General features: G+C 35.0%; 1 protein-coding gene across 1 annotated transcript; it reads right to left on the reverse strand.

Annotated features, from left to right (window-relative positions):
- Positions 1-26,023: 26,023 nt before the first annotated feature.
- Positions 26,024-54,938, reverse strand: LOC130974172 (MLO-like protein 6). The gene is made up of 15 exons (XM_057898935.1): positions 54,686-54,938; positions 54,469-54,526; positions 54,114-54,364; positions 53,306-53,422; positions 53,120-53,180; positions 45,560-45,648; positions 41,824-41,898; positions 41,626-41,720; positions 29,671-29,720; positions 29,311-29,351; positions 29,049-29,222; positions 28,349-28,384; positions 27,620-27,687; positions 27,452-27,512; positions 26,024-26,631 (listed from the first exon to the last, which is right to left on the reverse strand). Exons 1-15 carry the CDS (start codon positions 54,806-54,808, stop codon positions 26,209-26,211), a joined length of 1,722 nt encoding a protein of 573 aa, XP_057754918.1. The 5' UTR covers positions 54,809-54,938; the 3' UTR covers positions 26,024-26,208.
- Positions 54,939-72,089: the final 17,151 nt, after the last annotated feature.

Raw genomic sequence — 72,089 nt, forward strand, 5'->3', positions numbered from 1 at the left:
ATGAACCGTTTGAATGAACAACTCAATCTCGACCCTTCATGAGCACCAACGAACTCCTTCCTCATTTATTATGGTTTTGTTGGAAAGCTTGAAGAATCTGCCTATAAATAGCCGTTAGCACTAAATGGTTTACACACTCATTCAAGCTACCTTCACATATAAGCCATAATCCCCTCTACTCCCAAAACTAAACTCAACAATTCCCTTATCTTACACAACAGAACCGAGAATCATCCCAAACACAACACATCTTTCTTCTATTCTCACTTTTCCCTTCGTCTCACCTCAAATCCAATGGCCTCCTCAAGTTCAAAAAGAAGGCCGGGAAAGGAACCTATGGTAGCCGAGCCTCCATCATATGATGCAAAAAAATTTAAATCCCAATTCCATGAAGGGAGATATCATAGGTTCATGGAGACAAAGAATGTCATCTATGAGAAGGGCCTTGAGTTGAGGGACGGAGAATACCCCATCATGAGGCAAATCACTAAAGAAAGAAGGTGGGAACTTTTATGTGCTCCTCTTGTTGACATCAGTGCAGTCATGATCAGGGAGTTCTATGCAAATGCTGTAAGAGAAAACAAAGATAGTGCCCCTTACACAAGTTATGTCAGAGGAGTTGAAGTGAGTTTCAGCCCAGTAGCCATCACAAGGGCCCTAAAGTTGAGAACCATAACTTATGCAGAGCCCAGTTATGAGACCAGATTGCAGATGGAAAACAATTCTGATGAGATCTTGCAAGGGTTATGTGTGGAAAATACAGATTGGGAAAGAGATTCAAAGGGAATTCCAAGTCACTTGAGGAGAATAAATCTTACTCCTGTGGCCAAGGGATGGTATGAAATAGTGAGGAGATCTATCCTCCCTACTGGAAACGCCTCTTGGGTCACAATCAAACGAGCACTCTTGACATACTGCATCCTACATGGAGGTGAAATCAACCTCGCACAACTCATAGCAGAGAGTATTCAAGAGATGGCTAACAGCACAAGCAAATCAAGTGGTCTTGGACATCCAAGCACCATCCTCAGGCTATGCGACAAAGCTGGAGTAATCTTTGAAGATGAGGACACAGAAAAAGTGAAAAAGAGGAAAGGGATCACCAAGAAAAGTATGGAAGGAATAAATGAAGAAGATGATCCAGAGGGGGTGGTAGCTCTCAGACAAAGGAGATCACAAAGAGAGGAAGGACGAAATCAAGCTCATGATGCCATAGACATGAGCCAGCTACACAGAGCAATAGAAGAGCTATCTCAACAACTCATGCAGACTCAACAAGAGCAAAATCAGGGGCACCAAGAGCAATATCTAGAGCCCCATCCAGAGTTTAGGGAGCAATATTTGAAAGATAAAGAGGAGCGAGAAGCCTGGCAGCGTCAAATGGAGGAGAAGCAAGAGAGATGGCAACAGCAAATGATGACTCAGCAGCAAGAATTTCAAGCACAGATTCTTGAAGGACAAAAAGAGCAATACAAAGAATTCAAAGAATCATATGATAAGTTGTACTTTAGTCAAGCTAAAGCAGGGGAATATAGTCACAACCTGTATCAATGGAAGAATATTCATCACACCATGGGAGAAGTTAGATATGCGCAAAGAATGGAGAATGATGAAAACATGCAAGCAAGGTTGGAGTACTTGACCCATAATTTGCCAACACTCAATCCTCAGATCAAGCTATTTGAGGAATGCCCTGAATTTGGAGCCAAGCAACAAGCAAGGTCTCATCACTATACGGAGGTAACTTTTAAAATATTGGAAGAAGTTGGGCTCTCAGGACTCTTAGATTCTGTCTGGGGTAGAAGATGTCCTGGTGAAGAGATCCGAGACTATTCCAAGCTAGGGAAGAGAAAGAAGAAAAAGGGAGAATCAAGCAGCAGCCACGACCATTAGAAGGTGGCAAAGTTTTTTTATACCCCTTCTTTCACTCTTCTAATAAGGAGAAGCATGTCTGAAACATGATATGCCTCCACTGTTTATTTCCTTTTTATTTCATTTTCTTGTACTTTTCTTTGTTCAATAAGTAGCTAGAGAAATGATCTGCATTATGCTTGTCATTCATCACTTAGCTTGAATTTTGTTTTGTTTCCCATATGCTTGAATAAAAGAGATTTTGTTTGAATTGAAAAGTAAAAATCCAATGTTGCATAAGTAGAATGGAAGCTAATGGTGGTATATGTGTTTGATTAAATGCATAACTCATGAAATAAGTGCTGCATAGTATCATGTTCATTGAAGTGTGAGCTAGCTTGCTGTTATGAAGGTTCCTATCAATAAAGAAAAAGCCCTTGAGAACAAAAATTAAAATAGAAAGAAAAGGAAGAAGAAAAAGCCAATGTGGCAAGATAAAAAAATAAAGAATAAAGGCTGGACACCTATAGCTTGGACCCTAGGACACATGCCTGTGGTGTTCTTGTACTAGGATATGTTTGGATAAGTAAATTCTAAGGGGTATTTTAAAACCCGGTCACTTAGATCAACTGATTTGGGATGGCCAATTGAAAGTCCACAATAAAGAGCAACCTAGATACAGAACATTTAGTTATCCAAAGAGATGCTGGGCATCAATGATCCTAGGAAGAAGTAGTGAGCCATGTGTCTGTGGTGGAAGATGTTGATTTAAAAATAAAGCCAAAGGCTACTACTACAACATTAGACACCAAGCCTTCAAGAATAATAAGCTTGATAAGCAACATGAGAAAAGAAAAGTTAGCAAGGGAGCAAAGAAAGAATAAACCTTATAACAGCAAGTTTAGCAAGCCTTTGAGGAAGAATGTATATTATGTAACAGCAACAATAATTGAGTTATCATTATCTGCATAAAAACCCCATGAATCAAATTCTGCTATATGCCTAATAAGGATGTGCTCCTTTTCTTGTTCATTTTATTTTCTCTTAGTTTTGATGCTTGCTTGGGGACAAGCAAGATTTAAGTTTGGTGTTGTGATGACAGGTCATCATATACCCATTTTTCAAGCTAATTTCACTTGTTTTATTAGTCTTTATGCACTTTCTTGCATCCTACGTAAGTGATTTGGAGTGAAAATGCATAACTTCTTTAAATCAAACAACCACCATGAAATTAATGTTAACTCATGAGGTTTAAGCTGAATTTAATTGATTTTTAATTGATTTATAAGCCTTGTGAATTTAGTGATACTTTGAGTGGTTGTTTTGGTTTATTGTAGGTGAAGAAAAGAAGAAAAGAGGAAGCGTGGCTTAAGAAAGCGTGGCCCAAGAGAGAAAAAGTGTGGCACATAAAAGGAGGAAGCAAGCATTGCCCTCCACAAGGGCACACTGCCCTCTAGGAGGGCAACATAAGGAAACAAGCCTTGAGAGGCAACACTGCCCTGCCCACAACAAGGGCAGAGCACAAATTGGTGCCATGAATCAAGAAGACCAAAAACACTGCCCTGCCCTCCTCAAGGGCAATATCGGGCTCACCCAAGGAAGAAATTCAAAGAAAAAGCTCACCAATGCTTGCCACAAGGATCAAACACGGCACCATGAGGAAACAAAAAACTAAGCCTTACTTTGGTGCCAAGAAAACCAAGGAAAAGTGTAGCGTGTGCATTGCCAGAGTTTTGAACACGGGGCTTCAACTTTGGAAACATTGCCCTGCCCTCCGCAAGGGCAAGGCAGCATCTTGTGGAGCACGGCCAGCGCACCAGATTGGCGCACCAAGAGAAGTCTCGGCAGCAACGGCACGCACGCACGGGCATCATTCTGGCGCACCAAAAATTTATGCCCTGCCCTCCATAAGGGCAGGGCAGCGTCCTGCAGCACCAACTCGCACGCAATGCTCGCACCAAGGCCGTACGCATCAATTCCTGCCCTGGAAGCAACTTTTCTTGGGCTGAAATTGGATTAAAAATCCAATAAAATTCATTTCTTCACCAAATCAAAAGCCCATCCAAATTCCAGAATCCAAGAATAGAAAGTGTATAAATAGGAGTTAGTTTGATGTAATTAGGACCTTTCTTTTGAGCTTGGAATCTTGACTTTTATTTTGGAATTCTTGAATCTTCTCTTGGAGACTTCACTGAGATTTCTGAGAATTGGGAAGGAGAATTGATCTCTCTTCTTCCTGGTTCTTGCTTGAGCATTTTTACTTTTCTTATTTGAGTCTTGGGTGTGAAGAATTGAGGAACTTCTGTCTCAATCTCCATTCAAGATCTCTTGAATTCCTCTTCTGCATAATTGAGTTCAATTACATTCACTTTACTGTTTCTTCTTCAATTTCTTGTTAATTGCTTTGAGAATTTGGATCTAGGAAGGCAATTGAGATCTAGACTTTGCTATCTAGTCTCTGGAGTCCTGAGATCACATTTTCCTTTTGGTTCTTCTGTGAACCCCTGCTGCAGCTCAATTCTACTTTCTGTTTAAATTCTAGTTACCTCTAATTCAACTTCTGCCTTATTACTTGCTGAAATTTAATTTCCATTGCTTAAATTCTGAAATCCCAATCCTCAAATCCCTTTTCATTATTGCAATTTATATTTCTTGCTCTTTAAGTTACTGCAATTTACATTTCTTGCATTTTAAGTTTCAGTCATTTAATTTCTTGTTCTTTAAGATTCAGCTCTTTTACTTTCAGTTTTCTTTAATTTCTGCAATTCATCCCTCTCCCTTTACATTTCCTGTTGTTTAATTACTGTTGGATACAAAACACTCAACCAATACTTGATTCGCTTGACTAAATTAACCACTAAACTAAAATTGCTCAATTCTTCAATCCCTGTGGGATCGACCTCACTCATGTGAGTTATTATTACTTGATGCGACCCGGTACACTTGCCGGTGAGTTTTGTGTCGGATCCTTTTCCGCACATCAGTTAGTTATGTAGTTTTGAAAAAGAGGAGAGAAAAGATAAATAATTAATTAAGAAAAAATTTGAAAATAAAATAAGATAAGAGATAAGATAAGAAAAGATTTTGAAATTGAAATTTGAAATTAGAAAAAGATAAGATAAGAAATTTAAAATATTTGAAAAGGATTTCATTTTAAAATTTAAAAGAAGAAAAGATAAGATAGAAAAGTTAAGATAAGTTAGGTAAGATAAGATAAGATAAGAAAGTTAAGAAAAGATAAGTTTAATTAAAAAGATTTGAAATAAAAAATTGAACTTTGAAAATTAAATTTTGAATTTTGAAATTTGAAATAAGAAAAGATAAAATTTTGAAAAAGATATGATTTTTGAAAAAGATATGATTTTAAAATAATTTGATTTTTAAAATTTAAAACTAAGATAAGATAAAATAAAAATTTTTAAATTAAAATCTGAATTTTTATTAAGAATTTTCGAAAATTAAATTAATTTTAAGATAGAAAAGATTTTTTTATTTTTGAATTTAATGAGGAGAGAGAAAAATAAGTAAAAGACACAAAACTTAAAATTTTTAGATCTAGCACCCCTATATTTCAAATATTTTGGAGGGAAACACAAAGGGACACCAAACTTAAAATTTTAAGATCAAAATATAAAAAAGACTCAAAAACACTTTGAAGACTAACAAGAACACAAAGAACAAAATTCAAAGACTCAAAGAACTCAAGAACATAAAAAGGACACCAAACTTCAAATTTAAAAAAAAAACACAATTTTTCGAAAATTAAAAGAAAAGCAACATGAAAACACCAAACTTAAAGACTTGACACAAGATTTAAACAAAGAAAAATATTTTTGAAAACTTTTTGAAAGGAAGATACCAAAAAATCAAAAATTGCTGTAAGGAATAAAAACAAAGACTCAAAGGAACGAAAATTTACCAAGAACATAAGTACAAGGCTCTAACTAATAACAAGAATTAAACAAAGAAAACAAAATATTTTTGAAAAACTTTTTTTTAATTTTTGATCAAAATTGAGAAAAAAGAAAATAAAAAGACTCAACAAGAACACAAACAAGGACTCAAATCAAAAAATAAAGTTACTCTTGAAAAAATCAAAAACAATACCTGATCTAGGGAGCACGACAATCCGTCAGTTTGTCGAAACTCAACAATCCTCAGCAACGGTGCCAAAAACATGCTAGCACGATTCCCCACACCTTCGTACTGTTGTACTAGCAAGTGCACTGGGTCGTCCAAGTAATACCTGAGCGAATCAGGGTCGATCCCATGAGGATTGTGGTTTGAAACAAGCTATGGTTATCTTTCAAGTTAGTCAGGCGGAATCAGAAGGTTGTTGATTTTCATTCATAAAGAGAAACTATTTAATGTGGAATAAAGAAAAAGAGGTAGAAAATACTGATAGCAATTGGGTTAAGGATTGGAGTTGCTTTGTCTTTCTGAATTAACTCCAATATTACTACTCTCTTTGCTTGTGAGTGATTTCTTCAAGGGCAGGTTGTACGTGATTGACACTGGTTTGAGCAGCTGCCAATACTCCTCTGGATCTAAACCCCAGGTTTAGTGTGGATCTATCTCTACTTGAGGGTGAAGTGCGTACAGTCCATTCTCCTAAATGATCCTACTCAAAACACCACAGACAAGGTCGGATCTTCTGAATCAGAGAATCTTACATCTTTGGGTTCTAGCCTCTACCACAGAGACCCTAATCTCCCCGGAAATCGGCTGAATTGATGTCTCGAGAAGTCCCCAATGAATCGTGGATTAGCCGTCTGGGAGAGGTATATTCAAGCTGTTGGTTCATCACTGTCCGGTGAAAGACGCGTTCTGAACCCAAGTACACGCGGGTGTTTGTCAGGCACATTCCTCTTAATGTGATGAACAGAGCTCATTTGTCAGATCATTCTATTCACCATGATGAAGTACGAATATACATCTAAGAATTAATCAAACTAGGATCGAAGAGAAATAGTAGTACTTTTATTAATTCATAGGACTCAGCAGGGCTCCTCCCCTCAACCTAGGAGGTTTGAAAACTTATACTGAAGTAAAAATACAATGATGAATTCGAAAATTGCATGAAGTCCTCTAATGATTATGAAAAATACACTTTAAATACTAAACAGATGACTAGTAAGGGTAAAATAGTCTTTTTAATGCTAAAATTCACGTATGGGGTCCACTTGGTGAGTCTTTGGGCTGATTTTTTATGAGATCGACGTGCTATGAGGTCTCTTGGGCATGGAATGCCAGCTAGGGAGTCCTCATTGGACGTATGGACACTGGTCTCGGGTTTTGGGCGCTGGACGCCTGGAAGGGAGCAGGTAGCTGGCGTTGGATGCCAGTTTTGGGCCTTCTAGTCCAAAGCAAAGTATAAACTATTATATATTTTGGAAAGCTCCAGAAGTCATCTTTCCATAGCCATTGAGAGCTCTCCATTTGGACTTTTGTAGCTCCAGAAAAGCTCTTCTGAATGTAGGTAGGTCAGATCCGGATAGCATCTGCAATACTTTTTCTGTCTTTGAATCAGACTTCTGCTCCACTCCTTAATTTCAGCCAGAAAATACCTGAAATTGTACAAAAATACAAAAACTCATAGTAGAATCCAAAAATATGATTTTAACACTAAAACCTATAAAAAATCAATAAAAACTAAATAAAAACTACTAAAAACTATGAAAGTGATGTCAAAAAGCGTATAAAATATCTGCTCATCACAAACTAAGAATTTTCTTAATGAACCAGGTTTTTTAGAAGGTCTTATGTCTAAGGAGTCTATATATATATATATATATATATACTAAACTTTACTTGCTCTCTGTTTGCATGTTCTGCATTATGATTTATTGTATGCCTGTGTTTGTTTTCCTTTAAAAAACTGAAATGAATGATGATTAACTCATGAAAGACCGGTAGTGCAACAGGCTTATATGTATATAAATAGTACAGAGTCTAGAGTCTCATAGGTCTATTGATGGTGTTTTTATGGAAAAATGAATTCCCAACACACAAATCCAACCGGCAAGTATACCGGGTCGCATCAAGTAGTAATAACTCACTTAGAGTGAGGTCGATCCCACAGGGATTGATGGATCAAGCAATTTTAGTGGGTGATTAGTTTAGTCAAGCTAACATTGAGTGAATTGTGTGAAGTTGATCAACAGAAAGTAAATTGCAAGGAATTTAAAAGATGCAGAAAATAAAATTGCAGGAAACTTAAAGAACAAGAAAGTAAAAGAGCTGAAACTTAAATTGCACGAAATGTAAACTGCATTAAATGTAAAGGGGATTGGGAACAAGGAGATTAAAGCAAGCAGTAAGCAGAACCTGGAACAATTGCATAAGAATTAAATTGCATGAAAAGTAAAAGGACTTGGGTGCTGGGAACTAAGATTCAACAAGAGAATGTAGGGAGCAATCAAGCAGAAGTGTAACTTGCAACAAATCTTAAACAGAAAGCAGAATTGCTTGAAGAAGCAAACAGAAATTAAATTCAATTTAATTTCCAAACGAGATTGAAGATCTCAGGAAATCAAAGAGACTAGAAAATAAGTCTAGATCTCTATTCCTTCCTTGATCCAACCAAGAATAATTGCAAAGGAAATAAGATGAAAGCAGTAAAGAGAGTTTTGGTTCAAATCCTTAATTCACTTGAATTATGCAGAAAAATAACAAGAGAAGTTGCAGATGGAGAATGAAAACAGAATTCCTTCCAATCTCCACCCAAGATTCAAAACAGAAAATGAAAACTAAAAGAGAGAGATTTCAAAATACTAATGCTCCCAAGTGAGCTAGCCTCCCCCTCCGAGCTCTAATTGATGCCTTTATATAGGCTTTACAAAATAAAATGAAATTGAAATGAAAAACAAATTAAATGAAAATCCTAATTCTAGCTTGTTCTTGTGCCTTTGAGTCATGTTGAGTGGGCTTTTGCTTGCTTTGGATTTGAGGGAGAATGGGTCTTGGATGGCCTTGATTCAATTTGGTGAGGAATTGAATTTATATGAAATTGAACTTTTGGCCCATGATTATTTGCTCCCAGGAGGCTGCCCTGCCCTTGTGGAGGGCAGGGCAGGAAAGTGTGCGTGCTGGTGCTTGTGCGTGCGAGCTTGGTGTGTGAAGATGCTGCCCTACCCTTGTGGAGGGCAGGGCAATGTTGCCTTGCATGTGTGTCTTGCGCACTCACTTCCTTGGACCGTATCATGATGCGCTCCTCACTCCCCTTAGGTGCTTGGTTCGAAACTTGGTGAAAGCACTTGAGGAGCAATTTTTTTTCTTGATTTTCCATGAAGAGCACGACATTGCCCTGCTCTCCAAGAGGGCAGGGCAGAAAATTGAGCGCCACTTTGCTTTGGGGTGAGGTTCCAGCTTCGAACCTTGGTGGAAGCATTTTGGTTTATTTTCGCTTGTTTTTGGCCCTTAAAGATGTCTTTCGTTCCTACCTCAATTGTACGCCAAATATGGATTTCTATATATCGTTGGAAAGCTCTGAATGTCAGCTTTCCAACGCAACTGGAAGCACATCAATTGGACGTCTGTAGCTCAAGTTATAGCCCTTTGAAGGAGGCATGGTCATGCTGTGAGCGCCCAGATTTTACCTTAGCGAAAATTCTTGCTTCCAACCTCACTTTGCATCACGATTCTGCCCTGCCCTTGGCAAGAGCAGGGCAGTGTGTGCTGTTTGCCTATTCTTCATTAATTTGGTCATAGGCCACGCTTTTAAAAGCGTGGCCTAAGCCTCCAAAGTGTGCTCCAACTTCAAAGTGTGTCCCAAAGCTCTTTTTTTCTCCTTTTTTTTTGCTTCTTTGCTTCTTTTTCTTCTTTTTTTCCTACAAGATTTATAAAATTAAAAGATTAAGAAAATATATCATTTAAGCACAAAAGCATTCAATATTTAAGCACAAATCATCAATTTCTTGTATGAAAAAGCATAGAAAATGGGTATATGATGACTTGTCATCACAACACCAAACTTAAACCTTGCTTGTCCCCAAGCAAGAAAAGAATCATGCAATAGAAATTGACAATCCAAGGTAAGAAGAATAGCAAGTTAATGTTCATGGCAAGCTAGTTTTCTATGCATGCTACAATTACAAAAGAGATGTAAATGATTGATGCTTCTATCTAGCTTCTTTTATGAAATCTTTTTCTTATAATTCTTCCTTGAAACAAGCTTTTGATTTTTTTTTTTTTTAGCTTCTCCTTTTGGGTGCTTTGCCCCATGAGTTAATAACAAAGCTACGACTTCTAAATGCTTTGTTTTCAAGTATTACCACTTGATACATAAGCACCACAAGCATTTAATTAGAGGACTTCATTAAGCTCATTTTTCTTTTCTTTTCTTGACTCTCTAATCATTGATGCTCAGAGCCTTGAGCTTTGAGGGAGTGCTTTTGCACTTGAGCCTAGCCTTGACTTCTAAGTGTTTTGTTTTCAAGCATTTGGCTTGATACATAAACACCACAAGCACTTAACAAATAAATTGCCATTGGTACTCAGAGCCTTCAGCTTTCTCATTCTTTCCCTTTTTCTTTTCTTGCTTTAATTGTATTTGCTTCTTCAAGGTTTTCATGATTTCAAAAGATTTCACAAAATGTACTAGATGAAAAACTTCAATTAAATAAAATCCAATGCAATTGAGCAACAATCAATCATACTAGCTTTCCAATACTTGTATGCACATGCTAAATTCTTCTTTAATTCCTTGTTTGTTTATGATCATGATGCTTTACTGCTTTTGAACTCACAAAACTCAAGTTAGTAGTCATAATGGTACAGCACCATGTTGTAAATCAAATTCAAGCTATGCTTAGTCATAGCACACATGCATACAGAAAATATAAAGACAATCATGCAATTTAAAGTGCTGGAAATAAATGAGAGGAAAAGGAACTTTACAACCTTGCAATTCATCTTCTCTATTGTTGTCATTTTCCTCCCATTCTTCTCCTTCCCATACCAACTCAGAATGCTTGCTCATCCTCAAGCAACAATTAGAACAATGGCTATGGGGATAAGATGGATCATGAATGTCTTACACAATGAAATGTTAGTAGCATATGTGTTTTGAGCAAGCAAAATTTAAGATAAAAATCAAGGCACAAGAGACAGAGACATAGTGATTGCAGATATAAGTTGGTGTGCATGATACATTGCATAAAAATATAAATGGCACACAAAACTTAGTGTGACACTTTCTCTTGAAATTGATGCAAGTATCTTGTAAGTATTTGAACCAAATTTTGTTGCATAGCAACACCAAACTTAGAATGCAACCATATGTCAATTTATTTGAATTAAAACTAAATAAAAGAAACTGTTATATGTTAAATACAATCACCAAGCCAAGAATATGTCATGAGTAAGGATGTTTGGGTGATGTATTAACAAACACAGTTAATAAAAGAAAGCATTAAAAACAAGGAAATGACTAAAACAATCAAGAAAACTAAAATTGTCTAACTAAAAACAATAACACTGCAGTGGCATTATGATTATGTAAACAAGTGGTGTTGCTGGATGATTTGCAAAAAAAAAATTAAGTGGCACACCAAACTTAGATTCTTAGTATGTCACTTCCATTTTTGATTTGATGCAATCATCCAAAAAGATTGAAAACAAGTTGTTGCAAGACAACACCAAACTTAGAATATAACCATATGCCCATTTATTGAATTTAAACAAAGTAAAGAACGAAAACAAAGCAGAGAAGAAATTATACCTACGGTTGGGTTACCTCCCAACAAGTGCTCTTTTAGTGTCATTAGCTTGACATTTTGTTCTTCACTTTCTTCCTCTTCTTCCAATTGGTTAAGAGGAATGACTTCAAGGGGGGAGAAGTTTTAGCTTTTGTCCCCTTTCTTGGTTTCCTCTCAGCAAGCTTTCTTTTGAAATTGGCTTGGTTGAGCTTGCTTGCTTGATCAGGGGGAGGATTGTTTGTAGTTGACCTTTTCTTGAATATTGTCCTTGATATCTTGGTCACAATCCTCTTCTTGGTGCTTTTGTTAATTACCTTCACTTCCTTGAATCCAAGTTTTGGTTGCTGTGTGATTGTCGGAGTGATTTCTTTATCAAGAGCCTCTTGCATTGGTGGTTCCATGAGCTTTTCCTTCATGTACTTCTCTACTTCAGTTGAGTGTGACTTCTCTTGAATGTCTTCCTCCCTTTCTTCTTCATGATTTTCAATTAATGCCTCTGGGAGGGAATCTTTGTGTTTCATTGTCACCTCAAGTGGCTCTTGTGAATGTAGAATCCTTGGCTCATGTCCAAATACTTCCACCACCTCTTCCTTTTTCACTGAAATTTCTCTTGACACAGAGGCTTCCTCATCTTGCTTTTCCACTTCCTCACCCACAAATTGGTCTTCATCCTCTCTGTTTGATGGTTCTAAGTTCCTCCTTGTTTGCTCTAAGGGCTCATTCATCTTCTTGAGGATGATTTCTTTCCAGGATTGGGGTTGTGTGTATCTTTCCACGAGTTTTCTATGTATTTCAATGGCTTGAAGGTAATCCCAATCTGTTAGTTCAAGAGATGAAGGTTGAGAGTAATCATAATTAAGTGATGAAGAACTTTCAAATGAGAAACTGGAACGTGAGGGTGGATGCTCTTCCATTCTTTGGTGATACTTCCATCCACCATGAGGATAATGATATGAATCATTTTGTGGTGGTGGTTGGTATCCCATATGATTTTCTTGCTCATCTTGTGTCTCTAAAGCAAATCTCCATGAATTGGAGTGCTCAGAATGTGTATTCTCTTGGTGATATTTCCAGCCACCATTAGAGATTGGTGATGGTGGGTAATATCTCATAAAATTTGTTTGATCATAAGATGAGTTGAACTCCATTTGAATTTTGTAAAACACAACACCAAGGAAAATTGAAATTCATATCTCAAAGATGAATTTCTTAGTGAGGCAATAACTCAAACACCTTGGTTTCAACTTAGAACAGAGAACAAAAATAAATAAAATGCATGATCTAGACTTCTCACCCACTTAATCATTGTTGATCTAATCAATCCCCGGCAACGGCGCCAAAAACTTGATGGTGTTTTTATGGAAAATGAATTTCCAACACACAAATCCAACCGGCAAGTATACCGGGTCGCATCAAGTAGTAATAACTCACTTAGAGTGAGGTCGATCCCACAGGGATTGATGGATCAAGCAATTTTAGTGGGTGATTAGTTTAGTCAAGCTAACATTGAGTGAATTGTGTGAAGTTGATCAACAGAAAGTAAATTGCAAGGAATTTAAAAGATGCAGAAAATAAAATTGCAGGAAACTTAAAGAACAAGAAAGTAAAAGAGCTGAAACTTAAATTGCACGAAATGTAAACTGCATTAAATGTAAAGGGGATTGGGAACAAGGAGATTAAAGCAAGCAGTAAGCAGAACCTGGAACAATTGCATAAGAATTAAATTGCATGAAAAGTAAAAGGACTTGGGTGCTGGGAACTAAAATTTAACAAGAGAATGTAGGGAGCAATCAAGCAGAAGTGTAACTTGCAACAAATCTTAAACAGAAAGCAGAATTGCTTGAAGAAGCAAACAGAAATTAAATTCAATTTAATTGCCAAATGAGATTGAAGATCTCAGGAAATCAAAGAGACTAGAAAATAAGTCTAGATCTCTATTCCTTCCTTGATCCAACCAAGAATAATTGCAAAGGAAATAAGATGAAAGCAGTAAAGAGAGTTTTGGTTCAAATCCTTAATTCACTTGAATTATGCAGAAAAATAACAAGAGAAGTTGCAGATGGAGAATGAAAACAGAATTCCTTCCAATCTCCACCCAAGATTCAAAACAGAAAATGAAAACTAAGAGAGAGAGATTTCAAAATACTAATGCTCCCCAGTGAGCTAGCCTCCCCCTCCGAGCTCTAATTGATGCCTTTATATAGGCTTTACAAAATAAAATGAAATTGAAATGAAAAACAAATTAAATGAAAATCCTAATTCTAGCTTGTTCTTGTGCCTTTGAGTCATGTTGAGTGGGCTTTTGCTTGCTTTGGATTTGAGGGAGAATGGGTCTTGGATGGCCTTGATTCAATTTGGTGAGGAATTGAATTTATATGAAATTGAACTTTTGGCCCATGATTATTTGCTCCCAGGAGGCTGCCCTGCCCTTGTGGAGGGCAGGGCAGGAAAGTGTGCGTGCTGGTGCTTGTGCGTGCGAGCTTGGTGTGTGAAGATGATGCCCTGCCCTTGTGGAGGGCAGGGCAATGTTGCCTTGCATGTGTGTCTTGCGCACTCACTTCCTTGGACCGTATCATTATGCGCTCCTCACTCCCCTTAGGTGCTTGGTTCGAAACTTGGTGAAAGCACTTGAGGAGCAATCTTTTTTCTTGATTTTCCATGAAGAGCACGACATTGCCCTGCTCTCCAAGAGGACAGGGAAAAAAATTGAGCGCCACTTTGCTTTGGGGTGAGGTTCCAGCTTCGAACCTTGGTGGAAGCATTTTGGTTTATTTTCGCTTGTTTTTGGCCCTTAAAGATGTCTTTCGTTCCTGCCTCAATTGTACGCCAAATATGGATTGCTATATATCGTTGGAAAGCTCTGAATGTCAGCTTTCCAACGCAACTGGAAGCACATCAATTGGACGTCTGTAGCTCAAGTTATAGCCCTTTGAAGGAGGCATGGTCATGCTGTGAGCGCCCAGATTTTACCTTAGCGAAAATTCTTGCTTCCAACCTCACTTTGCATCACGATTCTGCCCTGCCCTTGGCAAGAGCAGGGCAGTGTGTGCTGTTTGCCTATTCTTCATTAATTTGGTCATGGGCCATGCTTTTAAAAGCGTGGCCTAAGCCTCCAAAGTGTGCTCCAACTTCAAAGTGTGTCCCAAAGCTCTTTTTTTCTCCTTTTTTTTTGCTTCTTTGCTTCTTTTTCTTCTTTTTTTCCTACAAGATTTATAAAATTAAAAGATTAAGAAAATATATCATTTAAGCACAAAAGCATTCAATATTTAAGCACAAATCATCAATTTCTTGTATGAAAAAGCATAGAAAATGGGTATATGATGACTTGTCATCATCTATGAGAGGTGACACCTAATTAATGGTTGTTATCCAAACCTGCCAGAAGCTAGGTCGTTAAAAGTTTAGTAGGAGTAAATATATTTTTAATATTCTTATATATCAGTGACATGTAAATTATAAATAAGGTTATATACTCAACTCTAAATAAGATAAGTATAGTCTCCTTAGGTGCCTCAAGATTGTTACAAAATCATTATTTCTTATAATCTATTATAGGCAACACATATATTAACTATAATTGCAAATTAAGTTATTTCACATTAAATTACTTATATAATAGTAATCTCGTTTACTGTCATAAATGTTGAATTAAATAAGTCATTATTACTCTTGATTTGGAATTAAATGATAATAAAACCAAAGATACTATTTTATTTGAGATTTAGGGTATAATGGGTGCGACATTTAAATATAAATAGTGAGTTCGAAATTTTAGTCCTTAACACATCAAAGCCGCCTTCATAGCTCTTTTTCCATTAAAGAAGTTGTGATTCAGCCCTATCAGAGATACATAAGGCTTTGGTTAAGAAAGATCAAAGAACCAAACTCTCTTAATTATACTCACAAAATCAGGTACACTTCCATGCTCTCAAATATCTCTTTCTTAATGATTTAACATGGATGATATTGGGATTAAGAAAACCAAAAATTTCTAAAAAGCTTTGGTAAGGAGGGTAATTTAAAAATTTTAGATAATTTTTTAGGGTTTGAGTAGTTTTGTCAATTGAAACCCATCTTTTATAGATACAAAGTTATTTTTGTTTCTTTGTAAGTGAATTTGTCCTCGTTCTAAATATTTATAGGTTAAAATAATTATTTATCCTATGTAATATGTGAAAAATAGAAAAAAACTAATAGATTTAAAAAATATTACTAATTTTAAATTTATGAAATGAAAAATGAGAGAAATTATTTGGAGCATTAATTTTGATTTACTTTTTTTTTTAATTTCAGTAGATAAAATGAGGCACAAATAAAAATTTAGGAGCCAATTTGAATAACTTACAATGATAACACATGTAATTAAACTGACATGTGGATAGACTATGTTATGACACATGACGCTACGTCTTATTACACATACAATCAGGGACGGATGTACGTGTATCATTGTGGGGGCAAGCGCCGTACTACAATTTGAAATTTTTTTTAGTAGTATATGATAATAATATTTATTTGCCCCTATTAAATTATTGAATTTGATCCCACAATAATATTTTATTTAATTTTTGGTACTAGCCAATTTAAAAATGTCATATTAGATGTCATTAGAAAGATCAATCACAATTTAAATGAAATTTGTATGGTTTTTTCTTACAAATCGACTCGAAATAGTATTAATTATCTTTTTTATATTAGTTTTAATTTTTTTCCTGTAACAATTACATAACATGAATGTGTAGTATTATTCTATATAAAAAGAGAGATATTTCGATTGTATTGTAAAAAAAGTTACTTAATTTTTTTAAAATATGAAACCTAAATAATAAAATTTTAAATTATATGTTATTATTTAAAGTACTATTTTAGTGTTTTAATTTATAAATTAGATATTTTAAAAACCACTCATGTTATATGTACATAGAAAATAACCACATGTATATATATTGAAATAAAAAATACACATTAAAAATAAATTAAATAATACTGATAAACCCCAATTTTGTAGTTTATCTTGTACTTAATTTGGGGGATTCTATCACCTTTTCTCACATTTATTCAATGAGATAGAATTGTTTTGTGAATTTCTCCTAATTTATGCTTAAGAGTAAAAACATGCTTTTTAGGCATTAAAATTGATAAATTTAATTCACTTTAATTTCATTCGATGCATTGATATGTTTGTTAAGTGATTTTAGGATTAAAAGGAAAAGATTGGGATGAAGGAATGCAGAAAAAACATGCAAAAATGAAGAATTCATGAAGAAGTGAGGATTTGCTGAATTGAAGGCCACGCGCACACGTCACCCCACATGTACGCGTGACCCAGAAAGTTGTCAGCGACGCGTACGCATGACTCATGCGTACACGTGACAAGCTGCACGTGACCAACTTAAGGGCAATATGCTGGGGGCAATTTCTGAGCCCAAGAAGGCCCAAATGCAACTCATTTATGATGCTTTTGAACCCAAGGATGGCAAGGGATTGGAGGAGGAGACTCATAGTTTAGTTTTTCATCATGTTGTTGGTAGAATTCTAGAAGGAGAAGCTCTCCCTTCTCTCTAGAATTTAGGATAGTTTAGGTTAAATTCTCTTAAATCCAACTTTTAATTCTTGTTTTGATTTAATTTTTTCTTTCATTTTCTTGTTGCTACATCTTTACTCTTCTAGTTTTACTTGTCAATTCCTTTATTTAGCTCTCTTTTATGTTGATGAACCATTAGCTCTCTTGTTATTGTTGATTTATTGCTTATGTTAGTTATGGGTTTCATTAATTCTTGCATTTTATGATGTTTACTTTTATTGCACTCTAGGTGTTTGTTAAAATGCTTTTACTAGTTTTTGAGTAGTTTTCCTTACTCTTGGCCTAGGCTATGAGAATTGAGTGACCTTGAGTCATTGGGTCTCAATGAATTGGTGATTTGAGAACCCTGTGTGGTCAATTTGATAACGATTGACACTAGCCTACTACTAAGTCAATTGGTAGCTAGGTTAGGACTTATGGATTGATGTTGATCCAGCCTATTTAACGTACTTCAAGCTTAGGAGTAGATATTGTACGTACTTAAAGCTTTTAGAAGTAGACTTAATGGGTTGGTCCCTCATAATTGTCAATATATGGTTTATAGACAACGATGGTGATCTCAATTACCTATGTCTAGCCAAGAGTTCTTTTCCTTCCCTTTATTAGTTAATTATCATTTACTTTCTTGCTTTTATATTTCCTTGCCAATTACAAATCAAACCCCCTTTGCCCCTCATAGCCAATAATTGATCACTTCATTGCAATTCCTTCTGAGACGACTCGAGGTTTAAATACTTCGGTTAATTTTCATTGGGGTTTGTACTTGTGACAACCAAAGATTTTTTTAAATTTGATTTGAGTATTGTTTGTTGGTTGGGAACTATACTATCAACGGGAAATATTTTGTGTGAAATTTCCTAACCGACGAAAATGTTCTTATCAAATTTATGGCGCCATTGCCGGGGAATTGTAATGGTGTTATATTATTGGCTATTGTGACTATTGTGAATATGTTTGCCTTTTGCTTATTTGTTAGTTTTTGTGAGGTTTAGGACATTGTCACATATTTTTGTTAGCATTTATTTTTTATTTGCTACTATGAATTCTCACCGCCTTGGCTATGAGTTTGGTTCAAATTATGTTGTAGGAAATGGGAGCTACAATGACAACATGCATCAAGGATGGAACAATTAAAGATGGGAGGAGGCTCAAAGGATTGATCACCTTCTTGGCAACAACCCTCTCCGGTTTCTTATATGTATAATTTCAATCCTAATGCATATCAATCTAATGGATGTGGTGACCCTCATTGTGGTTGTCAACAGCCACAATCATATGCCTATGAACCACCCCCTCAATATGGTTTTGAACCACCTTACTCACAAGCCCTCTACCACCAAACACCTCCATATGACCCTAATCTTTATCCACCATACCAACCACCTTATGAGCCATATGAACCATACATAAAACCACAACAATTCCAAAATAACTACTCCCAAGAACCACCTCTATATACATCATCTCCATACCCTTACCAAGAAGAACCACCTTCCAATTATGATCCCTTTTCCCCAAAAAATGGACCCTCTCTTACACCACCTTCAATGGATGAGTCTCTCCTAAGGCGAGAGCAATAAGAACTTCTAGCTAGGTGCCCAAAGCAAGATGAAGAGTTCAAGGAGATAGAAGCCAATATTGCTATTGTGATGGAAGCCGTTAGCAACATAGTCTCCTCCCGCCTAAGCCTATGCGATCAAGGCACTCCCATTGTTGAATATGGAGAAGCAATTAAGGAGCATAGTGAGGGAGTGAGTTTGGAGCTTCAAGGTGGAGAAGAGGAATTGAAGCAAGCATTGCCACAAAGGGAGAAAGTTGAGACAATTAAGCCGGAAGAAGTGGTTGAAGATCTAGGAGATGTTAGAAGTCCATGGGAATGTAGAATCGTAGAGCCCTCTTCCAAGAAGCTTGACATTGATGTTGAGGAGGGTGCGTAACCCACAAGGCATATCATGGTTGAATACTTTGAAGAGGTTGATCAAGAGATGGATTCAATCATTGAGGAGTTACTATCTACAATTGAATCCTCTCCCAATGGGCTTGACATTGAGATTAAAAAAGAAGATGCCTCACCTCCCATATCCTTGGTAAGCAATGAAGAAAAAATTGAATTGGAAGGAAGCTACCAAGAGGAAGAGGTTGAGCAAGAAGTAAGCTCCATTATTAAAGATGATTCCACACCAACCAATGTGTGTTTTGGAGTTGATGAACCTCCATCATTGTGTTATGAGGAATTGAGCAATGAGGTGTGTATAGAAGAAGTTGGTGAGTAAGAAATTGAAATGAGGTAGCTTGCAAAGAGGTGGAAGTTGCAAAGAAAGAGCATAAGGGAATGGATCTCGCATTGGCTAAGTGTGGGGAGGTCCCCCTTCCTAAGTCACCATTATCCAACACAACATTCAAGTGGGTAAAATTCTTATCCCTAAGCTTTATTTTCTCACTTGAATATGGTTTGATTAAAAATGATGGTCAACTTAGAGCTTTTTGTGGAGTTAAGAGTAGGAGAGAATTGTGTAGTGGTTGAAAAATCAATGTTAGGCTCATTAAGGTTGAACCCTCAAGGCATAAATACCATGGTTGGAGGAATGTTAAATTGTATGGGTCTAGGAGGAGAATTCGGTGCCCTAAGGAGAATTCTATGTACCCACCACCCGGATGGAACAATGATGACCAATTAGAGGATGGGTGTGAAAATAAGATATGGGATCCCGGATCACAACATGAAGACCAATTTTGGAAGCTCATATATTGGGAAAAACCTCACCCAAGCTTGGTGAAGATAGTTAGAAATTCTAACAACCATTTGAGGAGCAAGCATTCTTGGAGGTTCAAGGATGAATACAAGCATAAACCACCTTGACAAAGAGCCTCCCAAATGTCCAACTTAAGGACTTAAACTAAAAGTGCTAGGTGGGAGACACCCACCATGGTAAACTCTTTCCATTCTATTGTAAATATAATCAATGAATGAATTAAGTTGCCATTATAGGTAGTTTTTCTTATTTTCTATACTCTTATACATTTTGCTTTTATTGATAGGTTGTTTGTTAAACTCATATTTTGATTAGAATAGTTGTTGTTAAGTTGTATCTTACTTGAAGTGTAAGTTTTATTTGTTTTGTATTTGAAAATTTTCCAAAAACTAAAAAGATTTGTTGTTAAATTTAAATTTTGATTGTTTTAGAATTCTTGTAGATTAGGAGTGTGCCATGTTTCTGTTTTCATAGTAAAAAAAAAAAAACAAAACAAAACAAAATGGCGAGCCACGCATAAGCATCGCCGATGCGTACGTGTCGTATGCCATACTGGGACTCCCGGTACAAAAACCCGAGAGTTGCGCTAGAGTGGTGCAGGAATTGTGCAAACAGCACAATCTAGACCCTCGCGTACGCGTGGGTGACGCTTATGCGTCACCTGGACTTTCTGGGTTCCACGCGTCGCTTTCCGCGCCCTGTTTTCCCCTGTTTTCTTTCTCCTTTCTTCTCTTCTTTTCTCTCTTCTTTCTTCTTTCTCTTTTCTTCTTCTTCTTCCCTCCTTTCTTCTTCGTTCTTCTTCCTTTCTTACTTTCTCTCTTCCTCTCTTTTTCAAATTTTCACTTCTCATTTTTCTTATTTTTCATTTTCTTTCATATGTTTCATTTGCATACTATCATCCATTGCATTTTAATTTTGTTCTCATAACTTGTTTATAGTTTCTTTTCTAAATTTCTTATTTTAATAATGGTGTTGAATTCTCTTGCTCAATTGTTGAGAATTTCTTGGTTAATCTTTGTGCTTCTTGACTTGTTTGATATTGTTGGGTGATGAAACTTTTAAATCAATGCTTAATCTTTGATGACTCTTGCATCCTTTGTGCATTGATATGTACTTGCATGTCTTTCATGACCCACTCTTTTCTATTTGAACTTGATGCTTTTGAGTGCTCTTCATGCTTTGAATCTACTTTTGCATCAAGTGTTAATTAATATGTCATTCACTTATATTGCTTTCTCACCTACATGCGTAGCTAACATGTAGTGAAAACCTTACCCTTATTTAGCATTAGCCCCTACCTATGTTCTTTTGCTTTGATATCTTTGTTGTAAGCTTAATTTTCTTTCTTTTTCTTTCCTTTTAGGTTGGCCACCAAGAAGGAAAGGAATGGAAAGGCTTCTAAATGGGGTAACAAAAAAGTTCATCCGCACAACCTTTTGAAGGAGCTCATCACTTGTAGCAACCCATCCATATTGCTCTTCTTTGCATGCACCGAGAACGGTGCAATCTTCAAAGTGTAGGGAGGTCATTCAACCGATCTCCGTGGGTAACAATTTTCTTTTTTCAATACCAATGTTAGCTAGTTGTTGCATTGCATGATAGGTTGCATGATAGTTAGAATTTGTACATATTTTTACCACTTCTTTTTTATGTTAGGACTATTTGGTTAGGGTGATGATTTCTTTCCCAAGAAAACTATTTTTAGGGCACCCTACCAATTTAAAAAAAAAAAATTTGTTGAACTTGCTTGGAAGAATTTACTTTGGAACATGGTTTTTGAACTAAGAACACAAGCTTATGAGTTTTGAGTCCAATTGTGTGGTTACATCTTATAACCACTTATTTTCATTCTTGTGTGCCTTGTTCTCTTTCTATGATTGTAATCTTTGATGTGTTTGATTCTTTATGTCCATTACTCCATGTATACATGCATTTATATGATTGAGGCCATCAATTCATTTAGCTCACTTACCCAAATAGCCTACCTTTTATCAACCATTGTTAGTCAATTTTGAGCCTATTTAATCCCTTTTGTTCTTAATTTTAGCACATCACTACCCCTAAGTGAAAAAGAATAAACGTTTCTTAATTTGGATCTTTAATTTGCTTAGGCTAGTGAGGGTGTGTATCAATTGGGTATGGGAAACTTGGGACATTGGTTGAGGTAAAAGTATATTTTGTATTTTTGTTGAAAATTTTGGAGAATTGGGTATATACTCATACATTAAATATGTAAAACCATATGCATTGATACGTTTGTATATACTTTAGAAAAAAATAAAAAAAATAGAAAAAAAAAATATATATATATATATAGAAAAAATTGCAATAAAAAGGGGACAAAAATGTCCCAAAGTAAAGTAACAATAACAATTCATATGGAATGTGAATTAAAGAGAATGTATGAGTATGTGGAAAAAAAGGTGGGAATCATGGGTAGCTAGGTATTGTATTAGAATTGTATAGGTTGTTATATGTTTTTGGTGAGAGCTTACGTTAATCTAAGATTCAAATTTCAAGCTCACTTGACCATATGCATCCTTACCTTGACCCTAGGCCCATTACAACCTATGAATAAGTCCTCATGATAAATGTATGCATGCATTGAATAATTGTTGATTGTTAGATGAAAAACAAATCTTGGAAAGCATGATTAGAAGAGAATTGAGTGATCAACCCTATACACTTGAAAGGCTAGAGTGGATACACTTCCGGTGAGGGTTTGATGCTCAATTCCTTGTTTCCAGCTTTCATGAGCTTTCTTCTTGCAAGTTTGTTTACACTTCATTTCTATATTTGAATTGGTGGGATTCATGAGTTATCATGCTACTTAGCCCTACTTATTCATATATTCTTGGAGATTGATTTCTAACAAGCTTTGGTAAGGAGGGTAATTTAAAAATGTTAGATAATTTTTTAGGGTTTGAGTAGTTTTGTCAATTGAAACCCATCTTTTATGGATACAAAGTTATTTTTGTTTTTTTGTAAGTGAATTTGTCCACCTTCTAAATATTTATAGGTTAAAATAATTATTTATCCTATGTAATATGTGAAAAATAGAAAAAAAACTAATAAATTTAAAAAATATTACTAATTTTAAATTTATGAAATGAAAAATGAGAGAAATTATTTGTAGCACTAATTTTGATTTACTTTTCTTTTTAATTTCAGTAGCTAAAATAAGTCACGAATAAAAATTTAGGAGCCAATTTGAATCACTTACAATGATAACACATGGAATTAAATTGACATGTGGATAAACTATGTTATGACATGTGACACTACGTCTTATAAACATACAATCAGGGATGGATGTATGTGTCTCATTGTGGGGGCAAGCGTCCCACTACAATTTGAAATTTTTTTTAGTAGTATATGATAATAATATTTATTTGCCTCTATTAAATTATTGAATTTGACCCCACAATAATATTTTATTTAATTTTTGGTACTAGCCAATTTAAAAATGTCATATTGGATGTCATTAGAATGATTAATTCACAATTTAAATGAAATTTGTATCTTTTTTTTCTTAGAAATCGACTCGAAATAGTATTATTTATCTTTTTTTTATATTAGTTTTAATTTTTTTTCCCGTAACAATTACATAACATGAATGTGTAGTATTATTCTATATAAAAAGAGAGATATTTCGATTGTATTGTTAAAAAAAGTTACTTAATTTTTTTAAAATATGAAACCTAAATAATAAAATTTTAAATTATATGTTATTATTTAAAGTACTATTTTAGTGTTTTAATTTATAAATTAGATATTTTAAAAACTAATCATGTTATATGTACATGGAAAATAACCACATGTATATATATTGAAATAAAAAATACACATTGAAAATAAATTAAACAATACTGATAAATTCCAATTTTGTGGTTTATCTTGTGCTTAATTTGGGGGATTCTATCACCTTTTCTCACATTTATTCAATGAAATAGCATGGTTTTGTGAATTTCTCCTAATTTATGCTTAAGAGTAAAAACATGCGTTTAGGCCTTAAAATTGATAAATTTAATTCACTTTAATTCGATTCGATGACTTGATATGTTTGTTAAGTGATTTCAGGATTAAAAGGCAAAGATTGGGTTGAAGGAATGGAGAAAAAACATGCAAAAATGGAGAATTCATAAAGAAATGAGGATTTGCTGAACTGAAAACCATGCGCACGTGTCACCCCACGCGTACGCGTGAGATGCAGATTTGCCAGCGACGCGTACGCGTCACCTCACGCGTACGCGTGACCCGAAAAGTTGTCTGCGACGTGTACGCGTGACCCATGAATACGCGTGACAAGCTGCACATGACCAACTTAAGGGCAATATGCTTGGGGCGATTTCTGAGTCCAAGAAGGCCCAAATCTAACTCATTTCTGATGCTTTTGAACCCAAGGATGGCAAGGAATTGAAGGGGGAGACTCATAGTTTAGTTTTTCATCATGTTGTAGGTAGAATTCTAGAGGGAGAAGCTCTCCCTTCTCTCTAGAATTTAGGGTAGTTTAGGTTAAATTCTCTTAAATCCAACTTTTAATTCTTGTTTTGATTTAATTTTTCCTTTCAATTTATTGTTGCTACATCTTTACTCTTCTAGTTTTATTTGTCAATTCCTTTATTTAGCTCTCTTTTATGTTGATGAACCATTTTTGGATCTTAATTCCTTTTAATGCAATTTTATGTTTCCATGCCCTTTTCATGTTTATCTTCATTGTTATTGTTGATTTCTTGCTTATGTTAGTTATGGGTTTCATTAGTTCTTACACTTTATGATGTTTATTTTTATTGCACTCTAGGTGTTTGTTAAAATGCTTTTACTAATTTTTTAGTAGTTTTCCTTACTCTTGTCCTAGGCTATGAGAATTTAGTGACCTTGAGTCATTGGGTCTCAATGAATTGATAATTTGAGAATCCTATGTGGTCAATTTGATAACCATTGACACTAGTATACTATTAATTCAATTGGTAGCTAGATTAGAACTTATGGATTGAGGTTGATCAAGCCTATTTAACATACTTCAAACTTAGAAGTAGATATTGTACGTACTTAAAGCTTTTAGAAGTAGACTTAATGGGTTGGTCCCTCATAATTGTCAATATAGGGTTTATAGACAAGTGATCTCAATTATCTATGTCTAGCTAAGAGTTCTTTTTCTTTTCTTTATTAGTTAATTGTTATTTACTTTCTTGCTTTTATATTTCCTTGCCAATTACAAATCAAACCCCCTTTGCCCCTCATAGCCAATAATTGATCACTTCATTGCAATTCCTTGTGAGACGACCCGGGATTTAAATACTTCGGTTAATTTTCATTGGGGTTTGTACTTGTGACAACCAAATTTTTTTTTAAAAAAATTGATTTGAATATTGTTAGTTGGTTGGGAAATATACTATCAACGTGAAATATTTTGTGTGAAATTTTCTAACCGACGAAAATGTTCTTATCAAATACATATATTTATATACAAATATATAATGATTAATAATAAATAATTTAATGACTGATTTTTATGTACACATAATATTTTTATTATAAAAATTATTATATATATATATACCACACTATTAAAATTTTTTAGATCTGTCACTGATACAATATGTCACTAACAAATGCTTCATCGCTTTATTTCAGTATCCAAATCTTGTTCAAACATGTGGAATTAGTTATTTACGTCAATATACCACGTCAACAAAATGTTATAAAAATCTCTCAAGGAGTTAATATGAGTTATAAAGAGAAAATTCAGAGTTCAAATTGAAAAAATTGTCAATTCAAGAGGCAATTTAAAGTTTGAGTCAAATATTTTGGGCCAATTTGAGTATTAAGTCAATCTCAACCACATAAAAGTATACAATTAAAGAGAAAATACTTCAATTAATTTTTAAAAAATTTTAAATCAGACACTTTAATCTTTAACAAATTTTATTATTCTAAACATTTTTTAGATGGATTACTTTTTTATAAGAGAATTAATTTATTTATAATAATATATTTAAAGAATCTATATTTATATTTAAAATTTTATAAGCGATGAGGAATCAACTTATTGACAGATTCGAGACTTTAAAAAATAATAAAAATTTATTAAGAATGAAAGTGTTAATCGAAAATTCGTTGAAGATCACCTTGGATTGTACTCTTTAACTAAGTTTGTAAAATCAGTAGAATCTTTTCATTACTAATGTTCAAGTTAATAATGGGGCTTCGAAACTGCATCTTAACATAGTTTACATTTGGTTCGTGACTACAAGCAAGCATTTCATATGCAAAAGTTATTCTGCAGTGCATTCGAACTTAGCTTATTGAGAACTTATATCTAATCTCTACTATTTTGCCTATTTGCAAAAGAAAATTCCGACAAACTAATGTTGATTTCATGTTGAGCACCGATGACAGGTGATTCTAGTGTGGAAGGTTGCTCTACAACTTGCCTCTCATCAGTGTCATGGTTGCTAGTAGTTGAAGGAGAACCTTGAAGATGCCATTGTTCATTTTCATAGTTGGATATCCTTGGGGAGGTTTGGACACTATCACTGTGACCCACAGTGTGCCTATACAAAAGATGAACCGGAGAGAGACCGTGAGTTGGTGTTGTTGGCCTACTTGAGAATGGTGTCACACTGTTGTTACCCTCTCCATGCTTACTATCTTTGACATGCTTCTTTGCACTATGGTGCCAGTTCTTCAATGCTGTTGCTACTCTATCATTGAAAACCGTGGTTTTCATAGTTGAACCCATCTGTTATTCCCCCAAATCATCAAATTAGTGTTTGGCAAAAGCATAGTGAATATTCAAACAGACGTTTTCACTTGTCCCTTTTTTTAAATTATTAACAATTAACGATTAGTGAATTACTTTAATTTATTTCAAAATTACCCTCTTATGCATACATTTTGTTCTAACTCTACTGCAGCTGCGGTGGTGGAGGCTATGGCCACCACAACATTATAGTTAGAACAAGGTGTATGGATGGAAAAATGATAAATTTGAAAATAGAAAAAAGAGTAATATCATAATCAGTTTCAAAAAAATTTTACTCAAATAATTTCACACTTAATAAATTTTAATTACCAAAGTAGTTTTTAATATTTTTTTTGGTTAGACATATCAATTCTCTCAAATTTTTATAAAAAGTTAGACAAATCAATTAATGTCGTTATTTAATAGAAGACATAATATATAGTCTCTAAATTTTTAAAATTTTCATATTACTCTTTTCATATAAATGAACAAACTGATGTAGATATTAATTTAATTAGTGATTAGAATTTGTTAAAAACTAAAGTTTTAAACTAAAAATTCTTAAAATTTGATTTGAGGTATTACTCTAGAAAAAAACTAGAATGGATGGATAAAACTAAAATTGGAAAAAAATTAAGATATTGGAGCAAAATTAGAATGGATGGATAAAACTAAAATCTTTAAAAAATGTTGAAGTAAAATGAAGATGTTTTAAACATTGAGGGATTTCATTTTCTTTTTGCTAAATTATAAACGAGATAAATGGCCTAACAAACAACAAAGAAAGAAATGCTTAAATATGTCTTCCTTCTCTAACCTGAGTGACTAGAGCATAAAGGGGCAAAGTCACATAGCTGCAAAGAACTTGAATGACGACTCTGAAAAGATTGCCACGCCTATTATTAGTCTACAATTTTAACAATGCAAGCTTGTCCTATTTCCAAAATAAAAGAAACAAAATCATCCTTGGGAAATAAGAACTTACCCGATTGAAATTCTCAGAACAACATCTACAGTTGTTTTGTGAAAGCAAGAATGTATCGAGAATTCATACTGGAACAAAAAAAGGTAATAATTAGAATGTTCTTTTTAGTACTGCCTTTTCTACTGATCAGGTGTTCAACGATTGTAATACCCGTATTAACATTAGAATTCAACACGAGATGTATGTAGTAGTTATCTTCTAATTAGCCACGCATGCATGAAGCACTATGTAATGGGCTACAAAACTTTGGGATAATGGTTACCACAAAAGCTAGTTTATATGGTGAAAGAGTCTAAAGTCTTATTAAGCTATTTTTCAGGTGTTGGCCCTCCGATAGAGTGACTCTGTCACAAGTATTGATTCTGTAAGATTCATGATACACTAGGTTTGGGTTTGAAGTTTTTGGAAGAATGGAAGGGAGCTCCAGAAAATATACAAGGGGCTTCCATCATTTTGATAGGCAATTTTATGATGGAAGGAGTTCATGTGATTTGACATGTTTGATATACTAATCAAAATTAGTTTTGGTTAAAAATTCAGATTTCAGAAATGTTTTTTTTTTTAATCTTCTTCCAAACAGATTATTTCAAGGCAGAGAATCTACATCAAACATCTTTGTCACCCTTATTAGGTTATCTAAGCATTGTTAGAATATGTTGTCCAAATACTATCGCTAGTGAAGCCATCAAATCACAAACTTCAGAAAAATTGATACGGATGTTAACTTACGGTGCTCCAAGCCAAAAATGCAAGCTGAAATGCATTCTGCATCACGGAAGCAAAATAGAGTTTCAGAACACAGGAATGTTAGAATTTGATCAAATAGTAAACTATCTAAACAATATCCAAAAAATTTTAGTGTTGACGCAATGAATCCCAGAAGAACTAAAAAATCCGATAACCCATCATCAAAGACGGGAAATTTGACAAAATGATCATTGTTGGAGATTATACTTTTTAAAGGTTGTCTTTAATTAAGGCATGATTGAATTATTTTGTCAAGATTAAATTACTCTTTTAGCAGTTATAATTTTATCAAATTTGTAATTGAGTTCTTATACTTTAAAAGCTTTTAATTGAATTGCTACATCAGTTTTAAATTTGTAATTACATAATTAGTGTTCTAAAACAATTTAACTTAACGGAATATACTAATACTAATGGTGTGAGATGGAAGAAAATAATATTTATTATTTAAAAAAATTAATTACAAATTTAAAATTAATATAAAAATTTAATTTAAAATTTTTAAAATATAAAGATTCAATTATAAATTTGATAAATTATAGAAATTAATATAAAAATTTAATATTTATTAAATATATAATTTTTTAAAATCATTGTTAATATTAGAATCTTTTGAGTACTAATTTAATAATTTACTCATTTATTAAAGGTTGAAAGATTCTAAAGGAGATGGTGAAAGTACTTGAAAGAGAACAAGATGAACCAAAGAGAGAAGGAGGCCTGGTCGATTGAACCAAAATAGTTCATCTCCAGGCTCAACCAAAGGTGAACCTTGCACCACTTCTCCTCTTTCTTGAATCCTTAGTCCCATCTTTGTTATGATTGTTTGAAGCTTAGCACCCACTAATAAGATTGTCTGTATAGATTCACAATAATGAGAAACTCAATTATTTGAAACCATACTTCAAGGAAGAAAATGTAGACAGGGTCATTAGGATTCTTACAGTTAATGGGATAAACGGAAGCCAATAGTAAGAGTACCAGCCTGCCCATGGTATAATAAAAGGTTAATATATATATATATATAGAAAGAAAAAAGGAAATAGATAAATAAAAAAAAAATATTCATATCAATTATAAACATAGAAACTGTATATTTTCTATTGAGACAAAATAAATAACGGTATATATACAAGATTGAATTTAAATTTTAACTTTTAATTAAATAAATATCTAAATTAATTATTCGACTAACTCAAATTAATGATTGATTATCAAACATTTACCAACTCAAATATTGCACCGTCAATTAAGCATGACTAACATGTCGTATTTAAAATTATTTCAAAATTCAAAAGGCTTACCATGAGTATGAGTCAGCAAGAATAGCACGGCAAAAATCCATATGATTGGACTGCAATTTAAACAATAAAAGAAAAGAAAAAGAAAGAGTTTGATTCATTAGGTTAATAAGTACAGAAATTATTTTAGATATAAAAAAATAATATTTTATTTAAATATTAGTGTTTGAGATGTTTTACAGAATTGTAAAACATGTAGGTTTTATGTTGATGTGTCGGTCATGCAGCAATATGCAAATAACGTTTTGTTTGCTGTTTACATACAAGAAGCAACCTTGTTCCGAAAATAAGTAATATTTATGACTTTAGACCCACTCTTGGTGTATAAAAGTGGAAGAGAAATGAGACTGGGCTGCATATTATTTTCGTTCCCCTTCCCTATCACTATACACCATACATTCTCAGCTCATCAAGCCAAGGTCAAAGTGCATTGATCAGTGGCTCCAAATATGCGAAGACTACGTGTCTTCATCCAAGCAGCACACAAACTGCGTATTAACCATGCTACGCCATGTGTCAGTCATTTATTGGGATTTAGAATTTTGAATTAGTTTTAAGGTTGAGAGTGAGATTAGAATATTTAAAATGATACGTAATTATACGTCTCTTGAAGATCATATTATCAATTATTTGGAACATCTTAATTATCTAAATTTGTTATTTTTTATTAATTTATTAGTATTTACTTGATTAACATTAGTTTAGTAGTTTGTTATTATTTATTTGGATGATATTATTCTAAATATACTGTTAAATATTAATATAAATTAATAATATAATTAATAATAATTTTTTTTTGAAATTAATCTTATGCTGTTTTTTTTTTCTATTCTTGTGTCGTTAGTATGTATATTTATATTTTTTATTATTTATTAGAATATGATCTTTTGTATTTGTAATAATTATTAAAATTAATGAATATTATTTTTTTATTTTTTATTAAAATATGATATTTTTGTTAATTTTTAAATTAATAAATAAGACATTTTTTAAAAATATTCTGGTATAATATTGTAGTTATTGTTTATGTTATGTAAATTTTGATGATTAAATTGAAAAATAATAAAAATATTTATACACAAAAATTCGAATTTTATGTGATTTTTTATTTTATTTTTTGTTTCAACATCAGTATTAGGATCATAAACATATATTTTGCTAGCTAATAATATATAATTATATGTTATAGTGAAACAAATAAAGAATATAAATGTGAATAATAAGAAATTTGAATTTTTGTAATTATTTTTTTTTTTTGTTAAAAGAAGTTATTAATTTATTCTTTTTGCTATTTATTAAATTAATTCTTTCTATAGTTGAACTTTACCAGGCTAATAGGAATCTTCTGCCCGTAAGTTTGACCAGCCAAAGACGTGGCATTCGGAGGTTGACCAAGCCTTACAAACCACCGGATTCTACCTGCTCTCGAGAGTTAGAGTGTTCAAAGGGCATTCCGCGATGCTAGCTGCTGTTGTGGAAAGGTGGCGGCCGGAGACATATACGTTTTTAATGTCAGTGGGTGAGGTTACAGTGACACTGGAAGACGTGTTACAAATATTCGACCTACCGATCGACGAAGGTTGTGACTGGTTGGACCGATAGCAGTCAAGACTTCTTGGTCACCCAAAGCCTCGCGGTATTCGGTAGCGAACCCCAAGTGAGCAGTTCCTCCAAGAGCTACATAAATCTTTCATGGGTTCGCCATATTAGAGACACACAACCTTTGGACACATGAAAGTCTGTTATGTAATATGTTAGGTGTCACATCTTCTGTCTGTTGGGTACCACCCTCTTCCCGGATAAGTCGATGGCATATGCCCATGCAAAGTATCTACCACTGCTCCAGAATTTTGATTAGATTGGCAATTACAGTTGGAGGTCAGCTTGTCTCGCACACCTTTACAGGTCATTGTGTCCTACATCACGGTACGATTGTAAGGAGATGGATGACCCACTTGATTTGTTGTTTGCTTGGGCGTGGGAGCGTATGCTGTGGCTAGCGCTGATTCTCCGACACCAGCTTGCACCGGCTGAGACGCCGATGGCACGCAGGTAACCGTCATTATTTTGTTCGAATTTGACTTGTATTTTATTTATGTCTCGGATCATAAACAACGTAATCGACTCCTCTGAAAATAGTGTAACTCCGAATTGCCGCAATGACTGATTCTCTTGAACCGTATTTCATTCCGATTATAAACTCACCATCCTCAGGATAAGCAACACCTATAAGAAAACAAATTTGTCACTCATTGATCTGCTAAAACAAAATCAAGTAAACATACTACCCACTGTTCACGTACTTATGTTTGTATATTCGAAAATTTTTGGTGTATGCATGGCGTCAAGATTCAAGCTACCCATAAAAAGTGGAACATCCATCGATGGACTAACTATGGCTGAAACCACTAAAGTTTCTGCCACTGCCTCACCTCCCTTATCACTATCCTTGTCCTCATCACCGGCTTCGTACATAGCCTCGAACTCTTCATCGCTATCATTGTTCATTCCCAAGTGCACCTCAGCTCTCTCATCTTACATATCTGTGTCATGTTGAACCTCATCTGCGGTAATATGCTCAAATTCAATTCAATCCTCAGGTTTTGCACCTAAGTTTGTTGGTGAATATAAAACATCCGTAGAATACTAGTTTCGTCGACGATTGGCATAACTTCAAATTGTATCAGACCGCCAAATATGACAATCGGACTCCTATAGAGAATGTTAGTCACCTTCTTTAAAATATCAGCCTCTATTCTTTGACAGAGTTCATACTGTAGTTCCGCGAATGTTATAGTACACAGAACCACAAACGAAAACATATTCTCACACGCAAAGCTCACACCCTCATACGTATTTCGTATGACCTCACCGTTGTGGTAAACCGCTATATTTGCAGTGCCCTCCATCGTACCGACCCTAGAGGAAAACACTTCTCTCACAATGAAGCAAAATGGTTACGAGCTTTGGTTTTTATAGACAGAAGACTCACCTCGCAGGCTACGTATTGTAACGCCATTCAACCAGCGTCTGCCACATGTGCAACACGCAGGATGCGTGTTACTTGCCATGCTGCCACGTGTGAAACACGTTACTTGCGTGTTAAAGGGATGAGCGCCACATGCCAATACGTTACCTGTATGTTGCATGCGATTGTGATACGTGTCCAACATGTTAGTTACGTGCTAAGTCAACATGTTACTTGCGTGTTGTACCTACATCTTTGCAACATTCATCCATCTATATATACACTAAAAACCTTTATTTTCAGATAAAACTCACCTCTAAATTTCATATTAAAATTCTTTAGCCTAATGAGTAACTTCATGAAAAGAAAAATATTATATATATTGAGGTATGTACTATTGTTATATTATATATATATTAAAAGTGTTGCACTTTTCTTTTAATAATAAAAATTATTATTGTTCGGTAGGTCGGGTATTGGACGGTTTGGGTTGGTATCCTGGTCGATAAAGAGGGGGTCTTGCCTAATCGTGAGCTCCCGGGCTGGCGAAGACAATGTTCTGAGTACTTCGTGCAAGGAGTGGGGGGTGTCACCTACAAAGACACTCCGACGCTCTAGTCAGTAGAGTGTGCAGGCGAAAAAGGGTGAGTCATAGGTGACGTACCTTGGGGGAAGGGTATGTCCCTCCCTATTTATACCGTGTCAGAGGTGGCCCTGTAAGGACAGGCCCACCTCCTTTGAGACCTCCCTTGCACAGCTGTAGAGCAGCTGTCAGGGACGCGTGTCCGGGTCGACGATCGAGGCGCCTCGCTCCCAACCGTTCAGGTCGGGTGGTACCCAGGTCGGGCCGGCCCATATTTAGTATGGGCCAGGCCGTAACAGTACCCCCGACGCACCAGCAACGACTGTAGGGATCGTTGGTGGTGTGTCATCTCTCCTTTCGTGCGTTGTCGCCAGGTCGGCCGTCCGTAAGGTAGACGTGCCTCTTGCGCGCGTCTGCTCGTTGCTGGAATAGCCGCTTGTCGCCTCGTTCTTCATGCGGATCATTAAATGTTCATTATGGGCGGAAAAATCCTGTATGTAAAGACTATTTTGCCCCCAGGCCTTTCGCGCTTCCTGGGTGGCAGTTTTAAACAGTTTTTGCCTTGGTTTTTTCCCTTTACACTCTTACTCCTACTTTCTCCCTACTATCTCCTTCTTTTTCACCCAGAAATCCCCAGAGCTTCGCTCTAGCATCCTCGTGCATTTTTCCTTCTCCCTTCTCAGTTTTTGCAACTGATTCAGGTAATCTCTGATCCTTTCTCTCTTTCGCTTTGATTCTTTTTTGCATATCTACTGCGTGTTTTTGCTGCATGTTGTTTGATTTTCGTAGGATAGACATCTTTGTAATGTCAAGCAGGGTGTGTTTAGGGGGTATACCATTCTGGGATAGGCCTCACTTGTTATTGACTTCAGGCATGTTTAGTTCGGGTTGTAGGGTTGACTGGTAGACGTAGTTTCTGGGTTTCTTTCGGGTTTCCGACCTCATAGACTAACCGAGTGGTGCCCCCATTGTAGGTATGCCTCGTGTGGTCGCTCGGGCTTCCACCTCCGATGCGGGTTATGACCCGTATGCTTGGGTGGTCTCCGACCTCAAGGATTCCCCAAACCAAATGGGTGAAGAGGAGCTCACCGAGTTCCGTCAGGCCAATTACTTGTGTGGGGTACTGATGAGGAGGCTAACTACGATATGTACGTCCCTGCTCCTCATGAACGGTTGTATGAGCTCAACTTCCATGCTCCCCGGGTCCCCGATTGGATTTGGTTCTATAAAGCCATGTTCACTCAAGTGGGAGTTCGCATTCCCCTCTCCGCCTTCCAAATGGGACTCTTAAGCCAGATTTCTGTGGCACCGTCGCAGCTGCATCCGAATAGTTGGGCGCCGATTCACTGCTTCGAGATGGTATGCGAGTACCTAGAGCTGCCGTTGTCTGTTGACGTCTTCCTTTTCTTCTTCAACCTTACGAACCCTTCCAAGGAGAAGAAAGCGAGGAAGGGGTTTATGTCCTTCCGATCTGCCCAGGGGCGGAGGATTTTTGGTGTGTTCGAGGACTCTTACCATGGGTTTAAGGACAAATACTTCAAGGTTCGCCCGGTCAAGGGTCGTTACCCCTTCTGGTTGTCGTTGGAGAGAGAACGCCTCATTCTAACCTATTGGAGTTTCGGGGCGGGCTCTAATACTTTCATAAAGGTTACCTACAAGGGGATGTCGGCTGTGGATCAGAAGATAGCCGACGTGCTATGGGCCGTTTTCGGGAGGAACCATGTAAATCCCCACCTCCTCATGGGTAGTCGGGAGGTCGCCCGGAATTATATTCGTGAGTCGTCCATGTCGTGTTTGCATTTTGAATGGTTACTTGCTTTGTCTTAGTATGCTGGTTACTAATTTGTTCATTTTTTGTTTGTAGTGGGGATGTCTGCTGAAGTGACCGGCCTCGAGAATCTGTACATGACTTTCCTGGTGGAGGATGATGGTAAAGAGGCCGGAGATCAATCAGCGGCGCCTCCTGAGGACGAGGGGACACAGACAGCACCCATGCCTCCCGAGGTGGCCATGGCAGAAAAGATTGCCACTCCAACACATGTGTCCCTCATTCTCCAGGAAGTTGCTGTCCCCGGGCACTCGTCTTCCGTTCGTCGGGAGGAGGATGAGGAGTTGAGTGTCATCCCCACTCCCAAGAGACAAAGGTCATAGTCTAGCCCTGAGGGGTCCTTACCGTTATGGAAAGGAACTTTGATGCTGGGTCGTTCATAGATACCCAATTGCTTCCCGGCACGGAGGAACATTTCCATGGTACCGACCTCTCGGGGCAGGCACGATGGATGTACCGCACCCTCCTTCGTGGCGCGGCCATAGCTCGGAAGGCTGAGTTCGAGCTTTCAGGTATGGCCTCGCTTCGTTGGAAGCTCGAGACTGCCGCCACAGCCAACAATAAGCTCAAGGCTCAAGTTGAAACACTTCAGGAGCAGCTGACTAAAGCGAGGAATAAGCTTGATTCTGTCGAGAAGAAGACTGCGTCGGCCGAAGAGAAGCTGAAGACTACCGATGCTTCTGTGTCCCGTCTGACGGAGCAAGAAATGACTTTGAAGAGCCAGTTAAGTGCTGCACAAGGTCGAGTGGCCGTGTTGGAGAAAGAGCGGGACATAGCCGTGGCAACCGCTAAGACTGCTCAAGATGAGGCCGATGCGTTCAAAAGGAAGCACAAGAAGGTTAGAGAGCAGGGCAAGAAAGCGATTTTCATGACCGAAGAGGCTCTCAAGGCTCAAGTGAATGTTATTGCTCCTGACTTCGACATATCGGCAATTGGTGTCTTCAAGACCATCAAGGACGGGAAGGTTGTCGATATGCCGAAGAAGTGATTTCTTGTAACTTTTTGTAGAACTTTTTCATACCAAAACTTTCGCACTCGTTAGTGGGTCGGTTGGTTTGTATATACTTTTGTTTGTTTATTATGTTGGTTGTTTTTTGTTTGCCGATTTACTCACTTTACCGTTATGTTGGTACTTTTTTGAGGTCGAGTTTTCTCTTTGCTATGGCCGTTTGTTATGTTCTTGGCCTAGGGGGCTCCCGGGGTGATCAATCCCGGGGCCGTGTATCGTCGTGCTTTCTGGTTCGTATGGCGCGGGACTCGTTTGCGCGATAGTCATCCCAGGAAAGTAAACAAAAGAGAGCAAAAATATGGGCAAGTATAACTTAACCGGTAATCAAGCAAGTCTATAACCATGGCAAAGGTATTGTTACAAAGTAAATGACTTAGGAATAAAACCTTCTCAAGTTGTCCGCATTCCATGTTCTCGGGATCTCCTTGCTATTGAGCTTTTCCAACTTGTAGGCGCCCTTGCCGATCACCTCTTTAACTCTGTAGGGGCCTTCCCATTTTGCCGCCAGTTTTCCTTCTCCCAAGGCCGGTAAACTGATGTCGTTGCGTCTTAGGACGAGGTCGTTCTGTTCAAATTCTCTTTTGAGTATTTTGGCGCTGTATCGCATGGCCATCCTTTGCTTGAGTGCTGTTTCTGACAAGTAGGCCATCTCCCTTGTTTTGTCCATAAGATCCTTTTCCACCGCTTCCTCTACTCCCTTCAGGAGCAATCTCGGGCTCGGCTCACCGACTTCCACGGGTATTACCGCATTTAATCCGTATGTTAGTCAAAAAGGTGTTTCTCCGGTGGATGACTGCTCGGTTGTCCGGTAGGACCAGATGACCGAGGCAAGTTCATCGGCCCAAGCACCTTTTTTATTATCAAGCCACTTCTTCAGCCCCAGCAGGATGATCTTGTTTGCATATTCGACCTGGCCGTTTGTTTGAGGGTGCTCTACCGAGGAGAATTTCTGTTTTACGCCAAGGCCGGAGAGGAAATTTGAGAATTTCTTGTCGGTAAACTTCGTGCCGTTGTCCGAGATGACGATTTCTGGAATACCGAATCGGGTTATTACTTGCCTCCACATGAACTTCCTACAGTTGGAAGAGGATATGCTGGCCAGTGGCTCGGCCTCTATCCACTTGGTGTAGTAGTCGATGGTGACTATGAGGTACTTGACCTGCCCTGGACCGAGTGGAAAAGGCCCAAAAGGTCGATTCCCCATTGTGAGAAAGGTCGGGAGGTCGTTAACAGACTCAGCTCCGAAGCTGGTGCTTTGTGGAAGTTGGCGTTCTCTTGACACTTAACGCACTTTCTCACGAATTCTTTAGAATCTGCCATCATCGAAGGCCAGTAGTATCCTGCTCGGATTAGCTTCCTGGCTAGGGCTTTCCCCCTATATGGTGGCCGCAGCATCCTTCGTGGACTTCTCTGAGCACGTAGTCTGTCTGATCGGGATGTAGGCACTTCAGCAGGGGTTGGCTGAGTCCTTTTTTGAATAGTTGTCCCTGAATGATAGCGTATTTGGCCGCCTCCCTTCTCAATGCTTTAGCACCCTTTTCGTCGTCGGGAAGCTTGCCGCTTTCCAAGAAACTAGCGATGGGGTCTAGCCAGGAGGGACTCAGCCTTGACAGGTGTAGGGTAACCGCTGGCTCCTTCATCATGCCCTGTATGAGAGATCGGTTGCCTTCTCCCGGTTTCGTGCTGGCCAACTTGGATAGGAGGTCTGCCCGCGTGTTCCTTTTTCTTGGATTGTGTCGGATCGTGACTTCCTCGAATGTTTTACTCAGTTCCTTGACTTTTTCCAAGTATTTTTGTAATAGTGAGTCTCTAGCTTGGTAGCTTCCGTTTGCTTGCGAGGTAACGACTTGTGAATCGCTGCATACCTCCAGCCTCGTCACTTCGACTTCCTTTGCCAGGGCTAAGCCTCCCAGAAGGGCTTCGTATTCTGCTTGATTGTTCGAAACGGGGAACTCGAATCTGATTGATTGCTCATATACGACCCCAGTCGGGCTCTCGAGGATGATCCTGGCACCGCCGGACGTCTAGTTGAAGGCCCCGTCAACATAGAGCCTCCACCGTATGTCCGTCTCTTCGGTTGGATCCCCCGTTACTTCTACCAGAAAATCTGCCATTGCTTGCACCTTGATCGCATGCCGAGGTTCGTATCGTATGTCATATTGGGACAACTCAATGGACCAAGTCATCATCCTTCTTGCTAAGTCGGGTTTTTGGAGCACTTGTCGGATTCCTTGATCCGTCCTGACGACGATCTGATGGCCTTGGAAATATTGTTTTAATCTTCGAGAAGAGGTCAGGAGTGCCAGAGCTAACTTCTCCAGTTTGCTGTACCGCAGTTCCGCCCCTTGTAGGGCCCTACTTACGAAATAGACTAGTTATTGAGCCTTCTCCTCCTCTCGTACCAAAACCGTTGCCAGGGCTTCCCCTATTATGGCTAGGTACAGGTATAGTGGTTCTCCGACTTTGGGCTTTTCGAGTACCGGGGTGTTGCCAGGATTTCTTTGAAGTGTCTGAACGCTTCCTTGCACGTAGGAGTCCATTCAAATGCTATTCCTTTCCTCATTAGATTGAAGAAGGGTAGGGCTTTTGCTGCCGACGCTCCGAGGAAGCAGGATAACGAGGTGAGGCGACCTGCTAGCCTCTGAACGTCTTTGACACATCCCGGGCTCTTCATTTAAAGTATTGCCTGGCATTTCTCGGGATTGTCTTCTACTCCTCTTTGGGTTATCATGAATCCCAGAAATTTTCCGGCCTCCATGGCAAAAGCGCATTTGAGGGGGTTAAGCCTCATGTCGTGCTGTCAGAGAGATGCGAACACACTACTCAGGTCGGTCAGGAGGTTGTCAGGCCGCGTAGTCTTTGCAAGGATGTCGTCCACGTAGACTTCCACTGTCTTGCCTATGAGGCTTCCGAATATTTTGTTCATCAGCCTTTGGTACGTTGCCCCTGCGTTTTTCAGTCCGAACGGCATCACCTTGTAGCAATAGGTCCCTCCGGGTGTTATGAATGCTGTTTTGTCCTCGTCGGGTCGGTGCATCGGTATTTGGTTGTAGCCGGAATAGACATCCATGAAGCTCAAGTACCGGTACCCCGTCGCCGCGTCGACGAGCGCATCTATGTTGGGGAGTGAAAAGCAGTCCTTGGGGCATGCTTTATTGAGGTCGGAATAGTCCACACACATTCTCCCTTTGCCACTGTGCTTCTTTACCATAACTACATTTGACAGCTAGGTCGAGTAGTCTAGTTCTCGTATGAAACTCGCTTCTAGGAGGCTGACCGTCTGCTTGGCCACCTCCTCTGCTCTCTCCTGGGACATCTTCCTCCTTCTTTGGGCCACTGGACGGGTGTCCGACTTGACGGCCAGGTGGTGTGACATGACTCTAGGGTTTATGCCCGGCATATCGGCTGGCGTCCAAGCGAATAGATCTCCGTTGGCCCTAATCATTTCTACTAGGGGTTCTTTCAACTCGTGTGGGAGGTTTCTATTAACGAACGTGAACTTTTTCTTCGTGTAACCGACCCTGAACTTTTCCAAGTCCCCCTCTAGTTCTGGCCTTGGCTTGTCGTCGACTCTGGCGTCTAAGTCCACAAGGAACACTCCGGATGCTTCTTTAGACTTCTTCCTCAAGGAGAGGCTGGCGTTGTCGCAAGCGACTGCCGTTTCTAGATCTCCTCTTATGGATCCTACAGATCCGTCATCAGCCACGAACTTCATAACCAACAGCTTCGTGTTGATTACCGCCTCAACATCGTTGATCGTTTTCCTCCCCAGGATGATGTTGTAGGCAGTGAAGTCCCGTAGAACCACGAACTCGGCCATTATTGACCTCCGCCCTTGCCCTTGTCCCACGGAGGTCGGGAGGGATATTATCCCGTCCGGCTTAATGAAGTGGTCACCCAACACTATGACACCGTGTTGGTGAGTCATGAGGTCGGCGTCCCGTAAACCTAGCGCATCGAACACGTTGCGGAACATAATGTTTGAATCTGCCTTCGTGTCAACAAGAATTCGTTTGACGAGGCTGGTTTCCACCCTAGCCGTAATGACCATGGGTAGGTTCTCAGGTACCTCGTCGAACCAATGATCCTCTGGCCCGAAGGAAATAGTTGGGGACCTCTTGGAGCTTTGTGCCGGCGAGGAGGAAACTGTTTCGGTTGGAGGTTCTTCCTCAACTCTCGGGGAACTGAGAGTAGTCAGGGTCGGAGGTCTGCTGACGATGCTCCTGATCTACTAGTTGGTGCTCCAGGTTCTGCACCCTGTGGCACAGCTCCTGCATTATTCTGACGCTGTCACTGCCCGTTCCCCCGAAGGGGCGCCTCTCTTGAGCTCTCGACTGGAACCCGGTTCGTCGGGGAGGGGATCTTAATCTTTCACGGGGCGAGGCAACGGAGGCCGCCCCCTCGGGGGCTGCTGCGCGCCCGTGGTCCCCTGGACCTGGCATGATCTCCATTTAGCTTCGTTCGATCCCCACAGACGGCGCCAATGTTCGGTAGGTCGGGTATCGGACGGTTCGGGTTGGTATCCTGGTCGATAAAGAGGGTGTCTTGCCTAGTCGTGAGCTCCCGGGCTGGCGAAGACAATGTTCCGAGTACTTCGTGCAAGGAGTGAGGGGTGTCACCTGCAAAGACACTTTGACGCTCTAGTCAGTAGAGTGTGCAGGCGAAAAAGGGTGAGTGATAGGTGACGTAACTTGGGGGAAGGGTATGTCCCTCCCCATTTATACCGTGTCAGAGGTGGGCCCTGTAAGGACAGGCCCACCTCCTTTGAGACCTCCCTTGCACAGCTGTAGAGCAGTTGTCAAGGACGCGTGTCCGGGTCGGCGATCGAAGCGCCTCGCTCCCAACCGTTCGGATCGGGTGGTGCCCGGGTCGGGCCGGCCCATATTTAGTTTGGGCCAGGCCGTAACAATTATAAAAGGAGGATTTTAATATAGAAAAGAAAAATGTGGTACCATATAACATTTCTTGTGTATATATGACTTGTCGGAATTTTTTTAAATAAATAATTTAATTATTTTATTGCATGTATTTTGTTTATAAGCAAAATATTTAAAGTTTGAAAAAATACACATATCTTAATTGCAGTGTAAATAAAATACGTATATTATTATAAAAATAAATTATAATAATCTAAATTTTAATACTTAAAAGAGTACTTACAAATTTTATTTAAATTTATTTTTAAATTTATAATAAGTACAAGAAATACATATATTTAAATTTTTAATATTTAGAAGAGTATATAAAAATTTTATTTAAATTTATTCAACTTCCAGTATTTTTAGTTTAGCATCTTCTTTTATCGTTTATTGAAATTTTTCGTTTATTGGTTTTTCTTTTCTGAATTCTTATAAATTAGATTTGAAACAACCATTAATCTGTTAAAGTAGCTGCATGCTAAAAAATTAAAATATTAGATTAATGTAAATATTTTCGGTCTTTAAATTATTTTAAATTTAAATTATTTACACTGTAAACGAGATAAATAATAAAATATAAAAATATAAATTGGTGTTCAAATTATATATATTGATAAATAAAATATTTATTTAAAAAAAATCATAACTAACCTTATTCCTACAACGATTTTGAAATCCTCTTCAAGTGATCTATGTATATACTTCTGGAAATCAAATTTGGCTTCACTTCCTGGTGCCAAATGTGCCTAGAATAATCACACATGTTCTATTATATTATATACTTGGAAGCCCTTTTAAGTTAAGGAAAAAAAAAAAGATAGTATCTTTCTTTTTTAATTACAAACTCACCATGATAAATCCATGTCGTAATGCTACATAGTCAGCTTTAGTAACTGATCCGTAGAATTGTCTAAAGAAGCTCACCTAAATTCAGCAAAATAAGAAAGAAATTCATTTGTCGGTGTCACTCAAAGCAAGTCTAATGCTCATTTTCATTTTAATTTTATTTTGAGTCTTATAAATAATAATTTAATTAAGAGTAATTATTTAAATTAATTTTTGAAGTTTTTAAAATTAAGCACTTTAATTTCTTAGATTTTAAAATATATAAAATAATCCTTTAATATTTAATTTTGTTAGACACTATTAGTTATTAACCGTATACTGACGTAAAATGTTGACTCGCATACATAGCTATTAAGTATTTACGTGTGTAATATAGACAAATTAATTCTAAAAATAAAGTACAATATTTAAAAGAAGTATTTTTGTTTAATTACAAACTCCTAATACTTTGCAACACTTGAAAAAAAAGTCTTGGCAAATTAAGTATTTTATTCATGTTTTTTAAAAATTTTAGATTTTAGTGGTTATAAAATTACATAAAATAGACTTATTGCAGTTAAAACTATTTGTGTCACTACAATTAATAGTTATATAAAAAATATATTTTTCACTTATAAATATTTTTCTAAGTTTATTTAATGTCAATATCTTAGGAGTTTAGATATAGAGTTCTGCTGCACATACGAGTCTTCTTGGCATACAAATCATACCAGCCACTTACATAACGAGCGCGTGTCACGTTGTTCCTCTTTGTATCCTGCATTCCTCTTCCTCCTCCTCCTCGTCTTCCTTCTTCTTCTCCTTCTTCTTTGCGTTTCTCCTCCTTTTTCTTCGCTTGTTTCATCTTCGTCGTCGTTTTTTATTACTGTTGTTGTGACTGCATTTTTTTTCTCATCTTTCTATTGATTTTGCAACATTATGAAATTTTTTCTTCTTTGTTTGATTTTTTTCTCCCAAAAAGAATTATAACAATATGAAATAAGAAGATGATGAAGAAGAAGCAGCTGAAGATGAGGAGGAGGAGGAGAAAGAATTTTGAATTATGTAGAACTTATCAGCACACATACACCAAAAATTCATAAATAATACACTCGAATATCTTTGTGTTACACCCAAATATCTTTGTGTTACACCCAAATTTGCTGCAAATACAGAAAAATGTTTCTTCTAATGCTGCATTTCTTCTTCTTCTTCTTCTTCTTCTTCTTTTCTTTCCTTATTTCTTTCTTTGTTTTAGTTGAATGAATATAAGTTCATCCTCTTCCAAGTAATTTTGCAGCATTATATGTTTCTTCTTCTTCTTTGTTTGATTTTTTTATTTTTATTCTTGATAAAAGAGTGCAACAAGAAAAAACTTGAGAAGGTAAAATAAAAAGAAAAAGATGAATAAGAAAAAAAGAAGAAGAAGATGGTGATGATGATAAAAAAAAAAGAAGAAGTAGCAGAAGATAAGGAGGACGAAAAGGAAGAGTTTTGAATTATGCAGAACTTATTAGCACACATATTCCAAAAATTCTTTTAGAATACACTCGAATATCTTCTTGTTACACCCAAATATCTTCGTGTTACACCCAAATTTGCTGCAAATACAGAAAAATATTTTCTCTAATGCTGCATTTTTTTCTTCCTTTTTTTTCTTATTTTTTTCTTTCTTTTAATTGAATGAATGTAAGTTCATCCTCTTCCAAGTAATTTTGCAGCATTATGTGTTTCTTCTTCTTCTTTGTTTGATTTTTTGTTTTTATTCTTGTTAAAAGAGTACAACAAGAAGAAACTTGAGAAGATAAAACAAAAAAAAGATGATAATAATGATGATGAAAAAGAAGAAGAAGAAGCAGTAGAAGATAAGGAGGAGGGAGAAGAAGAGTTTTAAATTATGCAGAATTTATCAGCACATGTGCCCTCAAAATTCTTAAACAATACACCTAAATATCTTCGTTTTACACCCAAATATCTTCGTGTTAGACCCAAATTTAATGGAAATACAGAAAAATATTTTCTTTAATGCAGAACTTTTACATTACATTCAATTCAATCCATCAACGATGAAACATTTTTCACATGCAGAATCATAAACTACTAACGAAAAAATTAAGTAGAATTGAATCACACCTCAACCACTTAATTGGATTCAAAACAATAATCAATTTTGTTTTGGTTCAATTGACAATCTGAACTTGAATTATTCATTATCTTCAACAACGAGATAACTAATGATGAAGGAGAAGGAGAAAAAAGAAGGAAGAGAAGAAATTCCAACGAAAAAAGGAGGAAGAGGAGGATGTGGTGTTGGTGTTGGTAACGACGATAATGAAAGAGAAAAATAACGAAGAAGAAGAAGGTGCAGCAAGAAGAAAAAGAAAAAGAACGTGCGGTAACGGCACGAAGAAGAACGTGCGCGCGTGAATATAAATAACTTGTATAGACTTGTAATAAAAAAATGACTTGTATGTGGAGAATAATTGTTAGATATATAAATAATGACCTTTATAACGCAACAATGTTTTTATATTACATTTTAGTGTTAGTGAATAAAATTTATCTTTTAGTTTATATTTTGTGTTTTTGTATTCTTTATTTATTATATATTTTTTTATAATATTTTATTATTCTGATTAATAAAAATATTATAAGACATTGACTTTTGAAAAAGATTAAAAATATTCGAATGGATGGTTTTGGAATTTTAAAAAATTTTAAAGATTATTTTGAGATTTTTCAAATTTTTTACGGACTATTTTGTACTTTATCTTGGAGACTAATTTGTCCATCTTGCACATGTGAACACTTAATGGCTACATTTGTAAGTTAACATTCTACATTAACAGTTACCGTTAGTGACTAACGGATGAAGATTGTATTGCCTAATAAAACTAAACGTTAAAAATTGTTTTGAATATTTTAAAACTGGAGGGACTAAAGTATTCGATTTCAAAAACTTCATGGACTAATAATTTTGGTAATTACTCTTTAATTAAATTTTATATTACTTTTAGAGTATATATTCAAATGGGTTCCTAAAGATTTTGCGTTAAATGATTTCATCTCTAAAATAGTTTTATTACATTGAAGTCCATGAACTTTAGAAAAGTAAGACATATAAGCTTCTATATCTTAGTCAGATTTATTGTTTTCACTTAGACAAATAAATCGTTAAAAGTGTGACGGAAAAAACTATATGTTTTACGTTTATAAAGTTTAAAAAACTCAACGTAATAAAATTTTATTGTAAACAAAAATATCAATATAAAATTTTTAAAGACCTATTTAAATATATACTTACTTTTAATTATTATTCCATCAACATAAAAATAAAAAAAAAGAGTTTATTTGTCTGACATTTAGAGTCACTACTTAGAACAACTCTAATATTAATTTTTATTTTAATGTTATTTTAGATCTCAAAAAAAATAATTTAATTAAATTTTATATTATTTTTAATTATCTTATTAATATAATTAAATAAATATATTTTTTAAATATTTTATTAAGATAATACTATCTTTTTAAAGTTAGATTAATTTTAATATAAATTTTAATATTAAATCAGTTTATTTTTTATAAATATAAAAATAATACTCCAAAATATTTCATTATAATTGTTCTTATAGCAAACTAATTCTAACCACCCAAGATTCAGAACCCGCGTCTAGCTTATTTGTTAATCTGGCAATAATAACCCAGTTTAAGAAATTTAAGTAAATGATTAATCATTAATGTATAATAATTGTGAACTTACAATCCATAAGGAAACTGACGTCCGACTCCATGCACTCAAGTGTCTTCGTCCAAATGTTGTGTCCCTTGCAAACCTGAACCTTTCAGGATCTGCATTTCAGATTTAAAATAAAGTTAAGCCATCTGATTCGTCCATGCATAAACGATTGAAAATAAAAATAATAGACATACTCCAATTGGTCCTATCATTTTTAGTTTCGCAGAAACAAAATTAATCTCTAAATAAAAAAAATTAATTATCCTGCAGACTTTATACTTTTTATTTAATTGAGTGCTTATATTTTTTTAATTGAATTTTTAAGTATTATTTAATTTTTTTTAATTAAATCTCTACTATTACAAAAACGTTTGAAATAACCGAATATTCGGTTAAAAATTTGAATATTCTAAAATTAAGGATACTAAACTTAATCGAGGACATCTGAATATTTTCTAAATTTTAAAAATCACTATTTTTTTCAATCTTCAATGCTTCTTTTCTTGATAGTGAGTTTTGCTTCTTCTTCTCCTCTATCATTGTTCTGTCCTCCATCAGTGTCGCTGTTTCGCCATTCACCATTGTGATTGTCTGCTTTTCCTTCCTAGAGGCATTACTTGCTATCGCCACACCAACCATTTTGCAAACCTTCGTTTCCACCTTTTCCTTCACGACGGCACCATCTTCGGTGTAGTTTCTGACCGTGTGTTGTGCCATCATCGTCGCGTTGGGTGGTTTTGGCGGTTATCTAGATTATTTCTTTATTATTTTAATGTTGAGGGTAATTAATTATAGTAGGAGTATATAAGGTTAACCACCAAATATTTGTTTTAGTTTTCTGTTTTCATTCATTTAAAAAATTTTAAAATGAGAAAAACTCATTTTTGTCTTTCTCTCAACTTTCACTCTTCCCCTTTCATCAAACCATTAACATCACAACTGGAATAGCCTAAGACATGAGAGTAATCAAGTTGTGAATCGAATTAAAAGGTTGTGAACCGCCAATAGTTGCCAATGACGCCGTTTTCTTTCTTTTCCATATATTTTCTTCGACATTTTCTTTTCCCCTTTCTTACCTCTTCTTTCAAACTCATCCAATAGAGTTTGATAAGAGATTATTTCACAAGATTCTTTCTTGGTGAACATAATTGTTCCGTATCAACGAGTTGGAAGGAAGAAGAAGATCTGAATTCTTATTATTCTGTGATTCATTGATTTCTAAAAAATGGTGAATATGGTGAACAGATCCTCGACGGGTGGTTTTGACCACCAAAGTAATGCCAATCTCCTTCATCAATTCACGAATCTTCAATCTCAAATTTTGAAAAGTAACACAAATCTGATTCAAGATCAATTAAACCCTTATTTTCTCCACCCTAGAGAAAGTCTAAGTAGTAGAGGTCGTGGAACTACAATGGCATGCTCTCATTGTAACAAGCAAGGTCACACAAAATATATGTGCTATAAGAAGCATGAGTACTTCTCCCATTTTCAGCAACGACAGCAACATAACACCACAATCAATCACGTGATCACTGAGGAGCATGATGATACCATTGCATTACATTTTAATGCAAGAATTATGAACATTATCACTCTAAAATCTGCACTATGTGTCATTGACTCCGGTGCAACAGATCATGTGACTTTCGACTTGAAACATTTTCCAAGCTTTTAAAATATTGCCCCAATCAATATGATATTGGCAAATGGGACCAAAATTGTCAGTACTATCATTGGCATAATTACTTTCTGTAAATTTTTTTCTAAAAAATATTTTATACATTCTCTCTTTTGGTTTCAAATTGATCTCTATGTCAAAATTAATCTCAAATTTATATTGGCAATTGTTAATTGATGATAAGTATTGTGAGATACAAGATTAATCCACATCAAAGATGATTAGCATTACTAAGTATAGAGAAGGGTTATATACAATGAGTAGAGAACTAGAATTCTCTCACTTTTTTCCTCCTCCAACAAAGCAAGCTTCATTGGCGGCAACTACGACTACTACTCATCACATAACACCTTCACACACTAAGCACAACAACATTTTGCATCTTAGATTAGGACACATACCCATGCATAAACTAATTTTAATGTAGAAATATTATCCTTTTTATAGATTTTATTACTTCAAAACTTCCTTGTGACTCATGTCATTTTGCCAAACAAAAGAAATTATCTTTTGATCTTAGTACAACTAAAATAAAAGATTATTTTGACTTTGTTTATATGAATATCTGGGGTCCTATTTCTGTCCTTTCCAATGAAGGACATAGGTATTTTTTGACTATGGTGGATGGTAAGAGCAGATTCACCTGAATTTTTTTATGAAAATCAAATCTGAAGCATCACAATTGGTTATTAATTTTGTCAATTTTATCAAAGTAAAAATTGAAAAACAAGTTAAGTGTATAAGGACTGACAATGGGACAAAATTCACTCTAAAATCATTTTTGTATCAACTAGCATTTTACATCAAATTTTTTGTGTAGAAACACCAGAATAAAACGAGATTGTAAAGCGAAAACACAAACACATTTTAGGTGTTGCTAGAGCACTGTTATTTCAATCAGGAATTTCACATTTTTTTGGCAATACGCAGTTGCTCACACTATTCATCTAATTAATAGGCTGCGCAGCACTAAAGTGGATAATGCTAGTCCTTATAAGCTTTTGTATGGTAACATACCTAACCTTTCATATTTAAGAGTATTTGGTTCTCTTGCATATGTCTCCACATTAATAAATTCAAGAACAAAATTAGACTCAAGAGCTAGGAAAACAACTTTTTTTGGTTTTAAATTTAGAACAAAGGGTTTTCGACATATTGATTTAAAATCAAAAGAAATTTTCATATCTAGAAGTGTAACCTTCTATGAAACTCACTTTCTATTTTCACATTCCACCAGCACTGACATTCCTGTAGCACTCACTCGTACTCCACAATATATTGATCTTTCTCAATATAATACACCATTCACACATCATGTAATCACCCATACATACCACACTCATATATTCAAGTGAATATTTCTCAAGCTCAATGCATTTACCAATTTTCTCACACACCATTGCATCCATTACCATATCACATACTAACAATGTACCAATTTCACAAAATTACGACATCACATGAAAGAATGAAGAAACCACCCTTATTTGAAGGATTACCATTGTATGATAACCCACGTAGCTCGCTCTAGCAACTTTACCAACTCTAACTCTTTATATCCTATCTCACAATACTTGTCATATGATAAACTAACCTCAAAATATAAGTCCCTTTCTCTAGCTATCACCTCAAATCTAGAACCTAACACTTATGAGGAAGCGGCTGCACATGAATATTGGAGAAAGGAAATACAAGTTGAATTGGCAACTCTAGATCAGAACAAAACTTGGTGACTCACTAAACTCCCAAAAGGCAAGAAGGCTATGGATTGCAAATGGGTTTTTTGAGTAAAATGCAGTCTTGATGGCACCATAGATAGGCACAAAGCTAGGCTAGTTGCAAAAGGATTCACTCAAGTGTAAGAAGTGGATTATGGTGATACTTTTAGTCCAGTTGGCAAAATGACTACTCTACGAGTAATGTTAGCATTAGCAGCGGCAAAAAATGACATTTGAAACAACTGGACGTCAATACTACCTTCCTTCGTTGAGATTTGGATAAGGAAGTTTATATCAGGATACCACCAGATTTGGTTCTGTCACAACCAGGTTTGGTTTGTAAATTGCAAAAGTCTCTATATGAGCTTAAACAAGTAAAATGGAACATTAAGCTCACTCAGACTCTTGTTGATGCTGGTTATATGCAGTTTTTTAATGATCATTCCCTCTTCATCAAAAAACAATCTGAAATCTTCACTACCATCATAGTATATGTGGATGACTTAGTTTTAACCAGAGATGAAATTGGTAAAATCAATTCCATCAAGCAAATTTTGGATGACAAATCAAAATAAAGGATCTTGGTGATCTCAAGTATTTCTTGGGAATGGATGTAGCACGCTCTAACTTTGGAATTCACATTTATCAGCGGAAGTACGCCATGGACCTTCTCAAGGATTTTGGTTATCTAGATTGCAAGCCTCTCTCCACTCCATTTGATTATAGTCAGAAACTTTTGAAGGAGTCAAGTACCGTTTTAACAGACAATACTACTTATAGACATCTCATCGACTGACACCTTTACCTCACAAACACTAGACTTGATATATTTTATGCTGTGGGACATTTGAACCCGTTTTTGGATTGTGCAACTACTTCTCACCTACAGACTACTTTCTGTGTACTCCGATGTTTAAAAGGTAGACCTGCAACTAGTCTATTTTTTTCTCTACTTCTGATATGCATCTCACCGGATTTACCGACGATGAGTGGGCTACCTGTGCCGATACCTGTTGCTCTGTTTCGGTTATTGCTTCATGCTTGGGAGCTCTCTTGTTAGCTGAAAGAGTAAGAAGCAAACCACCGCTACCAAGTCCTCTACAGAAGTTGAATACAGGTTTTTTGCTGTTGTCACTTGTGAAGCTAGTTGGTTATCTTTCTTAATGGATTTCATTGGTTTGCCTCTTCCAAAGTCTATTACTCTACTGAAAATCAGTCATCCATTCACATTGCCAATAATCTCATCTTTCTTGAAAGAACTAAACATATTGAAGTGGACATTCAAATTATTTGTGAAAAATATTTGTCTGGTCTCATTCATCTTATGATGGTTCGTTCCAAAGACCAACTTGCTGATTTTCTTACCAAAGCTCTGCCACCAGATTCTTTTCTTTCTAATGTTTCCTAGCTAGGATTGTTAGATTTAATTTATACAATTCTAGCTTACGGGAGGGTGTTACCTAAATTATTTTTTTATTAGTTTAATATTGATGATAATTAATTATAGTAGGAGTACATAAGTATATAAGGTTAACTACCAAACATTTTTTTTATTTTCTGTTCTCATTCATTTAAAAACTTTCAAAATGAGAAGAACTCAATTTTCTCCTTCTCTTAACTTTCATTTTTTTCTCTCTCTTTTAGTCCATCAAATCATTAATATCAGAGTTTGAATAGTTTAGCACTTGAGATTTTCTTCACTGCCGCTATGAACATTGTTGTATTTCTCAGGCGGTTCTATTCCCACCACGTATGATCACCAACATTTAGAGCTCGTTTATCGCATTTAGGTAGGCTGGTTCTTGAATCAGAAACTCCAATTACATATCTAGTATTATTGTTGTAATTTGAATTTGTGGTAATTTTGTTGTTGAACCTAATTTAAAATTTGTATAATTGAGAATCAAAGTATTTTATTTTGAGTATGAATAAAAAATTCTGCGATTGCATATTTTTTTTATACAATTGTTTCTTTTTCCTGTCTGCATCCAGACCCAGTTCCTTGTGAAATTAACAAAAGTGGTATTGTGACCTTCTCAAAGACAATGAAATTTAAAATTTTACATACCTTTTACTTGGCCTCAGATCTAGTATGAGTTGAACCAATTCGGCGGTATTGAAATACAATTGAACAATTTGTTAGGATACAAAAATTTACGAGGGCAGTTTAATGAACTGTTTTAGTAGAACTTAGTTATTTCCTCTGGTATTTGGAGGCATGATTAGGAAGGAAATCAGTTTGTGTAGTTTTTTTTTTGTCTTCTTTTCATGCAGTGTCTATTTATAGTTTTGAATTGTTTGTGTAAAATGTTTATATTTTTTATTTCCCATATAAAAATAAAAATTTTACCGAGGTGTTAGATTGGTGTTATTGCTCAAATAAAAGGAAGGGGAGGAGATAGTAACGAAGAAGGGGAGTAGTAGAGGACGATGAATGTGAAAATTATAAGTGTAGGGTATATATAAATAAGTAAATTCATACTTCATTAATGTTTTTTAGATGTTTAACGTTAGCAGGGATTTAACTAAAAAAATTAAATGGTATAGAAATTCAATTAAAAAAATATAAGAAATTAATTAAAAATTTAATAAAATTATAAGAACTTACAGAATAATTACAGCTAAAAAAAATAAATTGGTCACTAATCTTTTAAAAGTTAAGATAATTTAATTCTTCAACTATATTCATTTTTAGAAAAAAGAAATGAATTTGTCTCTATTAAAAATGTTATGGATTAATTTAAAAGGTTAGTAACAATTAATTGTCTATCATATAAATAAATAGTGACCAATATGTCTTTTCTTTTAACTTATCTAAAAACATACATCAGAGATCATAATTTAGGTTTTAGGGTATTATTCTAAAACTAAAGTAAAACTACTAGACGTGGACAATTTTAAAAATATGAGTGATATATATATATATATATATATAGAACAAATTAGTTCTTAATAATTTTTTTCGACAAAATGATTCCCAAAATTTTAGAATATCAAATAAACTAATTTGTGATCAACTAAAAAAGTTAAATCAACTTCGATTTTTTTTTTTTTGCTAAAAAAAATAATTGAATCTTTAATTTTTTAAATAAAAAATATAATTGAGAGATTAAATAATTTTCTAAAATTTTAATATACAAGTTTTTTAGACCTGATCTCCGGTCTCTTTTTCGAAACGGTCATCAAATTCAACATGTGATGAGACACTCAAACAACGCGCTTCTCGCCTAATCATGAAACGGCCAGGAACTCTCCAAATTTTCGACCTCGACTGGAAAAATCAAACAACGATCTCCTTGCCAAACCACAACGGCGAGGAAAAGGTTTCTCCAGCAATGAGACCGAGCACCCTCACTCTTTCGCTCCGGGGGCAATTGTTACGGATCCGGCCCACGGATCCTACACCCGGAACAGTTCCCAAACCTGGTTATCCGGGTTCGACCTACTTCGCCCTTTAGAAGGTCCAGAACTGGTCCACTAGAACTTCTAACCAACAATCAAATTCAAATACCTCCCTTATCTTAACCAAATAAGATAAAATAAGATAATTACCTTCGCCTATATAAAGGGGCGCTCTAGACCCCCTCAGGTACTCATTCATTCCTCACACCTTATACCTCTTAGATCCATTCTGACTTGAGCGTCGAAATGTCTTTGCAGATACCACCTCCCGTTACTCCAGTTAAATAATCTAACATCCGCCTTGACCCGCAAGTTCTCAATCCATCTCTCAACCCGTACTAGAGACATCATGTACAACAAGTTAGGAGACTAATTTGTCTATTTGTTTTATCTAACATGAATTTATCTAATATTTTAAAAAGTCAATAATTAATTTGTCAATTTTCTTTTATTTATAATTTCTTCTAAGTTTAAAAAAAACAATCCTGTTAACTAACAATCCTGCTAATTTTTTTATTACGAGAAAATTATGAATATTTTTATGCTTAATTTTGTCAAAAAAACGCTTTTATAATTTCTTCTAATTTTAAGAAAATACGAATTATTTTATGCTTAATTTTATCACGTGTCATTATTGTAGCGTTTTAACAGCCACGGCGTACAACGTAAACGCCGAGAGTACGGAATCGCTGGGATTCTTTGGCAACTGGCAAGTTGGTAGCAGGTATAAAATTAGTCATTTAATTAGTTTAATTAAATGTAGGCAATTAAAGTCAACGTTACCGTTGTAGAATTGATATTCAATTGTTTTTGTTTCGTCCTCCCATTTCTTCCATCGTCTCATCTGTTATCGATCCATTAAATCACACAATTAATTAAGTTTCTAATACCATGACTAAACGAAGGACAGAAATAAGGTCCCATAATATTCAATTTCATAGAATATGTAAGGGGAAAATAGAAGTGTACCTTGGTTCTTCCCAAAGCTAGTGTTATAATACATTGTAGTATATGAAAAATTGCCAGGACAAAAATGAATATATGGAGCTGGTGAATTCCATATGCAGAAACAAAAGCAACCTTTCCCTGGAAGATAAAGAGAAATTATTATTATTATTATTATTATTATTATTATTATTATTATTATTATTATTATTATTATTATTATCGATTTTATAATTTTTTAAACATCCTTATATGTTCTACTAACATAACACATGACAAATTTAAAATTAATGACTAATTAAACATTTCTCTACAAATTATATAATTAGTTTTGACTTTTTTTTAATAAAAGAAAAGTTTCATAATTGATTTTATTGGTAATTTTATTATTAATTATTTCCGGCCGGCGATAATTCATGGGCATTAACCCAATAAGAATAACAATAACAAGAAAGAAAACATTAGGACGGGGACTTTTTTTATTAATTGATCGAAGTATATAGATTTGTTCTATAATATTTTAAAATTTTTTTAAAATTATTCAAAATATTTAATTCCATTTAATTTTACTCTCAAGATTTAGAATAATTTTTGCCAAAGAGATACAGTTCAAATGGCATAATTTTCTATCTTCATTTAAAAATTTGGGATTTTAATTTCACTCTTAACTTAAAAAAAAAAAATTTAGATTAATTTTTTAAACATTACCCTTCTCATTTTCATTATCATCATCATCAATCTCTTTTACTCTTAATTTCTTCACCCTTCTTCTTGGGCAAAAATTAGAATCAAAAGATTGAAGAGTGAAATCGTTAAAGGTGTTGAAACTTGCCTTTTCTGCACACTTGTCGTATCCCTTTGTAGCAAGAACACGGCGAGGTATGTTGCCTAAATACTCTAAGAGTTTTCGACGATTACCATCATCACCATCATCATTATCAGAATCTTCGTAACCAGATTTACTTTTCTTTGGGACAGCACATGGATGCCACGTTGAAGCAACATTCTTTGATATGCATATTCTAGAAATTGGATTTTGGAACACCGTGAGGAGTAGAGATATGAATCCCAACAAGATAAGCTCTGAAACAGAACATAGTAACTTGTTAGAAAATTTTGCTTCTTTTTTTATAGAATTTAACATTGGAGGTGAAGTTGAAAAAAGAAAATAAAAAAAATACAAGTACCTCCTTTAACCTTCTCTAATGCTTCATAAAGAGCAGTTTTGTTATTTCTTTTGAGCCACTGCAGACAAATAACGAGTAAAGTACTAATTCACAATATGATGAATTCATTATGATATATATATATATATATATATATAGTTAGAACCATATCAATTTTTAACATTTACGAAATGGAAATTTTGACAAATTGAAACCTGTCCAACGCTCATTTTATTACCTTTCCAATAGCATGAATAATATGTTCTATGATGATTGAAATAGCAAGCAAAACAAAGCACACAATTGCAACAGCCCAGGTTGGCGTTTCCTCCAACGTTCGCTCTTTTTCTCCACCAGCCATATTTATATAATATTTTTATTGTAAATTTTTATGAATCATAAGAGACAGAAAAGAATTGCAAGCAGAGGTTCAGAAGATTGGATAGATAGATAGATGGATATATATAATAAGGAACTCAAGGAAGGACATCTAACTGGAACACTAGAAAGTGATTGTGTCGTGTATTTTGGTTTAGCTTAAAGAAATTAAATATATAAAGTTGGATTGGATATTATTACTGATACAAAGATATAGATAATGAAAATAGAAAGTGTTTCACGGTAGCGATAGGAAAAAAAATTGTTTTTAACTTTTTATTTTATGGAAGATTGCATTCAAATTCAACGTAAAATTAAACAAGTTGGAATATCGTCGTATTCATGACGGTGAAATTTTCAGAGAGAGATAGATATTAAAGGAAAGAAAGAAGGTAACGCACATCAGAGATTAGAGAAAGCAAGATTATATTCATTTTATTTGACAAGTTGAGAGCAATATGTTTTGTCTGGTCAATGGAAGGAAGGAGGAAATAAACACAAGAGTGAGAGACGGGCGAATAAGTTCCGTACCCATGACAAATGGACTTCTTTTTAAGTCAACAATTAATGCACTTCTTTTTCCCTGGCTGGTAGTAGAAGATAATAACGGGAGTTGAATTTTCCGCAATGGGAGCCACTTCGTTAAAACTGCGAAGATAATCTTTTTACAAGACAGAGCACAATAATTATAGAGCAATGTTAGGGGCAATAATATTTGTGATTGGTAGCCATTAACTAGTTATCAATGATAATTTGATGATGTGAAATTGGTGTGAGATTTTATCTAATGGCTCACCTTTCTCTACTGGTTACATGCTGGCCAAAATGCAATAAAATTGCTAGCCTCCTAGACTTTTCCATAATTATATATGTGTTTATTGGATGTGTCATATTTATATACACTATTAAATTTGATTAGATGAAAATTAGAGGCTAATATAAAAGAAGAACATTGATAAACTCTAATAAATACAGAATATTCTAATATATAAATAAATATTTTAAATGACAATATTTTAATACACAATATTTTAAATAATAACAGAATCTTTTATTCTTAAATAATTAAATATAAAATATATGAATACAAAAATATGAGTATTCTTTATTCAATAAAATTAATTATTATGCAAAAAAAATTTATGATATTAAAAAATCATATTAAAATAAAACTTTAAACTATAACATAAAAATATAAAATAATTAAAATTTTATTTTATATTACTTGATAAATAATTAGATTATTATATTTAAAATTTATTAACTAACTAATTTTATTAAGAATATTATTATATAATATAATTTTTTATCAAAATATTTTAAAAATATAATTTATTTAAAATATTATATATAATACATGAAAATATTAATTTTTTTATTTTTTTAATTTTTTTAAAAAAATAAATAATATAATTCTAAAAGCATGCCTATCATATTACATATTTACTTATATTAGTAAGGCCTAAACTAATCAAACTTACGTAATTAAAAATATAAAACATATAAATACAAAAAAAATAAAAATATTTTAAAAATATTATGACATTTGTACACTAATTTTTCACACACACACACATATATATATTAATATAAATTTGTTCAAGTTAAAGAATAAAAAATTTAACTAAAACAATAAAAAAACTTGAAAATAATAAAAACAAAAAATGATCTGATTATAAATATATAATTTTAAATATTATATATATAAAACTTTAAATGTTAATTTTAATAAATAAAAAATATTTATTTTTTATATTTATATGTTTTATATTTTTAATTAGATAAGTTTGATTAGTTTAGATCTTACTAATATAAGTAAATATATAATGTGATAGGCATGTATTTAGAATTATATTATTTTTACTCTGTTTTCCTAAAAAAATTGAAAAAAATAAAAAAATTAATATTTTCATGTATTATATATAATATTTTCAATAAATTATATTTTTAAAATATTTTGATAAAAAATTATTTTATATAATAATATTTTTAACAAAATTAATTAATTAATAAATTTTGAATATAATAATCTAATTATTTGTCAAGTAATATAAAGTAAAATTTTAATTATTTTATATTTTTATGTTATAGTTTAAAATTTTATTTTAATATGATTTTTTAATATTATAAATTTTTTTATATAATAATTAATCTTATTAAATAAAGAATATTCATATTTTTGTATTTATATGTTTTATATTTAATTATTTAAGAATAAAAGATTTTGTTACTATTTAAAGTATTGTCATTTAAAGTATTTATTTACGTACTATGATATTTTGTATTTATTAAAATCTATCAATACTCTTCTTTTATATTAGCATTTGATTTTCATCTAATCAAATTTAATGTTCTATATAAATGTGGCACATCCAATAAACACATAATAGTTGCGTTCGTTTTAGACATATCCATAGTATCTTCACCAATTAACACTTGACATGTGACAACGATTAAACTCAAATGTGGTTTATTTTTAATGGTTTTTTTTCTTATAAACAATTTTTGTATCTGAATCAATTAATGATACAGTTTTACTATAAGTGTAAGTTTTTTTGGCAAATAAGTCAAAACAAATTATTCCTAACCAAACAAATTTTTTTTATTTTTTTTCTTTTAGTTGAATGAATGTAGGTTCATACTCTTTAAATAATTTTGTAGTATTATGTATTTCTTCTTTTTTTTTGTTTGATTTTTTTTATTCTTGTTAAGAGAATAAAATAAGAAGAAACTTTAGAAAGTAAAATAAGAAAAAAAATGAATTAAAAAAAGAAAAATGATGATGATGAAGATGATGAAAAAGAAGAAGAAGAAGAAGAAGTAGAAGATGAGGAGAAGGAAGAGGACGAGTTTTGAATTATGCAGAACTTATTAGTACAAATACATAAAAAATTCTTAACAATACATATAAATGTTTTAGTTTTACACCAAAATTTACTACAAATACACAAAATTATTTTTTTAATGCTGTATTTTTTTCTTCTTCTGCTTTTTTTTAATTTCTTTTTTTTTTCTTTTAGTTGAATGAATGTAGGTTCATCCTCTTCCAGGTAATTTTGCAGCATTATGTGTTTTTCTTCTTCTTTGTTTGATGTTTTGTTTTTGTTTTTATTCTTGTTAAGAGAATAAAATAAGAAGAAACTTGAGAAGGTAAAACAAAAAAGAGAAAGAAGAAGATGAAGAAGAAGAAGATGATGATGATGATGATGAAGAAGAGATGAGTGATGACGGGAAATTGAATTCCGCACAAACTAACCGGCAAGTGTACCGGATCGTATCAAGTAGTAAAATTCACAAAAGTGAGGTCGATTCCACAGGGATTGATGGATCAAGTAACTTTAGTGAAGTGATTAGTCTAGTTAAGCGAAATATTGAGAGATTTTTGGTGAAATTAACTTGACAGAATGTAAATTGCAGAGAATGTAAATTGCTGAAAGTAAATTGGCAAAAACTTAAGTGGCAAGAAACTTAAATGACTGAAACTTAAATAGCAAGAAAGTAAAAGAGTTGAATTTTAAATTGCAAGAAATGTAAATGACTGAATCTTAGACTGCAAGAAAGTAAAATTGTAGAATCTAAATTGCAGTGAAACTTAAATTGCATGAATTATAAAGGAAATGGGTGCAGGGAATCAAATCAGCAGTAAACAATTGAAAATTACAGTAAATTCAAAGAGATCTAAATTAAAGAAATTCAAAGAAAATAATTCATCAGGGATTGGAGATATCATAATCCATCATGAATCAAATGGGTCTCAACTCCTTTCTCAATCATATGAGTAGATCTATGGTGGATTGAAATTGATTGGATCCCAATTCCTTGGCAATCCAATCTCTCTAATCACAATCAACCTTGCCAATCTCTCTTTTTAAAATTTTCTTGCCATGCCATCTTTTAGCTCTCTCCTTGTATATCTTAGCATTCTCATAAGCTTCTAATCTGAACTCATCTAACTCATTGAGTTGTAATAGCCTTTTCTCTCCTGCTATTTGAGAGTCAAGATTGAGGAACTTAGTGGCCCAGAAAGCTCCGTGTTCAAGTTCCACAGGTAGGTGACAAGATTTGCCATAGATTAGCTGAAAGGGTGACTTTCCAATTGGAGTTTTGAATGCTGTTCTATATGCCCATAGAGCATCATCCAATTTTCTTGCCCAGTCTTTTCTTGTGACCCCAACTGTCTTCTCCAGGATTCTTTTTAGCTCTCTATTTGCCAATTCAGCCTGCCCATTAGTTTGAGGGTAGTTTGGTATGGCCACTTTATGAATTACCCCATATTTGTGGAGCAACTTTTTCATGTGTCTATTACAAAAGTGGCTGTCACCATCACTAATTAGGCCTTTGGGCACCCCATATCTGTTGAAGATGTGTCTCTTAAGAAATTGAAGAATAATTGGTGCATCACAGGTAGCTGTTGTTATGGCCTCTATCCATTTGGAGACATATTCCACTCTACCAATATGTATTTGAAGGAATATGATGGGGGAAAAGGCCCCATCAAATCTATGCCCCAGAGATCGAACAGTTCCACTTCCAAAAATGAAGTTTTGAGGCATTTCATTCCTCCTTGTTAGTCCTCCAGCTCTTTGACATTCATTGCATTGGTTCACAAATTCTCTGGCATCTTTGAATATGGTTGGCCAATAAAACCCACTTTAAAGCACTTTAGTAACTGTTCTTTCTGGCCCAAAGTGTCCACCATAAGCTGAGCTATGACAGTGCCACAATATGTCTCTCATCTCATTTTTGGGGATACACCTTCTAATCATCCCATCTGGACATCTCTTGAATAGGAAGGGCTCATCCCACAAGAATTTCTTGGCTTCATTGAGCAACTTCTTCCCTTGTTGCTTGGTAAACTCTTGGGAAATTCTTTTTCCTACTTTGTAGTTTGCGATATCAGCAAACCAAGGTGCTTGTTGGACTTGAAGAAGGTGTTCATCTGGGAACTTCTCATTCACTGGTTGTGGTGCATCTTGGTTGACCTCTTGTGGTAGTCTTGACAGATGGTCTGCAACTTGGTTCTCTATTCCTTTCCTATTTCTCACTTCAATGTCAAATTCTTGTAGTAACAGCACTCACCTGATAAGTCTTGGCTTGGCATCCTTTTTATACATGAGATACTTGAGAGCAGCATGATCAGTATATACTATAAGATTTGAACCAATCAAGTATTGTCTAAATTTTTCAAATGCATATACAATTATCAAGAGTTCTTTTTCTGTGATGGTGTAATTTTTTTGTGCCTCATTTAACACTTTACTTGCATAGTATATAACAAGATGCAACTTATCTTTCTTTTGTCCCAATACAACACCAATTGTAACATCACTTGCATCACACATGAGTTCAAAGGGAAGTCTCCATTCTGAAGGTGTGATGATTGGTGCTGTAGTGAGTTTAATTTTCAAGGTTTCAAAGGCATGCTTGCAATTATCATCAAAGATAAAAGGATTGTTTGCCACTAGCAACTTGCTTAGTGGTTAGGCTATTTTTGAAAAATCCTTGATGAATCTTCTGTAAAACCCAGCATGCCCAAGAAAACTTCTCACTGCTTTCACATTGACTGGTATAGGAAGCTTTTCTATGATCTCTATCTTAGCTCTGTCAACTTCTATACCCTTGCTTGAAACCTTATGCCCAAGAACAATACCCTCTGGTACCATGAAATGACATTTTTTCCAATTTAAAACTAAATTTGTTTCTTGGCACCTTTTCAAGACAAGGGTTAGATGATGCATACAAGTATCAAAAGAGTTACCAAAGACAGAAAAGTCATCCATAAAGACCTCTAAAAATTTTTCTACCATGCCAGAGAATATGGAGAGTATACACCTTTGAAAGGTTGCTGGGGCATTGCATAGCCCAAAGGGCATCCTTCTGTAAGCAAAAACTTCAAATGGACAGGTGTAAGATGTCTTTTCTTAGTCTTTAGGATCCACCACTATCTGATTGTATCCAGAGTATCCATCCAAGAAGCAATAGTAGGCATGGCCAATCAATCTTTCTAACATTTGATCAATGAACACTACAAGAAAATGGAACATTTGTAACAAAAAATTTGTATCAAATTTAAAATTGTTACAAAAAAATAGTATTTTGTAATAATAATATGTGATTGTTACAAAAGAATAATATTTTGTAACAACATTACAAGTTGTTACAAAATATGATACTATTTTGTAACAACCTGTTTTATTTTGTTACAAATTATGTTAGTTTTTGTAACGAGACGGTGTTTTGTTACAAAATATTGTAATATTTTGTAACAAAAAAAAAAATAAGTTGCAAAAATTCAAAATATTTTGTAACAAATTTTGTTTTTTGTTTCAAAAACTCTAATTGTTTTGTAACAAAACAACTTTTTGTTTCAAAAACTCCAATTGTTTTGTAACAAAAAATTAATTTGTCAGAAAATTCAATATTGTTTGTAACAAGTTAATTATTTGTCACAAAATATAAATATATTTTATAACAATTTTTTTTCAAAATGTTAAACTTTAAGAGTAAAAAAAATTGTGTATATATTTTTTTCAAAATAATTTTATTTTGTAACATCCTACATTTTTAAAAATCTAAATATAAATAAATTGTGATTTTATTTTATTAAGTTTAAACTTTATAATTTTAGAAATTATTTTATTAGAAATAATTAAATAGATTCGGAGATAATTTCATTATAAATCAATTAAGATTCTTAAGTAATTTTATTATAATTGAATATTTTGAGTAATTTTAGTAATTGAAAAATAAGAAAGAATTATATAGCTTAATTTAAGTAACTTTTATCATGAAAAAGTTATAATTTATTATTAATTTAAAGTTCTTATTTTATAAACTAATCTATTAAGAGTAATTAAATTAGTTTTATTAATATTTGAAGTAAAATTAATTAATACTTTTGTGCAAATTTTATAATTGGTTATTTGAAATTAAAATTCAATAATAGAAGTATTATAGAATTTGTAAGACCTAAAAATTTTAGAAGATTTTATTAAGAACTAATTTAAATTTATTTATCATTAAGTATTTAATCTCTGAAATTATTTTATTAAAGATAATTAAAATAAATTTTGATTAATTGAGTTTAAAGTAATTTAAAGTTTTATCTGATTTTATAATTATCGAATTATTTTCTATATTTAAATTATAAAGTTTAGCAAATGAAAAATAATAAAAAATTTTATATAATTTGGTTTAAATAATTGAGATTTCAGAATTTAATACAAATAATTTTATAAATAAAGAAATTAATTATATTACCTTATAATTTCAATTAGATTATTTGATTTCAAATCAATTAATATTTTAATATAATAAATAATATTTTAGAGTAATTTTACAGATTCAATTAGATTCTAGATTAACCCAAAATTCCCAATTTCATACACACACAAAACCCTATTTTACCCTAAATTAAATCATAACCTCACAGCCACTCACCATCCACCGCCCCCAAGGCTTATAAACCCACATACAGAAGAAATGAAGAAAGGAAAGAGAGAAGTGGGAAGAACCAAGTGGGGAGGAGGAAAGGGAGAGCACAGAGAGCAGAGGGAGGGTTGAGAGAGAGGACGTGCTACTGCCGTCGTCCAGTCGCCGTGCCATAGCTGCTGTTCATACGCCGCCGTCATTCACAAGGGGAGAGACAGAGCTCGCGATGCAGGAGAAGAGAAGCCATCGTCCCGCGTTGATTCCGGTTTCGCCGCGTCATCTCGCCGTCGAGGTCGCAACCACATCCCCGCCGAAGCCGCGCGTTCGTCCCTGGTCGCGCCGCCGCTGTCGTCCAAGGAGCCGCCACCTCTGTTCGTCGACATCGTTCAGGGAAGAAGGAAGAGTCGTGCGAGTGTCAGTGGAGGAGAGAGCCTCTGCTGCGTCACCACCGTGCCTGGGTGCTGCTGTCGAAGCCACCACTGCTACTAGGGTTTGTCGTCGTCAAGCCCCGCGTTGCCGCCGTTGGAGGAGTTTCGTGCGTCGCCGCCACCATCGCCGCCGGTGTGGTCGGAGCCGCTGTTTCTAGTTTGGTCGGAGCCGCTGTCGCTGGTGAGAGAGAGAGGCTAGCCAGTTCTGTTTCTGGTTTCTAAAATCTGACAAGAACTCCATTGCAGCTGCTGGAGTTGCTGTTGCTGTTGCTCTGGCTCCGTTTTGAACCATTAAACCGCAACTGTTTTGGTAAGCCCTACCTTGTTTCTGATTCTACCTTGTTCTACCAATTTGTTTTATCTTAAAGCATGTTGCTGAAACTATTTGTATTGAATAAAGTGCTTATAATAAGTTACGTTGCCGTTGCTGCCACAGTCGCCGGTGAGTCATGCACCGCCATGGTTAAGAATTTCTTAATTTACATGAATGACTTGAAATGCATTTGAAATTAGTTAGTTGTTGTGATTATTCTGAGCTGTGATTGAATTTAGATGCTGTTGTGAACAATGATTTAGTTTAATTTATTAAATTGAAATATGCCGAGTTAATTATTGAAAAGCTCTCGTATGGATAATTGATGAATTGAGTTTGGATTGTTGCTGTGAATGTAATTGGTTTTGTTGTTATGAGAGACTAATTGATATAAATAAGCTTGGTTTGAGATTGTGAAATTTGTATTAAGTTTGATGATGTTTTAGTGTTTCAATTGGAGTATTGAATTCAGGTTATGGCTGTGAATGTTTTTGGCTTTGTTGTGAGTGTCTGAAGCAGAAATTGATATTGGTTTTTCTGATTTTGATGAAATTGTTGAAAAGTTCTGACTCTATACTGAATTAATTGAGTTGTGTGGCTGAAATTATGATTGGAATGATTGAGATTTTTTAGTGGAACTTTGGTTGAATTCGTTGATTATGTGAAATTGAATTATAAATTGTTTGATGAGAGATTATTGTGATTTATGTATTTTGATGGATCAAATTGAATATGCTGTTGAACATTACATAAGTGTGGAAATATAGATGTGATTGTGTCAAACGCAGCTGCAAATCCTTTTCAATAGCGCCTGTTTTTGGAGTAAATAATTTGATTATGGTGTTAAGATCTGAACTTCTGATTCTAAAGTTAATTGTTTATGGCTTCAGTCCTTGAATTCATTTAATGTTATCATAGTTTCAATTAGTGTAATATGTTGTTGGAAATGACATAAATACCTTTCGAATAGTTACTTGTGCTTATAGTGATTGCATTGTGTGTGCATTTGTTGTTGAATAATTTCTCACATTAACTTGTTATTGCTGCTCTATACTTGTTGTTGGTTGCTGCTGATTTTTCCCCTTCATTGCTTGCTTGTTAAATGATTCTTAAATTCAATGAGAAGGGAAATGCTGCTGAGTTATTGTTGTTTGTGTTGGAATAGATGATGGTTGCTGAACTGAGATTGGTTTTATTGATAAATATGTTGCTGAAATTGTTTAGTTTGGCTTGATTGATTTTCTGTTGAATTAATGGATAAACTGATGTGCCCCTACTGCTTGTAAGTGTAATGGTTATTGACTTCAATGAATAAAATGCTGCCTGAATCCATTACCTTTGTTCATTTTACTGTTTTGGGTGCTGTATGATGGGTCATTGATTGCTGTTCTGTTGAGTGTTGCTCTGCTTCTTGCTGGTTGGATTGGTTTTAATTGTATCCTCATGTTTTCTTGCTGGAATTTGCTTATTTACTTGCTTCTTATGAATTCATTATGATTTTTTGTGTTTTTAACTGTCAAAGAATTCATATGAAATTTGAATTGATTGATTGAAATTGTGAAATAGGCAAATTTACTGCTGAAATGCTGCCAGAATTTATCTTAATCTATTTTCAATATTCATCTTTGATTCAATTAATTGATTGAGTTGGTATTTAATTGCTTTTGGTTTTCAACTATTGCTAAGCTCAATTGATTGATTATCCGGCTAAGTGCTTCACTATTTTGGTTGTTGGAAGCTGGAAGCTTCGGGTTTTGTTATTCACTATTTGGTTGTTGTCCTTTTTGGTTGATCAATTAAACTGCATTGTGTTGTTTGAGCAAACAAGTTCTATTTGACGAATTTCTGTGTCAAAATAGACCCTTGTTTGCTACATGATTTCTGATTGCCTCAAGATATTTCTTTGCAAGTTGTGGTCATGCCTTTAACATTCTTTGCCCTTTTTTTTCATACTAAATTACTCCTATGCATTGAATAGTTCAAGTGAATTTTCAAATTGAACACGAACTTGAAATTCTTTTAAAAAAAGAGCCTCTTTTGCATGCTCTCACAAGGTTGAAGATTTATTTCTACCAATGTGGCTAATTTGATTTATTTTATTCATGCCTAACTTACCTTAAGTCACATAGGGCATGAATTTTTCAAGTCTTGTCTCAACCTTGTGACTTTTATGCTTCATTGGAATTTGGTATTTGAATGTTCTTTGGCTTATATGTTTCTTTATGTTTCTAACTTAGTCAATACCAAATTGTTTTAATTTATGCCACTTATTTGTGATTGATATTTACTTGATTTTGTGCTCTACACATACATGTGTATCACTTATTTTGGCATTTTGAATTGTTGAGAAGTGAATACAAACTTGCTTGTTTTGAAAATTTAGAAACTTATTGAACTTAAGGAACTTTTGACTATGCACCTAACTTTTTGTTTCGATTTTTCTTATTTACAGGAGTGCTGAAACGCTGACCACATACTACCTTGAGGGCTCAAGAATATTTTGATTCATAGAGACACTAATCTATGTTAGAACTTTTAACTTTTGGTTGAACTTGTGTAAGACATATAACTTGTAGAACTAATCAATGTACTCACTAATGTTATTTTGTTTTAAAACAATGTTAGATAAATAAGGCATATTTGAATTATGTATGTTTTTACATATTATATAAATGTAGACTTGCTTAGTAAAATAGTTAATATATTAGTTAATTAAAAAAATAATTTAGTAAATTATGCATGTAATTTGTAATAAAAAAAAGTTGTTACAAAATAATTAATTTCCTTTCGTAACTAAAGAAAAAAAATGTTACAAAATCATGTTACATTTTGTAACAAAATTTTTTGATAGGAAAAAAATTGACTGTTACGAAAAATACCTTCAAGATCAAAATTTGTTACCACTTTTGTAACGGCTTCTGATTTTTTGTATCAGAAAAAATTGTTACAAAATATGGTATTGAATTGTAACAGTTTCATTTTTCGTTACAAAAACTTTTTGTAACGGGACTTACTGCAATGGACCCTTTTTTTGTTACAAAAAACTTTTGTTTCAAAATTTCGACGTTTTGTAACAATATTTTTTGTTACAAATGCGCCTTTTTCTTGTAGTGGAAAGGGAGAGGGAAATGATCTTTTCTTGTAGCCTCATTCAGTCTTCTATAATCAATATACATCCTCCACCCCGTCACTATCCTTGTAGGGATTAATTCATTCTTCTCATTGAAGATAGTGGTCATGCCTCCCTTTTTTGGCACCACTTGGACTGGACTTACCCAAGGACTGTCAGAAATTGGGTATATGATTCCAGCATTCCACAGCTTCATCACCTCCTTTTGAACCACTTCCTTCATGGTTGGGTTAAGTCTCCTTTGAGGTTACACCATTGGTCTTGAGTCTTCTTCTAGCAAGATTTTGTGTATACAGATGGCAGGGCTTATACCCTTGATGTCATCAATGGTCTATCCTAAAGCTGTTTTGTGAACTTTCAATTCTTCAATCAGCTTTGCTTCATCTTCCATGTTTAAGGAGGAATTAATGATTACTGGCAGGGTCTCCTATCCTCCAAGAAATGCATACTTGAGATAAGGAGGGAGAGGTTTCACTTCTTGTTTTGGCACTTCTTCTGTCTTACCTTCAAAAGAGATTTCAGTTACTCTTTCTTCTATGACATCTTGTTCTGCTTCTTTTTCTTCTTCTTTTTCCTCTTGACCGTTGGCTTCAAGTACTTCCACTAAGTCTTCTATCATTTCCACTATCATATGCTTTTCTTTCTCAAGGGGATATTGCATGGCTTTAAAGAAATTGATGATCATTTGTTCATCATGCACCCTAAGGATCATTTCACCTTTCTCTACATCAATGATAGCTCTTACTGTGGCTAAGAAAGGTCGCCCCAAGATAATTGAGTTGTGTCCTTCTTCTTCCATGTCTAAAATGACAAAATTAGCAGGAAAGATGAATTCTCCTACCTTTACCAACATATTTTCTACAACTCCATTAGGTATCTTAAGTGATCTATCGGCCATTTGAAGGGACATTCTGGTGGGTTTGACTTCCTCTTTTTCTAGCTTTTTCATCAGTGAGAGAGGCATCAAATTAATGCTGGCACCTAAATCACAAAGAGCTTTTTCCAAGGTCATGTTGTCTATGGTGCATGATATGATGAAGCTCCCAGGATCTTTGAGTTTTGGTGGGAGACCTTTTTGAATTACAGCACTACACTCTTATGTTAAGATCACAATCTCTTTTTCATTCCAGCTTCTCTTCTTGTTGATGAGTTCTTTGAGAAATTTTGCATATAAGGGCATCTGCTCCAATGCTTCAGCAAGGAGGAGGTTGATTTCCAGCTTTTTGAAAACCTCTAGGAACTTGGAAAATTACTGGTCTTTGAGCTCTTTCTGTAGCCTTTGAGGATATGGCAGAGGAGGGATGTAAGGCTTCACCTCATTTTTCTGCTCTTGTGGTTGCTTTTCCATAACTTGCTTCCCCTTTTTTAAGACTTGAGGTTCCTTCTCCTTCTTGGAACTTTCTTTGTCATTCTTGTCCTCCTCTACTTGCTTCTTGCTGTCAACTTTGTCATTCTCCAATGTCCTTCCACTTCTAAGTTGAATTGCCTTACATTCTTTCTTGGGGTTGGGAATGGTATCACTTGGGAAAGCATTGTTTGGTCTTTCAGCTGGCTGTTTGGATAATTGTCCAATTTGTCACTCCAAATTTCTCAGTGAGGCCTCATGATTCTTGTTGACCAATTCTTGATGCTTTATCATTTTCTCCATCATCATCTCCAAGTTGGAGATTCTTTGTGATTCTTGTGGTGGTTGTGGTTGAGTGTGGGATGTAGATGGTGGATGAAAATTATTGTGGTTAGCTGAGGGGTTATTGGGTGGATAATAAGTGGATGGGGGTTGGTTATTTTGTGGTTTTCTGTAAGAATTTCGGTCAGTGGTTTGATGGTTCTGGTGGTTTGTGTTGTGGGAGTTATTTTGGTTTGAATTTCTTTGCCATGAGTTCTGGTTCCCTCCCCACTTCAAATTTGGGTGGTTTCTCCAAGAGGGGTTGTAAGTGTCCCCATGGAATTCGTTTGACCCAAAACCTTGGTTGTGCACATATTAAACTTGTTCAGGTTGTTGCTCTTCATAGCTCTCTTCATTTTGTCCCTACACAGTTGGTGGTTGATTTGCAGTGCTTACTGTAGCTAGTTGAAGGCCATCTATTCTTTTTGCCATCATCTCTATTTGCTGTTGGATTTGTTGGTGTATCAATTTATTCTATGTCAAGATAGTGTCTACACCTTCAAGCTCTAATACACCTTTCTTTGGAGCTGGTTGGCGTTGCCTTTGATGAGCATAAAAGTATTGATTGTTAGTCACAGTGTCTATGAGAGATCTTGAGCTCATCAGCTGTCTTCATTAGCTGTAGTGAATCTCCAGCAGAGTAATCCATGACCTCTTGAGCTTTTAGAGTCAAGCCCTCATAGAAATTTTGAAGTCTATCCCACTCACTAAACATGTCAGGTGGACATTTCCTGATCAAGGCCTTGTATCTCTCCCATTCCTCATAAAGTGATTCTCCATCCATTTGGGTAAAAGTCTGCACTTCCGTCTTTAACCTGATGATTCTCTGAGGAGGATAGAACTTAGCCAAGAATTTACTCACCAAATCATCCCAGTTATTGATGCTTTCCTTGGGAAATGTCTCTAGCCATTAAGATGCCTTATCCCTCAAAGAAAATGGAAATAACAGCAACTTGTAGATATCTGAATGCACACCATTTGTCTTGTTTGTTTCACATATCCTCAGGAAGACAGATAAGTGTTGATTCGGGTCTTCAAGAGGACCCCCTCCATAAGAACAATTATTTTGCACCAATGTGATAAGTTGAGGCTTCAACTCAAAGTTATTGACATGAACATTTGGAGTGAGTATACTGCTCCCACAGTTTCTTAGGTTGGGGAAGGTGTAAGAGGCTAGAACTCTCTTTTGAGGCTGGCCATTGTTGTTAGCCACATCCTTTAGTGGATTAGGGAGGTTACCCTCCATCTCTTGATCTTCCTCTTCTGATTCTTCTTCTCCAATCACTCCCTTTCCTCTTACTTCTCTTCTCAATATCAAAAAGGTTCTCTCTGGTTCAGAATCAAAGGAGGTGGATGCACCTCTTCTCCCTCCTGGCATGCAACACAAACAAACCAAAATAAGAAAAGCACTCTGTTGCTAGAGTTAAGATAGAGTTAGTAGAAACAAAATAAAAAACAGTTAACAGACTTAACAAAAACAAAGAGAAATGCTTAATCTAGTATATCACCTACTTAATCATTGTCAATCTAAATCAATCTCCAGCAACGGTGCCAAAACCTTGATGAGGGAAAATAGATTCCACACAAATTAACCGGCAAGTATACCGGGTTGCATCAAGTAGTAAAACTCACAAGAGTGAGGTCGATCCCACGAGGATTGATGGATCAAGCAACTTTAGTTAGATGATTAGTCTAGTCAAGTGAATGTTGATGAATTGAGTGAAATTTGATTAACAAAATTTAAATTGCAAGGAATTTAAAGTGTAGAATATAGATTGCTTGAAAAATAAATGGCAAGAAGCTCAAAATTGATGAAACTTAAAATGCAAGAAATTAAAAGAACTGAACATTAAACTGCAAGAAATGTAAATGACTCTATCATAGTGTGCAAGAAAATAAAAGTGCAGAATCTAAATTGCAAGGAAACTTAAATTGCATGAATCTTAAAGGGAATTGGGTGTAGGGAATCCAAACAGCAAGGAACAATTTAAATTGAAGTGAAATCATAGAGATCTAAATTGAGGAAAAATTCAAAAGAAATGATTTATCAAGGATTGGAGATATCATAATCCTTCATGAATCAAATGGGTCTCAACTCCTTTCTTAATCATATGAGTAGATCTATGGCATATTGAAATTAATTGGATCCCAATTCCTTGGCAATCTAATCTCTCTAATCACAATCAATCTTGCCAATTCCTTGATCTAATTATCATGAGAAGATGTTAAGTGCATATCTCTTATCCATAAGCCACACTAACTCTCAGGATCTCAATTCCTCCCGAATGGTGTTGATCAAGAGAGTAGTAAAGGATAGAGCTCCAATTCTAATGTAAGTGATTCCCCTTCCGAGGCTCACACAAGCATTCAATTGAATTAAACTCCCTTTCGGAGTGAGTAATTCACAATCAAAACAGAAGTTATCATATAGCTACACAAATGAATTGAGAAGGAGAAGAACTTCGTTGATTCATTGGAATTACAATAGAGCTCTTCCCCCTAATGAAAGTGGGGTTTAGTTCATTATTGCTCTAGTACAAAACAGAAAGAAGAGAAAGTGCAAAAAAATGAAGAAAAGGAAAATATAAGTCAAAATGAGTGCTGAGTTCCCCAATTAGGGTCTCTGAGTCTCTAGCCTTCCGATCCCAAATAAATCAAATTTTCCTCTATTTATACACTTTCCAATTCAGTCTTCAAGTACTTGGATTGGACTTTTTGGCCTTTGTTCAAGTAGGTCAGAATGGGTCCGTGTTGGTACTTGAATTTTGCTTCAGGAGAACGTAGCGTTCGTAAAGAGAGCATAGCGCTCGTACAACAACGCGTATGCGTCACCCATGCGTGCGCATCGTTCAGAATTTTAGTGCTTCCACGCGTACGTGTCGCCTTCAGTGCTCTTAAGGAGAGCATAGCGTTCGCGCCAAGAGTGCTCTCCCATGCGTACGCGTCGCCCACGTGTACGCGTGGAGTTCAAAATGTCACTTTCCACGCTGAAGCTTCATCCATGCGTGTGCGTGCTTTTCACAAATGCCACATCCACGCGTACGCGTCACTGACGCGTACGTGTTGATAGCCAAACTTTGAATCCTACTTTGAAAGCATTGCAGGCGCTCTTTTGTGGACAACGTAGCGCTCTTGGTTTGAAGAACGCTGCTCCTTCCCACGCGTATGCGTCGTCCACACGTACACGGGCCCTTTCGAAAATGCTACTTCCACGTGTATGCGTCACCCACGCGTAAGCGTCGCTGAAGAACGTAGCGCACTTTGAAAGTGAGCGCAGTGCCAAGGCCTATACTGTAGGGGAACCTAGCGTTTTTTAAATGAACGTAGCGTTCTTCTGCCCTGCTTCTTTCTCTGCTTCTTCCTTGCATATTTTCATCTGTCACCAATCAAACACGCAATCAAAGTCTTACCAAAATCATAAGATTTTGCATCATTCATAATAATTAAATAAATCTTTCCTAAATCTCATGATAATGCATGAAATTAACAATTTTCGATTGAATCAAGACAAGCATGAAATTCTCATTCAAACGCTTACTTATTGCCTAAGAAATGCATGAAAACTAAGTAAAAATGTATGAAAAAGGCTTGTGAAACTAGCCTAAGATGACTTGTGGTGCATGAAATTGTAAATCACACTTTTCACAATTCGTACCACTAACCAGCAAGTGCACTGGGTCGTCCAAGTAATACCTTACGTGAGAGATTGTTGGCTTGAAGCAAGCTATGGTTATCTTATTATTCTTAGTCAGGATACCAATAGGGTTCTTTAGTCTCAATTGTAAAATAAAGTGATAGGGCATAAAATAATTAATTGTTACTTAATAATGGAGAATATGTTGGAGTTTTGGAGATGCTTTGTCCTCTTTATTTCAGCTTTTCTCTTGTACTCCTCTTCACACACGCAAGGCTCCTTCCATGGCAAGCTGTATGTAGGGTGTCACCATTGTCAATGGCTACTTCCCATCCTCTCAGTGAAAATGGTCCAAATGCTCTGTCACAGCACGGCTAATCATCTGTTGGTTCTCGATCATGTCGGAATAGAATCCATTGATTCTTTTGCGTCTGTCACTACGCCCAACAATCGCGAGTTTGAAGCTCGTCACAGCCATTCAATCCTTGAATCCTACTCAGAATACCACAGACAAGGTTTAGACTTTCCGGATTCTCATGAATGCCGCCATCAATTCTAGCTTATACCACAAAGATTCTGATTAAGGAATCTAAGAGATACTCATTCAATCTAATGTAGAACGGAGGTGGTTGTCAGGCACACGTTCATGGATTGAGGAAGGT

The sequence above is a fragment of the Arachis stenosperma genome, chromosome 4 (assembly GCF_014773155.1).
Source record: "Arachis stenosperma cultivar V10309 chromosome 4, arast.V10309.gnm1.PFL2, whole genome shotgun sequence".
In the NCBI taxonomy this organism is placed as follows: Eukaryota; Viridiplantae; Streptophyta; class Magnoliopsida; order Fabales; family Fabaceae; genus Arachis; species Arachis stenosperma.

Coding starts and splice junctions, on each gene's coding strand:
- LOC130974172 (XM_057898935.1), bottom strand. CDS start 54,808: ATGGCTGGTGGAGAAAAAGAGCGAACGTTGGAGGAAACGCCAACCTGG. Junction 45,649..53,119: donor TGAATATCAATTCTACAACG/GTAACGTTGACT, acceptor TCTGAAATGCAG/ATCCTGAAAGGTTCAGGTTT. Junction 29,223..29,310: donor TTCCGTTTATCCCATTAACT/GTAAGAATCCTA, acceptor GAATCTATACAG/ACAATCTTATTAGTGGGTGC.